Source organism: Brienomyrus brachyistius, chromosome 5 (assembly GCF_023856365.1).
Source record: "Brienomyrus brachyistius isolate T26 chromosome 5, BBRACH_0.4, whole genome shotgun sequence".
Classification (NCBI taxonomy): domain Eukaryota; kingdom Metazoa; phylum Chordata; class Actinopteri; order Osteoglossiformes; family Mormyridae; genus Brienomyrus; species Brienomyrus brachyistius.
This window is the reverse complement of record NC_064537.1, coordinates 33846501-33918589: the sequence shown is the minus strand read 5'-3', so window position 1 is coordinate 33918589 and position 72089 is coordinate 33846501. Positions and strand designations below refer to the sequence as shown.

Below are 72089 nucleotides of genomic sequence, written 5' to 3'. Positions count from 1 at the left end.
CAAAGTACGAGTAGTTTACTTAAACGTTGTCCCTAAATATCACCCATGACCAACAATTAAGTAAACCAGTGACAAGCAGCTGTCAGCTTCACTTTAAAAGATCTGGTATCAATCATGGACAGACGTGCCAACTGGCCTTTCAGAGCCAGCGAAAGCATCTCATTTGTGTGTTTTGTTGCACACCAGCGCCCACATGCTGGTCATGTTCGAAGACAATGTGGGCCTGCAATTAGGCTATGGCTATGGAAAAAAAAACCTCAATGATGTCATATCCTTCCGTGGAATGTATAGAATTGCAGCAGAGGACAATTCCCAGTGTTTGCTTGAACCCTAACTGGAAATGAACGGGAGTGCCTGGAACTTACAGTTCAATGCAACACATGCCTCAACTGCAACTGGATTGCTGCAAGAAGGGTTTGGGTGACGCAGCGTGGTTAACTCCTGCTAAAGAGCTTGTGGATTCTCAGTTTTTGTTATTTATGCATTGTGAAACCCTCACTGCGAATCGGTATGGGGCTGTTTGTTTGGGCCCTGAAGGCAGGCCCAGATGTGCCGAGATATAAAACACCCAAACAGGAAACAAGAGATTTTTCTCTCGCTCTTCCTCTCTCTCTTTTTAAATTGGTTCCATACCATGGCAGACTGTGACATGATTAGAATCTTGACACTTTTGGGGGGGCAGGGGGAGGGGGGGGTGGAAGATGGAGGCAGTTTAATGCGACACGGTGTGTCTGTATCACTTTTAACCATGCAAATTATACGACAACATGCTTTGTGAAGAACGCCTAAGCCATTGGACAGGTATAAATTCTGCACTCCTTCAGCTGCACTCACACATGGATTTGCCATTAATAAAGTTTATTCCTATAATTGTGTCATTGAGCATTCAATAAATCCCATTCATCTGTCTTCATCCTCGGATGGAATATTCTCCTGGGGTCTAGAAGTCTGGGACACAAAACGCGAAAACCCCAGAAAATATAAATAAATTGGCAAGATTTTTCTTGTGGTTCCGTCTGTCCAGGACGCACTCTGTGAACGCTGCCAAGCTGAGTGTCTACATTTGGGTTTGGCTGTTCCCTCTGCCAGCGGCTCGGCCTCGAAGACCGCAGGAAAAGGAAGCGAAGGCCTTCTATAGGCTTAAAAAATATTGTTCTGGGTAAAAATGGCCATGAAAATTGCAGCATCCAACTTTCCTATGCAAACAAAGGCGCTTTGAAAACGGAGGAGTGGCTTCCTCTGGGTCTCCTGAGCTCCTGGTGCCGTCGGACACGTAACAGTTCCTTAAAACTTAAACACAGCCCAGGTCCACCGTCTCTCACTGAAATGTTGCTCTCCAGTTACATAAGTGTGCACTGCATTTCATTCTGTGGTGTTACACTTACTAAATGTAATAGTTACTTTTTCATATGGATGACAGCGCCTCACTACACTCTATCATTATTTGTCATCAAAAAAGATTCGTAATGTTTGTGTGTGTGACACCCAATCTATCGTATAGCTCAGAGTTTGAATGTGAAGCTGCTTGACATTCGTGGCTTTTGTCTGATGGGTTTTGCCTCTTTGTCTGGAAGTATTGTATAATGTGAAGAAAACGTTTTTAGAATGTCTGAAATCATTTTTGACAACTTCGCAGTTAATCCTTTTCTGTTTTCTTCTCTATGATCAAGCTGAGGCCCCTGGTCTTATGTTCAGTGCTGGCTGGCAAACAAAATGCCTGTTTAAGCTACATTAGCATTCTGTATTGCCGACGATCCCACAGGCTCGTTGCCTGTGTCTGCTTTGGATGTGCACTGAAAAATGTCCTGAGAGGGCATTACCAACAGCCCAAATATTCCCTTATGACAAATTTCCCCCCTCAGGTCTTCCTGAGCTGCCAGGGTTTTGGCTCGGCCTGGTCTGTGACCTTATTAAAGGCTAGTAGGGCCTCATGCTGGTATTTCTCTTGGCACGCAGCAGTGTGTTTTGGGTCGGCAGGCAGTAGGATTCAGAAGGGGGATGCTAACCACTTCAGATGAGTGTGTGTGACCTCCGTGGAGCGGCGATCTCCAGGCGGAGAGGCCTGCCCTGCTTGCAATCCTGCGGAAACACACCAGCGCCAGCCAGACCGGCACGCGGGCATCACGTACTGTCATGTCCATTAAAGCCCACTGCACCAGTGCCGTGTGCCAAGACAAAGGCGGCTGAATGACAGTGCTCGTCATTAGCTTATTGCGATTAGCCACATGAGGAAATGACACGAGGCGAAAATTCTATAAACTTACAGAAGGGCCACCGCCGATTCACCCATCTCACAGTAACAGAGAAAGAAGAATCATAGTAGTATGTAGTTAGTATGTAATTATTGTCCATCCATCCACTCATTGATCCATGATCACTTGTCCTGTTCAGAGTGGTAGCGAGTCTGTAGGATATGCCAGGAAGTAAAGACTATGAGGCTAGGCCGCCCTGGACTGGATGGCAGTATATCACAGGGAACACACTCAAACCGGCTTGAAATACTGTATTAAATCACACACTGGTTGCTCTCTTTAAAAAATCTCAAAGTCGGGTAAAACACTCAATCGCAAAATGCTAACACACTCCTAGCAGTGCTGCTGCTACCTCTGTGACATGGAGTATTCCTAACCTGCAAGCTACTTCACACTCTTTTGCAAGTGATGCGTTTAAATAATACTCTGTTTAGTACTAACAGTAAGAATAGGACAGTATTGAAATGGTTCTTTGTTTGCCATTTGCACGAGTACAGGTACGATGGAATGCTAATGTACTATTTACTTCGCTTAATGGGTTACTTGCCTCATTCACTTGCAATTTGCCTGACTTGTAAATCACTTTGCACAAAATTGTCTGCAAAAAAAAATGTACATGAGCTTTTTGCGCATATCCCATTGTATTCACATTTTTTGTAGAAATACACACACATCTATAGTCAAAGTCAAAGTCAAAGTAAACTTTATTGTCATCTCTGCTATATACTGTACAGGTACATAGAGAGACGAGATGATGTGGCTCCAGTTTTTTTTTTCCAGTGCAGACGAGAGAAAGACGTAACAAATAGGCACGTGGTAAACAAAGTAAATAAATATAAGGTATACACTATACTATACTTGGAGATAGAGGTAGATTTACAACAGAGGTTACAATAGTTGTATATGGAAAATGTGCAAATAAGTGGCAGAAGTGCAAAAGTGCTTGTAGCTATAGTGCTATAGAGCTGAGAACAAAATGTGGGGTCTGAGCCCTAGGTCCAGCTATGTATACCGCACTCCGGGCGAATTTTGAGGGGTTAAAGGCCTTGCTCAAGGGTCCACTGGACATGTGACTCTCCCACCAAGGCCTGGATTTAAACCGGTGACTTTGCGATCACAGTCACCATGCCCGGCCTAAGCTGGGCCGGATGACAGCTCTCACAGTAGCACTCGAAGTAAAAGCAGTACAGCCACTAGTAGATTTATTTTCAGCAGTAGTTTTGTAATATCTGTAGTTATTGTATAAGTAATAACAGGTATAGTAAAATAATGGTAATCTACTTCACTATACTTGTAGCAGTAACATTTGAAGTACCATGCTACATTATACTAACACTATCTGTTGATAGTAACAGCAACAACAGAGCATCTATACTAAAGTTGTTACTTACAGGAGTCACTATAATGACAGAAACGTGATTTATAGTGTGAGTTCAGCAGCTAATGGTGTAGTGGATCATAGTTGTGAATCACGGACTAATTGCAAAGTATAGCCATGATAGTGCGAAAGAGAGTATACTGCGAAAGGCTCTTTACACAGAGACAACTACTTTTGTTATTTTTGTGATTTCAAGAAAATAGCTCATCATCTAGAGATTTTAGGTATTTATTCTCGAAATAAAACAGAAAAAGATAATGGTGGGATCCTTGGACTATGGAGAGTTGCAGTGAAAAGACAGACGTGGCCTGATAAAAGTGAACTGGTTTAAGTATTCTTTGAGTTCTTCAAGTAGTGAATGGAGAGAAAAGTTATATTTGCTGATCTGAAAAATGATCCGATCCGTGACTCAAGACCGTGATATGATCCCAACCGTGAGTTTGTGATCCGTCGCACCCTTACTAGCAGCAATAGTTGTAAAGGTGGCCTTGGCGTGTGTTGAGGTTAAAGTAACAGTATAGTGCAGTGTAACATTATAACAGTGGAAACGCAGTCAGTAGTGGTGTGTTTCGTATGCGATGGTTTGATGCACTTACTCTCTCTTTAGATCTAATACTTGGGCCTTCCTTCTCATGCTATATACTCGCTTGCCTTTGCTATCTTCCGCTTCACCATGATAATATAATGTTACACAGTCTGGGTTTTAGTTTCCATAATAAATGTATCCACAAACATCCACAGCTTTTTAAAATGACAAGACTTTGCCTTGTTATTTTAATGAATCACATTACTATGTTTAATATACTAGCCCACAAAGGAACATGCATGCAGAGTCACCGCAGTTTGACTGGCCGCGGGTCACACTAACAGCACAGGCTTCAGCTTGGCTGATTGTCCAAGTTGCCATGGTGACTGTGCCCACAGTTAACACAGATAATCAAACCCAGCTGCCCTTTCCTGGATTAATTGCTTGGTGCGGGTTTTAAATAAGGTCAGCTGGGTGGATTGGGGGGTATTATGAGAGTGTGGGCATAGGCTGGGGGAGGTGTATTCCCAGTAAAGTTTCCCCAGTTTGTACTCGGGTTCATCTGCTACATTTTGTCAATTTTTTTGTGCTGTTTGTTCGGGGTGTTTCATCAGCCTTTTTAGAAGCGACCTCATCTCCCCTATATGGTGTAATAAAACCCTTTTTTCTTTAATTCTGTTTTTTTTTTTATAATAATTATTGATCCCTGTGGGGAAATGGTCTTTTTTTACACCTCCCTCAACTTGCTCTTTTGTAGAGTAAGTTTCTGCAAAGGGCAGCCACCTGTTGGGACGCCCAGGAAGCTGGGGGCTAAGGGCCTCGTACAAGGACCTACAGATGTACTGAGGCTGGGTTTGAACTGGGGATCTTCGGAGTTCCGTCACGTAGACTTAGCCCACTGAGTCCACATGCTATAAGCAACTGCCTGCCTCACCCGAGGCACAGTCACGTTTGGTGTTTTTCCTAAATAATATCCATCAAAGTCTACTTAATTTTGTCTGGTGGTTGCAGTGTTTTATATTGTTCTCTGTGTGAACATACTTAAAGCTCACAATAGACGGGAATAGCATTCAAGTCTGCAGTATGGAACCTGGTCGATGGCACAAAGCCTCCATTGGAATGGTGGCATATCTGCACATTCTGCCTGTTATTAATATGACAGAAAAATTCAGGAAAACCATTATGTAACAGAGTTAGCCATTGGCTGGTTGAACGGTGACTACTCTGGATTCCCAGTTAAATCATATAACCCTTTCTGCCTTGTTTGGTGATTCAAATCAGCTGTGCCTATTCGTGCAGGTCGGCCTGTGAGCATGAGGATGCAAACCTTGTGGATCGGTGTTTTAGATTTATTTTTCCTGGAATTGCTATTAATGAACAATGCTGACATGGACACAATCATGAAGTATGTCATGATTATAGGTTAAAAAGTATAATCCCAGTCATGACTTTTATATTCTGTGCTTAATTCATCATATCTCTGTGGATCATCCTCTATGTCGTGCTGTTGAATATCAGCCATGGTGGATGAACTGCTACAAAAAAGAATTTGAAATCATGGGTGACGTCTTTACTATCTATTATTTTTTGGCTGAAATATTTCTACTAACTACATCAGTGGTATTGACTTTTCTATATCTCATTATAAAGTCCTATAAATTATATATCAGTATATACAGCTGTCGAAATAAATACATATTGTTTTGTATGTGTGTAGTTCCATGGGTTTTGCTCAGAATTTTCTACTCCTGAGCTCAGTTCTCTTGAGAAGCATCCCCCCCATGTCCATATTTCTATCCAGCTAGATTCATCCATCCCGCCTGGCATCTGTCCACTCACTATCCACTCAATCCACATCACTACAGTATGTCTATACCGGGAAGAACGGCGTGCAGGTGCCAGGGCACACAATTGTGTCCTACGGGCAATTTAGAGACATGAGTTCAACTAACTACATGTATCTGGAGAGTGGGAGGTAATCAATGCAACACAGAGAGCGACGAGTGGGACTCAAACCTGCAGTTCCGGTGCAACATACTCAGCCACCATATCACTCGGTCTTTGTATTCATTGAATTTAATTGTAATTATTTAACATTATTAATATTTAAAATTCATGTGGGGATATTTGCTGATTGGCCATTAATTCTTGGAGTTGTATTAAAGTGGAGAAGTTCGTAGGCGTTGCTGTCTCACACCTCTCGGACTGGGAGCCTGAATCTCTGTGTGTTTTGCATGCTCCTCCCACCCTGTGCAGGTCTCCTTCAGGTACTACTTCTCTCCTGCAGTCCAAAGACACACTGGTGGGCTGACTGGCAGCTCCAAATTGCCCATAATGTATGATTGAGTGTGTGTGTGTACCTCTCAGGTTATAGCCGAGTCATACGTCCTTGGTTGCCTGGAATAGGCGACAGCCTCCTCCCGTGACTGTGACCAGGGTAAGTGGTTAGAAGATGGATGGATTGATGCATGAATGGGTGGATGGTGAAGTGTGTACTTTGATGGAACCGCCCCAGTCTAACAGACTAGGGTCTTTCCCATGACTGGGTTGCCTCTAATGACTCACCCGCTGTTGCCAGGATACGCTGTCAGACTTGTCAAGAGCAGGTGTTTGAGGCTGATACCTTAATGCTTCCACAATTTGCCCCACAGCATTATCTTTAAACGTGTACATGGAGAGATAACAGGGGGCTTCTTTCTGGTCTCTCTTCTGCGTCTGTGATGGAAATCCCCCTCCCCAGGAAGATATTTGATCACCCGAAACAGTTAAATGGGGCAGAGCCCAAGGGTGCCCCCCTGTGCTGGGCCATCTGGTCACCGCTGCGGTCCCCCTTGAAGTGCTGCTGGCGAAGCCGCGGTGGTTTCCAATGGCGACGGGAGGCTTGCTGCACAGCACTTCCAGCCTGGGTCCAAGCCTCAGAAAAGGAAATCTGGGTTTTAGAAATGGAGGGCTTGCTCCTGAACTATTTACAGAGCCTTCTGTCGGTCCAGTGCCACCCACGATATTCCACATGAGAGAGAGAGAGAGAGAGAGAGAGAGAGGGAGAGAGGAGAGAGAGAGAGAGAGAGAGAGAGAGGAGAGAGAGAGAGAGAGAGAGAGAGAGAGAGAGGAGGACATTACTGTCTTGTCCATACAGTCCATATCTCTCCCAAGTATCAGCATTTACTTGCATACGCAGTCAGTTTGGCAAACTAACAATATAAGCCGAATAGTTTGTATACATATTCTGAGATTGAAGCCATAAGGCCGAGTGAGAACCTTTTTCATTCAGCGTAAGCCATCGGCATATGTTTCAAATAAGGGATACGTTCATGCTGATTCATATTCTGAACTCAATGAGAAAATGTGTAGCTACAACAACGACAAAACCACAGCCTTAGTCAATTTCAGTCTCAATTGTTCGTGATATGATGATAATAACGATACTGCCAGCTAAGCAGACAAACTTTATTAACATTATATATTTTCCATCAATTGTATCTTGTTTATGTCTTTTTAGAGATGGGATTTTCCTTTCCGATTGAACAGACATGCAGTATAAACACAATCTAAATTTGGATTATCCATCTGGGCATCTACCATAACCACTTATCCAGTATCGGGTCGCTGTGAGTCTATTGTCTCTCCCAGGGCACAAGGCAGGGGAACACCCTGGATGGGATGCCAGTCCCTTGTACAGCTCACATTCATGGACTATTATTGTTTCATATACAATATTATTATTTTCTTACTGCATATTGTTATATTACAGGCCAGCAGGTCATATTGTCAGAAATAGGTCATTATGAGGACATTTTTTCTTGAAGCAGCCAGAAGTTATTTTTTTAGGCACAGAAAACTGCAGAAAAGCCAGAGTTAGAGTATTGAGGCCCCTTCAGCAGCCAAAGGCACAAGCTCAGTCGTGTGTTTCATGTGTGTTTTTTGCTTCTCTAGGCCTGTGATACTTTCGTTTAGGGAGGCAACAATACAGCTGTAAGCAGAGGTGGAATGTTCAGGTCCAGAAAGTACAAATCCAGACCAAGGTTTTGTGTCAACCTACCAGTTGAGTCCTCTGTGACTGTGACTTGTTATATTTGACTGGTTGGTTGACACGAAACCTTGGTCTGGATTTGTACTTTCTGGACCTGAACTCCCCCCTCTGGCTGTAAGATAGGGATTTCACTGGGAGGGGTGAAAGCAAAGCCCCTGCTGGATTACCATAAGGCCAGATTCTGTTTATCCTCCCCGAACAGGACAGCAGACCCTCAGCCTGCTCTCGTTTGTAGCCTTCCTGTGTGCTTCTCTCGTCCTTCATCTTTTGTTAACTGTTTAGTTAAACCTTCTTCACTCCCGCACCCAAATAACGTCCCTGTTCCTTCCTCCCATCTTCACGTCACATGGCTCTATTTGCTGTCCCACCCAGAAAAATTCTTACAAAAGCGAGTGACACGAGTAACAATAAAATAATACAGTCTGCCTGCAGCATAATTACATACCTTTCTGAACTATGTAGACTTGTACTGGATAAGCGGTTAGGGATGGATAGAAGATGTTTTGCACTCATAACTACTAATTTAAATTAAATTAATAACATGATCAAACTTGTACTGCAAAATCCTAAATTTTTATAAACAAAAAAACTCAGTTTATTCGTCATAATTCATCATAATACAATCCATCTATCCATTTTCCAAACCGCTTATCCTATTGGGTCGCGGGGGGTCCGGAGCCTATCCCGGAAGCAATGGGCACGAGGCAGGGAACAACCCAGGATGGGGGGCCCGTTCACAATGGGAACACATCGTTCACTCCTACAGGCAATTTAACAAGTCTAATTGGACTCAGCATGTCTTTGGACTGTGGGGGGAAACCGGAGTACCCGGAGGAAACCCCACGATGACATGGGGAGAACATGCAAATTCCACACACATGTGACCCAGGCAAAGACTCGAAACTGGGACCCAGAGGTGTGAGGCAACAGGCCTAACCACTGCACCACCATGCCGCTCCTCATAATATAGTTTCATTTATAATTAAAAAAAATACATACATTGAAACAGCGGCATTCAGGCCCCCTGACTCTGCCCCTCCAATGCCCCTGACTTAAAGATTCCCAGCCTTGTATTTGTCAAGCACATCACAAAATATACTTTCCTGTATTTAAAATGATTGTATTCTAAAAAAAATCTGTTTGGTTAAAACCACTTCTTGCCTTAATTTGGTTCGTTTGCTTGCTTGAGGACACTAATCCTGCCCTCTGAGGACCGACGGTGTTTCATCAAGCTTGAACCAACCCGTTTCTCATGTTTTTCATGTAATGTAGGCACAGCCTGTCCCTCTGCCTAGTGGTGTGCGCTGTGGATGGCATTCAGGGTGGCCGGGAGCTCTGGATTGTGGGTGTGAGTATATGTGTGGACAGCGTGTGTGTGAGTGCCCGTGGGTATATGTAGATATACTGTGTGTGTGTGTGTGTGTGTGTGTGTGTATGCTTTGGAGTTGTGGGCTGCTGGAGAGAAGCATATCGGTGAACCACCCATGAAGACCTCCGGGCTTCAACTCCAGATCATGCAAACCTCCATGTGTTGGTTGGGTTTCAGAGGATGCTGTTATTTTAGGCTACCTTTTTCCAGAGGAAATTACAGTGCAAGAGTGTAAAATAGAGGAAATGGTCCATCTACAATATAATTTGCCACTTTAAAGCATGACATATATCTACTGGACGGATAGGGCTGTTTGCAGCTCGTTAGCCTGTTAATTCTTTGTTGCCATGGAAGATTTTCTAAGTCTTTATCGGAAGTGCTGGCTACAGGCAGGTTTGAATACTCCCGGACCATGTCTATATTGATGCAGTTTGATCAATGTTATGTTCTCTCCTCTCACTGAGAGAACATGCCCTAAGTGTGTGCTGAACCAAGATCTGACAAACCTCAAGAATGCTGGTGTGAAGGCCAAACTCAACTGCCACAAATATGAAGTTTGTAGTATCAGAACTGTAGTGTTTCATTTCTGAATCATTAGCTAGCATTTTTGTTACGTTAGCATAAAGTTCATTGTGGAAATTGATGACTGGACAGTAGACATGTAGCTTAGAATAGAATAGAACAGAATAGAATAGAATTCCTTTATTGTTCATGTACACAACAAATACAATGAAGTGCAATGTATAACAGACATGTATAATATATGTGTACCTAATCATTAATTAAAGTGTATTAATAACATTAAGTATGATATTACTTAAATAAATGGTATGATATTAGGTAACATAAATATAAAATTAAATATAATGGTTATGAAATATGAAAATATGATGCATACAATAGCAAAATCTGTAAAAAAAAAAACAAAAAGATTTACTGTATATAATGACAGAAAAAATATTGCACAGAAAGTATATGACATGAATCACTAGGAGAAAGGTGATGTCATGTCAGCGTCTGGTTCAGGCTGGTAATGGTCCTGGGAAAGAAGCTGCTCCTTCGTGTAAGAGTCCCATGAAGAGTGGGGGGGGGGGGGTCTGTGCTGCTGGCTCATGCTGCTCACCTGATCCTGTCAACGACTGAATGCTTGCTGCCTGAATGCCCCCCCACCCTCTCATAAACAAGCATGTGGTTGTGGCTGTCTAGAAAACAGCAAGCCCCCCAGTCCTCAGTTCTGTACCTCTTAGTGCCCCCCCCCCCCCACAGTCTACTTTGTCTTTCACTGTGTTTCTCACACGTCTGCCACACTAAGCACCCTAAATCCTTCCAAATTGTAGACCCGAGTCCCTCTGCGCAAACAACCCCACAGAGAGACTTTGTGTGTGTTTTCTTGTCTTGCCCCCCCCCCCCCCCCCCACAAATAGCACCCTTTAAGGACTGTGGCATTTATGCCTGCCTGGGCAGGAGATATGAGAGGAGAAATATGAAAATGAATACTGCCATGCTGAAGATGTTCTGCAGACCTCGGCAGCATTCAAGGATACCTAGCTCTGATCAAAGGATACTAGCACTGGGTAAAGGATACCTAGCTCTGATCAAAGGATACTAGCACTAGGTAAAGGATATCTAGCTCTGATCAAAGGATACTAGCACTGGGTAAAGGATACCTAGCTCTGATCAAAGGATACTACCCCTGGGTAAAGGATATCTAGCTCTGATCAAAGGATACTAGCACTAGGTAAAGGATACCTAGCTCTGATCAAAGGATACTAGGCCTGGGTAAAGGATACCTAGCTCTGATCAAAGGATACTCGCCCTGGGTAAAGGATATCTAGCTCAGATCAAAGGATACTAGCAATGGGTAAAGGATACCTAGCTCTGATCAAAGGATACTAGCACTGGGTAAAGGATACCTAACGCTGATTGAAGGATATCTAGCACTGGTGAAGGGACACCTAGCGCTGGTTAAAGGATACCTAGCACTGGATAAAGGATACCTAGCTCTGATCAAAGGATACTAGCACTGGGTAAAGGACACCTAGCGCTGGTGGAAGGATACCTAGCCCTGGTTAAGGGACACTTAGCACTGGTTAAAGGATACCTAGCACTGGTTAAAGGATACCTAGCACTGGATAAAGGAAACCTAGCACTGTGTAAAGGATACCTAGCACTGGTTAAAAGGCAAACGGGCAATCTACCTGCATTCCCCTACCAAAGTCATATCATTTTCTTATGCTAAAAGTCCTTCCAAAGTGACTTTTACTTTCCCATCTGGTACTAAGTGACATTTTAATTTATTCTTAATTTTTTCATTCTGTCTTTGACAGCTTTTTAAGTGTCGTAGTTTCTCCTCAGTGTCTGGTACATATGAAAGTCTTGAGAAAGGAGCATTCTGGGAGTTTCAATGTCAGAGTTTGAGTCGAGGCTGAGCATGCTATTTGATATATTACCTCCCATGTGGCTCTGGCTCTGTTGTATTAATATGTACGCGGAGCCATTCGCCGCCCCCACAGCAGCAGCATTAAGAGCCATCCAAGGAACTGTAGGATGAGTTGTGTAGGCTGTTTTTTTCCCCTGCTGCTCCTACAATAGTATTTTAGAGTGCTGTGGTAGGGGAAGGGGGGATTGAGGCGTGCTAGCTAATTATGGCCCTGAGCTGTAGCCCAACTGGCCTGGGCGGGTGTTGGAGCCAGTGGGTCTGGCACGGGGAGGTCTAGCCACAGACCCCAGTGGTGACGGCATGAAGTCTGGGACAAGTCGGAACACCATCCCCGGCTTGGAGCATTCCTCCGGTCCCTGCTTTTGCCGGGCCTGCTTCCCAGACGGGGGGCTCCCGTGTGTTTGTGCAGCCTGTCTATGCACAGTCTAAATAAACACAGTCGCGGCACAGCTCAAACTCAAGGCAGCGGCCGTGGAAGCCTGATGCTTGGCTCCAAATTACCCCGTTCGCCCTCATTGAGAGAGGCTTGTGCGAGTGCATGCGGGCGTGCATGTGTGTGTGTGTGTGTGTGTGTGTGAGTGTGTATGTGCGTGTGTGAGCGGACCCATGGGCTGTAATTAAAACTGGAGACGTGACCCTGCTCTGTTTAGAATGAAGGTCACCCACTCCCTTGCCAATTAAGAGACGCAGTAGTTTGTGTATGTGCTGGAGTGTGCATGCGTGCGGTCGGCAGGGGAACCTGTGATTATATGAGAACGTGTGACCCTTTTGAAGGCATTGTGTAGATGATTTTTCTGAAGGAGCAGCGTCAGAGAATTTTCAATCATTTCGGTTCCCTTTAGCTGAGGTTAAGTATGTGAGATCAAGGGCTTCCTGCTGGAGCCGTATTGCTGAAATTTACTGAAGCATTCAGAGCATCATATAATTTTAAATCTATCCACAAGAGAGAGCCATAACTCCTTGTGAGTGGAAACAGAAGATGCGTATGCTAATTGCAAATTTTCATCCATGCCCAAAATTGACCCATAAACTATTAATGGGTATAGTAGCCAGGTTGACAGACGAACAATTGTGACCATATACATGTAGAAAAAATGTCCATATTTTGTTATTGTCTTTCTCTTTTGAGAAAGGATGGCATTTTGTTAAAATAAATATTCCAGGTCTTCACCTGGCACTCAAAGTAATTTGTTTGTTAGGATTCTGGCACAGAAATACAAATATTTTTGGCCTGGTTTTGAAAAGGCAGAAAGGTGCATACCTGTTACTCTTCTCAGTAAAGATGGTGAAATAATGATTAACTAATGCCAAGGTCAAATGTAGGTTACTGCTGTGACTCCAGGCAGGTGATTCTTGGCATGATCTGGGCAGGCTCACCTGGAGCCAGACAGGCGTGTTGTTGAGATGCAGAGGTGTGGTTCATTCTCTCCTAAAAAAAACAAGACCTACCGTAGGAAGTGTACCAACAAGCAGGGTTAGGTTTCTCCACCAGAGAAGGTTTTATCAAAACCTCCCAGCCCTTGTCCCATATAAAAACTAAAAATAAAGGTCAAGGATGGAATATGTTAGCTCAGCCCTGACATTACTGGGTCCCTGCTTTGCTATCCTGTTAAAAGACTAGGAAAATACTTGTTTCTCTTCAGTTCAAGCCTTTTGAGGGCATATGATGTTAATGTATTTCTATGTTTTCATTCTGTAGCTACCTTATTTGTTCTTATAGAAAATTTTGCTAGGCTGCGTCCCCCAGAGCCACCATATGAAATTGTTTTGCCTGAAATAGTCATTTAAGGGTTTTTAATGCAAATGAATAGCTGCAGAAGTTTTGTAAAATGATGCAGGTCAGAGCACAGCTGGTCAACATCTGTTCGGTAGGTGGTGTTAGATACTAATGCTAGTGGACTACTTCATGCTAATCAGAAAGAGGGAATTTAACACAGAATTAATATAGAAAACCATGCTATCTCCAAAGTCAGGATGCTATTGTGGTATTTATTAGTGTAGTCTTATTTAAAAATGAAACTGGAAACAATATTTAAAGTTAGCAAAAGCTATACCGGAACCAAGGTTTAAAGTTAGCAAAAGCTAGACTTGAATCAAGGGTTATAGGTAGCAAAACTTTAAAACCTAAAAATGTTTATTTCCCCCCCATTTGCATGTGAAAGATGACTTCACTGTTATAAACGAATGGCATAAGGTGTGGCGAACTGTATACATGAAGAGAGATTGCTGTGTGAAGCAGGCCAGGGGATGTGCAGTTTTTTCATGGTTTCACTTGGAAAAAGTGCTTTGCATATTTTTCTAGCTTTTGCGTTTTGCTGTTAATAACAACAGGAAATCAGTGGTTGGAAGATGGATGAATGGATGGATGGATGGATGGATGAATGAACAACAGGAAATAAAATGGTCATTAAGTGTATAGAGAGAGAAAATGAAAGCCATGCCTATGTTTAATGAAAAGAAGTTATGTATTTTTTCAAACCATTTATAAAACGGTACATTTCCAAGTTGTTCTAAGTTGTTAAAAGGAATAAAGATTTCTGTGCTGCAGAAAATATTCTGTGATGGGGCAACAAAACAAAGTGTTAAACAGCAGTTTAGGCATAAAAATGTGTTAGTTGCACTTTATAAAGAACAGTGTACAACTTTATTTTAGATGAAAGTCTCCTTTTATGTCATTATTCAATTTTCCATCCATCCATCCATCCTTCCATCTTCCAACCAGCTATCCACTACCGGTTTGCTGAATCTATGCCTTTCATTAACAGTGCCTGCTTATCTAAAGATGATGCTTTAGACTGGGAAGTGGTAGGCTGCTTTGATTCCCTGCTTATTAGCTGTTTAGAAAAAAAAATAACAAAACATCGCTGATTATGCAATCACTCGTACAAACAAAAATGAAATAACTACATTTTAGCTGGGCCAGGTAACTTGACTCCGAATTTTCGTTTTTGTTTAAATACATTGATGCTGGCATCCACTGTTTGACTAAGCAGTTAACCAACTGTACAGCTTCCTCAGAACATTTACTAACCAGTCGCCTAAGTGAACTGCGGAAATTTGTTAACCTACAATGCCCATTTCCTGACGTTATAAATAGCCTCTTAAAATAAAATAAAACGTGACCATTTTTTTCTACCTAAAAGTCCAAATGGACACATTCCCTGAATAGGCAGCTGGGGTTCAGCATAGGTGCAGCTTAGCCAGCTCAAAATAGAGCAAGAAGCCGCTCCACAAAAAAAAAAAAATATGTTCGATTCTTTTTTACAACACTGCCTTTATTTTGACAAGGCCAGGAGAAACGAGTATTTATATCTATGGCTGTGCGCTGCGGTCTGTCCCCAATTACAGACTGTGGTTCCTAAGGAGTCTGGGGAGGGAGGGGTGCCGCGAGATTCAGGAAGGCGTTCAGGAGGCCTGTTTTAACATCCGAAGATCAGGCGTCCTACAGCAGCCCGCCATAACCCAGGTTTTTATTTTTAAATGAGGAACAATACTGGATATGGCAGCATCCCTGAGAAAAACTGTGAGAAAACAGCCAAGGTGCACAACTCTGCCTTGAAATGGAGTAACAAATAAAAGGCTCTGTGTTGTAAGCCCATGTTCTCAGTCAGTTGTGCTCCCACCTCCTGCAAAACCCCAAGAAACCTGCCAGAAGCAATGCTTAGGGATCACGTGTGTGTGTGCTTCTCCTGTATGGTTTAAGCTTTGTGGCTCCATCACTGCAATACACACTGCCTTGGGCGAAATCCCTGACTCCCCACAACAAAGCAGAGTCTTGTTTGCCTTGCATAGGGAGCTCTGACAGATGGAGATGGAAGAATCGTAATTACTCAGTAGTCTCTGCTCTTCCAAGCTCAATGTGAAATTAGCATGTTAATTTGAACAGCACATAACAGCAAAATGTCGACAGAAGAATATGTTTTGTTGCGAGCTGTACCTTCACATGCCTCCATACTCAACTGTGAGAATGTCTTACTGCATAAGCATGTCCATACACAATAGAAAGACCAAGGACCCTTATTATATTTTTCTGTAAGCATCATTTCACCTTGTACTTGCTCACTTAAGACTTTCTATTGTAAATATAAAATTAACATAATTTTCAAAGTGACACATAACTCTGTTTTGTGCCTACCCAGAATATTTAGGTGTTGTTAGTAACTTAGGTTACCACACTATGTAGTGAAATGATGGAAAATATTCACACGCACCTACAATGTGCTAAAACAGGTACTTTCTGTACCAGAATACCTGCAAGCAGGAGTTTGTATAATCATTGGATAATGCATTCTGCGAATGATCCTGTAGACTATGGATCAGCATAATCCTCTGGGCTCCTTTTGAAGTTGAGTGGTTTTACAGCAGATGGATATGAGGGTGATGTTTTCCTTAGAATCTGCCTCTGCTGCAAGGTCTTGTTTGCTTCTGAAGTGTAATTATACCCTTGTAGCTCTGTGTAAACTGAAATCTTTGAAGTCTTCTCTCTCTCTTCTTTCTCAGTAAGTTCATCTAAAGATGCTGCTTTAGATTGGGAAATGGAAGCCTTTGGTGTTACATGCTTTGGTAGCCTACCCCTCGAATTAGCAATTATATTTTATATTCACCTCATTTATAAAAATAATAATAATAATAATAATTCATCACATTCTAATTATCATTATACCCAGACATGTACCTTGAGCAACAGGATAGCCCACAAATTCTGTTCTAAACAGCCGATTCCCTGGTGGAGACTAAAGCGACCATTCATGGGAAGGAGAGGAAACATTGAACCGTCTGCGTGAGACAGAGGTCTGTCAGGAGGGAAGCAGTACTGAAATTATAACTGAGAACTTCTCCAACTGTCAGCCACACCCCCAAAGGGGGTGCACCGGAAGACCATCTGTGGAGAACACATGTTTTTTCTATCTTCATTACATGCATTGAATAATTGATCATGACAATTGAAAGACACAAAACTCCCCCTGGGCAAATCCCTCAAAACAAAGCATTTTTATTTGTGTTTCAGTCACTTATTCCTCTGGAATACTATATGTGACCCGTCGGCACGAAATGAGTCTTAAATCGCACTGGTTCAACTGCACCCATAAGACTCATTTCGTGGTGATGGGTGTCATATGTTTCAAAGCTCAGTAATTCATGACTGATCTAACTAGCAACAGTGTTCAATGGCGCTCTGTTGTAAAGCCATGAAAGGTGCTATATAAATAAATTAGAAATAAATTCTATTTACTTACTTAATCATTGTGTAACTTTGCTTTTAATGTTACACTTTGTTAGGGATGTAATGCACCTAAGGAGATCTTACCAAACTCTGCTCTTGCTTTTTGCTGCATTCAATGTCTAGAGCAGAGGGCACTAAAGAGGACAGAGGATGGCTACCCTTAGAGGACGATCAGCATGGATTGGAGGCATTCGGCCAATCAGCACGTAGCTTTCACTTGACAATGTTTTGCTGATGTGTGAAAATGAGTAATGGCAACATGAGAAGAGCTTAGCCATGGTCATTGTTGTTCAGGTGTGTATTTTCACATTTATAAAATGTATCAGAATTGGAAACAGGTCACAAATATATATGATTTCTTCTAGCAGTTGATGTCATGTGGAAATCTCAATCTCAGAGCCTTGAATCATGTTCTCAAACAATCTAGATACCTGTGCTAAGGTAATAACTCAAGGTAGAGTGGGGGAGGGCCTATTCATTCCGGAGCCGATCGTCATGCCCTTTGTGTCTTCTGCAACGTTCTGATCTGGTTCCCGGTTCCATTCCCAGCAGCCTGTCTGTCGCCAGTGCTGTGCTCCACCTAAGTTCTGTTACGGCAGCGGCGGAGTCTGTCTGGAGCTGCCAGAAGAGTGGCGTGCAAAGCAACAAGAAATACAAGCCGGCCTCGTTTACAGGCACAGTGTGTGATGCAATGCTGCATGCGCTGGGAGGACTGGCGGCGCAGGAGAAAAGCCTTTTAACCGTCTCATTGCCACGGCTCTAGTGGCTTATTCTTGCCATTCCATTTGCAAGCTTCGGTTGGGCCCTCAGTACTGCGGATGGATCTCTACGTAAAACAGTGTATCATCAGCGCCGTCCCCTCCTGTGCATTTGGGCTGATGTTAATTCTGCTTTTAAGGACTTCAAAGAAGCATTAATGTACTTTTCAAACGAAAGAGGAAACACGTTTATAAGTTGGGGTCAAATGAATATCTCAATTACAGTGTTTCTCCGTTTAAGTACAAATAGCCAGCTTTTAATATTTACATTAATGCGGAACGACAAAGACCGTTATAAGACTTGCAAGGCAGAAATATTCCTGGGCAGTTTTGTAGGGCTGAGTATGAACTTCAAGATCTGTTCCTCAACACATCTGGCACTGCTCCTGTTTCCACTCCTCTATCATGGTGCCAGTCTTCATCCTATAAGGTGCATAAACCACATAAACCAGCAACAGCACCGAGACCAACTACTGCATAGTATCCAGAAGATGTTCAAGGACTGGCCTTCATGCTAAGAATTCAGACCAAATACACACTTGTTTCAGTGCAGCTCCTATCAGTACCGCTGCATCTCCGGCCCTCCTTTACAGCAATGCTGTCATCACCAGTCCTCCCACGGCAGAGTCTGCCAATGTTAGCAGACACGGAGTCGCCATAGTATGAGAACAAAACCGTACAATCGAATTTGCTAGTATAGCTAATCCCTGGTAAAGGTAGCACAGGTTCTACATGGATCTGGTAAGACATGAATGAGCATCACGTTAATTTCTGCTCCAAATAACAACAATATATGCTCACTTTGTACTTTGGGACAGGGTGACAGCTCGGGGAACTTCCTGTTCCGTAGCATTCTATGTGAGCCGTTCATCCATCATCAAAAACAAAAACAACGCTGGGTATTTGTCTGTGAGTCACAAGCACAGACCTGTGGCTTAAGGATTATAGTTGATTTCTTCATAAGTATGTGACAGAGTGACCGTAAGCCACAGTACAATCAAAGGGTATTTCTCCTGGAAGCTTCAGAACATACTGGGCCAGGGCGCCATAAAGACAACATGCATTGGGTGTTGCTTACAAAACCTCACTTCTCCTGCCTTACTTTGGCGCCGATCGTCTGTCTCCCTCTTTCCTCTCCTTCTCTCCGCACTTGATGCAGATCAAATAGCTGCTGCCCCTGTCACCTGCCGCAGGAATTCACCAGTGCCCTGATCCGTCAGCAAGCCCCTCGACACAAGAACGAGTGGAGCTCTGTGCCGCCCAGCCCTGAAGGCAGCTAGATGATTGATAGGTGGCATTTTTGCTTGCCAGTAAAGGTGTGTGTTTGGAGGGTGGATGGGATGGAGGGTGCAGGAGTTGGGGCAGCAGAAAGAGGGCGGAACCAGAGGATCAAACAAGTCTCAGTTTGCTCTGTTGGTTTCCTGACGTCTGCGGTTTAGACAGGGTGTTTCACAGTGTTTACCAGAATAAAAAAGAAATAGAAGGATTTGGCATGTTTCAACTTGTCGACTTGCAGGTAACCTGGGAGATCTGTCTTGAAGGCACATCCTGACTCCTACCAATAAAGCAGGCAGGCCTTCCAGCGAAGCTGCAGAGATGTATGGGTGTAGTTCGGGCCCACTGTGGTATCAGTCATCAGCCATATTATTTGAACTTTTTTTCATAAAGCAAATCCAAGCCGACGTGTTTATTAAATATAGTTCCAAATAATAACTAACTAAGAATTTATTATTAAGTATTTCAGTAGAAGTTACATCCAGTATACCTGCCAGACCTGTGCGGTTTTCTATCAAGTCTACCAAGATAAAACAACCAAAAATCAGGAAGATTATTGAAAGACAATATAAAGGTATTTGTGCGTGTCTACAGTATATGTTGTATATTAACCACTGTAGAGAAAGTTAGAACTGCTGTAAAGAAAATAAACCGTAAAACAAGTGGTCTCAAGTTTTTATACAATCCAGTATTTGAACTGGTTTCCAACCACATTACTGTTAATTATGCCATACACTAACGTATTATTTAACAAAGAGAAACTCCAAACAGTGATCTCCATTATTACTGGAGATACTGCATAGTCATGCAAAGAAAAACCACAAGCTATTATGTGTCAATTTCATTCAATTATTGTACGGTTCACTTATCGTTAAAGCCATTATCTTTTCAACAAGACATAAGTGCAGGATTCAATATGTAAACAATTTAAGAAAACTAACAACCTGCTCAAAACATTCGGAACATTTGGAAACTGAACATTAAATACGTTGCCATAATCCATCCATCCATTTTCCAAACCGCTTATCCTACTGGGTCGCGGGGGGGTCCGGAGCCTATCCCGGAAACAATGGACACGAGGCAGGGAACAACCCAGGATGGGGGGCCAGCCCATCGCAGGGACGTCGCCATAATGATAATCAAAACCCATGGCAGATACTTTAGATGTTTTCATCACGACCAGAGGATCGCACCCCATTTATCATACTTCCGTTTAAAATTTTGGGTTTAATAGTGTTTCCATTTGAGTCGAATGAGGGGACAAGGGCGTCACTTTGAACTCGTCGTAGATTGACGCGTGAGGGGAATGCTCTGGGCTAGCTGTCAGGAAGACCAAGGACTAAACTTGAAAGGGACGTCTGTCCAAGACGTGCTAAGACGTGAGGGACTCTTCCCTCATTCCCGTGCTGCGGCCCGGCCTCCTGTCCATGACACGTCTCTCCAGCGTGGAGATTCAAACACACAATGAAAGGCAGAATAATTAAAAAGGGAAATGGAATGAGAGGGGAGAAGAATAACGATTATTAGTTTGAGGATATAGGCTGTGCTTGTAGGCTGTGTCATTCACCTCACAAAAGCAGCAATTATGAACCTCGCATTGTAATTGTCTGCCTGCAATATGTCAGTAATTTACATTAGTGTTGCGCCCTGCGTACCTGGCTGTAAGTGAACCATTAATTAAGGTAAACCCTAACCGAGGCGATCAGGTAATCTAGCCGTGAATCTTGGAGAGGCCGTTGATTTAATAAGTCAGTGACATCGAGGACCCAGACAACTACGTGAGACGGGGTTATCGCTATCAGTGACACTGCAATTGTACTTAACACCTACTAGTGCTGAAACAGAGCTTTTCTTATTTAGAACTCACAACTTCGAGTCTGCACCACTAATTCTAGTCTGATTCCTCTAGTCGGGACCACTGGCCAGGGCTATGTCTTCCACATGGCTAGAACATACAGATCCTTCGATATTGGGTTCCTAATGCACATCTGCTGGGTAGTAATGGCATATTGAGTCAGATACAAGGATGTGCAAGGATCACTGGTGGTCCTAGTGACACACACACACAGTCATGTAATCATATCTTTTTGAGGACCATTTCTATGGGAAAAATGCTAATGCTAACTATGAGAACCTTAACCCAAATCTTGTTTGTAAATTTCTTATGTTTTTAACCCCTACCCAGCCCTAACCATAACCATAAGTAACCAAACAAAATACAAGATTTTTTGCATTTTTAGTTTTTTCATTGCAGTCACAGATTTTTATAAAATAGGATTTTCCCATATGGGGACCAGTTTCCGGGGAGGGGGGTGGTCCTTATAGGGACAGCTATTCATTACGTTGTGGGGACATTTGGTCCCCACAAGGTAAGGTATACCAGGACCACACACACACACACACAATGCCAAGCACATGATGCTGTATGTCCAGACTGAGGTCGAGTGCACTATCCTTTAGGATCAACTCGACGGGAAAACTTTAATTTCTGTCATTGCTTACTGCTGTCATGTAGACCCTTTATACTGTAACAATCTTGCATCAGGGCTTATGCAGGCACTCACTTAAACCGAAGAACCCAGTCATCCTCATTTCAATGTACTTAATTAGGGATTTCTTTGGAGTGAAGCATTTGTAAACAAACGAACCACGAACGCTCTCTGGATTTGATCCCTGTGTGGATATTCCTATGGACTGATACTAAGCAAGCTGAAGAATGTCCATGGGCAGAAACTGACACACGCCGGAGTTGGGGATTTTAAGACTGGGGTCCCCGACTTGCTGAGGATCCGAAATTATGAGGATGTTAAATTAATGTATATGTTTGGCTAACTAGGTTGTACGTCGAAGTTTGGTAAACGAAAGCAAGGTCTTTAATCTGACCTGCCCTTACAGAAATACCCAGCTGTGCACATGTGTGAAGCATAAAAGCACGACTCTTGAATAAACGCCAATCAATCGTAAAGAACTGCAATATCCAATTACTGCAGCATACATTAGGTAAGGGGCCTGGGAGAAACCATCATCCCCACCTAACCCCAGGGGGCTCTTTAAACTGACCTCTACTCAGTTTATTTGGGCGTTCCTGCTGCTGTAAGGTTTTTTGAAGGCATAGGTTTGACCCATTTTGTCAGAATCCTATTCCAGTGGTGCTGGGGTATCCTACTGGTGATTGAGCTGGTTTGAGCAGTGGGACCAACATAAAGGCAGCACTGCTGGCCGATATTCTGTGACATAAAACCCCCACATCCATAACGCTGGAGGGTAAGGAACTGCATGCAATACTAAAACATGTGTGTGGGCCCAGGTTTTAGGGTCGTGACCAATTCGGTGCAAGGAATAATAAGAAGAAATGAAGTCTCTGTTTTTTGACAGGCCTGTGCGCCGTATTTCTAGAGGTTTGAGTTTTAGTAGTTATTTTTGGATACCACACTCCAGCTGTTTTTGCCACCCTGTGCCGCTGAGCTCCTGATTTTGTATTTATAACCTTCTGAAGACGTCTTACTCCAAACTCTCCGTACTTCCTGACCACCCTCAACCGTGAAAACAGTCTGAAAATACTTCAGAATTCGGAAGACTCTACAAGCGCAATCTGACTGCCTTTCCCCGAACGGCTCTGTTTTTCATGGTGTCTCTACTCTACATCATCTCCTCCCATGCAGTGAAGTGCGTTAGCCTACGTTTCGGATTAGCCTGCAAAGGCGGCATCTTAACAGAAGGGCACACATCAGAAGAATCTTCTATGAACAAACCTGAGCCACACCTAAATGCCCTTTGCATTATTCATTAAACCCGTGCTTGCTTGCACGCCCGCCTGTCAGGGGAGCAGAAAGCTGATGCCCTGGGCATTCCATGCCAGTGCAGGGTTTCTTGAATAACGACACACAATGTGCGCAGGGCCAGGCGGCTAAGGTTGCCATCTTGATGCACAATGCATTGTGGGTCGGTAGCTGGCGGAGAGAGAAAGACCGGCGTCCTTATGTATGTGCCTGACAAAGGACCACCAGAGGGTGGGACAGAGAAGGAGGGTGGGCCAGGTGCCTTGAAGGCTCTACCCCTTGAATGACAAGAGGGAGAGGGAAGCAGTTAAGAGGAACAAAAGAAGAGGGTGAAGGCAAGGGGTTATAGAGAGCTTCACTGAGAGGGAGTGTCACCACAATTTGCATTTCTATTGACAAATCATTTCTGGCAAACATAAGAATGGGATTTCGAAGTGAGATGGGGAGGGGGGCAAAAACAGGAAGCCAGAGCTTTAATATTATTTTACCATTGTAGTTCTCTTTTGTAATTTTCTGACAGGACCTGTTGCAGGAAGGTAGTTCTTCTGGGTATCAAGTGCCAGGTGAAATGCTGCTGTTTCACTCCTTTCTGCTAGCAAGTTCCACCTTGGTCCACAGTTCACCCCGCTTCCCTGGCACTGCGCTGACAGTGCGTTTTATGTCATGCCAGCTCTGCGGCTTTGAAATTTAAATTAAAAAAGGGAGAAGAGAGGAGGATGTGTCATGGAGAGAGGATGGGCGCTGGCACGACGTATCGATGAAGATTGGGTTTCCCGCCATCAGGGCGGTGTGGGTGTCCGCCCAGGTTTCTGTTGCACAGTTGACAGAAATCCAACACCCCGCTCGCATGCAGCGCGCAGCCGGAGGAAAGCAGCTGCGTCTGCTCCGACTGCACAGTTGGATGAAACTTGTGCTTCAATTATTAAGCCCGTCTACAATAGTTGGGTTTCTCCTCGATGATCGACTGCTATGTTGGCTCCCGTCTCTTCAACCACTAATTACACCCCTGTCGTACGTCCTATCCCACTTATGAAAGTCCATAATGGCTGTGTAACTATTACGATAATAGGGTAAAACCATGCACTAAGTAATCGCTTCAGCTTCGTTTGAACATAAATGTTTCGCTCAAATAAACATGAGGTCATACTTTGAAAGAATCCTTTACAAACGAGTTTGCCTAGTTTAACTGGATTTCAGTCACTGAATGCCATGCATATACGACGAAGAAAGTATAAGCATGTTTTTAACAAAACATCAAAGGGCAAAAATAAAGATAACTTTTTTCAAGAGAATGAGTAAAATCTTACCCATACTTTTCAATAGTCTATACTTAGACTATAGACTATATGCTACAACGATCTTGATAATGACCATGGAGATTCCCTGTAATTTCATTGTCTTTCATGTAGATCTGATGCGATTTGGGAGGTGGATGTCATCTTCAACAATTTCATATTGTTATAGCTCAGAACATGGAATTTCAGTGATGAAACGTCAGTATTCTCGCTTCTAGAAGGTGGAGATTCCTGCTGGTCTGTTCAGCGCAGACTTTAGCAGGGAGCTGTGCTGTTTGGGCAGCTGCAGCTGACCGTCGGAAATACAGTAACACATCAGCTACTGGGGTCAGAGCCTCCTCTGTCTCATTTATTTAAAAGACTTATGTTACTGGCGTCTTTAAAGCAGGAATACAAAACCCACTCCTCCTTTAATTAATTAGGAGCCTGGCATGAACACCAGCATGCCCTGCAGGCGGAGAGAGCGGAGGTGTGACAATCCTGTGTAATTTGCCGGAGGAGCTCATACCCTGCTGGTATGGCTGCCGTGTTTCATGTTTAACGGCAGGATTTCTGGACAGACCTGGTGCCCGGCTCTTGCTGCGTGAAGCAATTAATACGCCAAGGATGCGGAAATAGCTAGCGTGTTTTCCCCTCTTAATATTTTAATTAACAATCCGGCAGGCTATTCAGCCTTTCAGATTGTTGTAAAACGCAGTCACGGTGTGGTGTCAGTACCACAAACTGCGTCTTAGTGATGAATGGGGTCATTTTCTGCCTCCCACTTTGAATACAATCCGAAAATTTGGTACGTATTCAAGTATTAATAAAAGCAGTGCGTGGAAGATGGGTGGATGGATGGATGGATGGATGTTAATTAAAGCCTTAGAATTTTCCAAAGAATTGGACACAGTCTTTTCCTCATTCCCCTGCACCGATGACGTCTGCCATCCTTTCCTGGTGTCAGCCAAGGCTTGGGAATGTCGATGACCCAACATACTATCGAACCCCTGTGTCTCTGTTTGTCAATGTCACCAAACTGGACATTTATTGTTCTTATATTTCAGACCCCCCCTCCCCCATCAGCACCATTGCCTGCATTTCAAACACCCCCCTACCACCAACATAGCCAATGGCCTGCTTCGGAATACCGGGTCAGCTGGTTACAGATGTTAACGCTCATTCCTCCTAGAATTTATCCAGCCCATTAAACACCCCTTTGCAGTGCTGCATGCCCCCTCCTTTGGGAGGACATTGCTATTGAAACTCAATAAAAAAATATTAGCTGGCTAGACATTTTGGGGCAGGACCATTGCCTCACTGCATGGGTGGGCAAACCCTTGCCCCCCGCCCCAACCTCTGTACTCAGGTGGAATGGACCAACATTTGGTTTAAGAGACATTCAGTTGTTCAAACTTGTGAAGAAAATCTAAACACTTTAAATTGTATGACTACCTGAAAATAAAATAATACTCTGAGTAGAGTTGGTGTATGTTCTGGGTTGTTTCCTGCCTCGTGCTCATTGCTTCCGGGATAGGGTCCAGACCCCCCGTGACCCAGAAGGATAAGTGGTTTGGAAAATGGATGGATGGATGGATGGATAGTTGGTATACAGATGAATAAACAACTAAGATATTTGGTATGCCACCTAGCATGAGCTTGTCCAGGAAGTCGTGTGAATATGACATGAGATTGCATGTCAATTTAAAAATATAAACTCCTAAAAAACAACACTCATTACTGGTCACCTTGCTATAGAATTGATAGTATATGTAACCCATCTTGATCTCCTGGTTAGCCGCAGCACACGAACATAATACTCACCTCAAACTCATCCTCAAGCAGGAAAACTCCCTGGATAAGTGAATAACTAACGCAGATTCTGTGAAATTAAATTTAGTACCATTGCCACCAGAAGACAGAGATTTTTTTAAACACACCTACGTATTTCTAGAATCAACTCAAATATTTACACGCGCTTACAATGTGAGGGATTGAATTGCATGAGTGATTGAGTTAAATGCAGTATTCCTCAAATTTTCCTTAATATCTTATTTTTAAAAAGCACATTTTGCAATAAACGCTGAATCTGTGGATTGAGTACAAGGAAATTTAGATTTTCCGAACTCAGGAAAAATGATCTGAAATACATCACAATGAAAGATCTATAATAGTCTAAAATGATCTGGCAGAAGGAAACAAATGGTTTCTGAAATGGTTTTCAAGAGGACAAAATGGAAAATCCAACTCGGAGAATTTCCCTTGCAGTGAGATCACCCACATCTACATTTTCACTCGTTCCACTAGGGCCACAAATCCATTTACGGCTTTTTTTTGCAACATCACTAGATGTCACTGTTAAGCCAGTGTAGCCTTAAAGCCAAGATTACTGCACAAAAATGTTTCCAGTCTCCATGTACTGTAAATCCATCCACTGGTCTCACATAACTGCTTATACTGCAGGGGGGGGGTCACAGGGAACAGAGGACACCCTGGATGGGATGCCAGCTCTCTGCGGGACACACTCACGCTACAAGATGCCTGTTCATATAACTAAATCTTTTTGGACTGTCCAGGGAAAGCGGAGTGCCCTCACAACATGGGGAGAACATGCAGACTCACAAAGTTGGAGGTAGGATTCAGACGCCCAGCCCCAGAGGTGCGAGCGTGTGATGCCACCCACCCGAAAGCGACCAAGTAACCTCAGTTTCCTAAATGCAGTTGCCTCGTTGCGTTGATGTTATTCTCCTTCTGAAATAACTTCATTCTAGGCAAAAGAATTTGTAAATTGTAAACTGTGGTTTTATTATTTTACTTTGTCCCACTACTAATAGAGCACGCTATAGAGTTGACTTTCTGTGCGAATTTTTTATTACTTTCCTATAGTAATGCTGTTTTATTGCATGCACACACATGCACACATTTGTCGGAATTTCATTGTGGGAATTCCACTGTAACACTTTATTGATTCTACACCTACATACCTCGAAAAACTTAAACATTAACTTAAGCATTAGACACCTTCAGAAAAAAAAATGCTAAAAATGTTTTTTTTTTATGTTCCACCTTTGCTAGACGAGAGCTAATGGACCACATTTTAAATGCTTAAAGTTCCTGTGGGGATGTTTTAATCAGTAATGTTAGGAAAATATGTTCAATGTCATACAACATTTAAAACAAAACCAAAATCAAATCATTGTTAAGCACTGTGCATATCCTCCACCAGTAAGTCCTCAGGCGTAAACTGGAGCACTGTTGTTCCTGCTGCCTGACTTCCTGGCTCAGTGCCTGCATTGTTCTTGCCAACTGACCAGTAAACACAGACTGTACTGTCCTGGATGTTGTAGCCAGAGGAGTCACCTGTCACCAGCCCCTGATTCAGACCATATCTCCACTCCATCCGTGGTGGAGCTTCTCATGAGCGACATTCTGGAGAGGGGTTAGAACTTCTAGGCCTAATCTTGCTCTAAATCTCCTGTGTTGAAGATTGATGTCATCATGCTGTCAAGCACGCATGACACATATCTCACTCTTGCCTAATGGTTGTATTCTAGACCGGCCAGTGAAATCCACCCCATGTAAATGGCAGTAATACTTATTTTATTTATTTTTCTATTCATGAAGAGTAATGCCTTTATTTGCTTTCATTGCGGTATAATTATAGAACAATATAAAGCTGTCTTAAGATTAGTGACTGCGCACTTTCTGAAATATGTTTGAACTGTACATGCTGTCTTTGGTCCAGAAACACAACACAAGAATTGTGGCATCTGAGCTGTGCAGCCCTGCTAACCACAGCTCTCTTTAGTGACAATATTTGCACTAATCGTGTAAAAAATTCCCAAGGGTAAACTTTATGTGTACTCTGGCTACAAGCACTCTCACCAAAGTCATGTCTAAGTCTAATATTTATGTGAATCACTGCCATATTTTCAATCTGGCGTTTTTTTTCACCCAGTCATTAAAGTGGCATGTATAAGAGAGGCATCAGAAAAGTCCAATATGCATGATTCAGAATTAAAACCTTTGTATAAAAAGCTATCGTTTGTCATTTACTAAAAGGAAACTGTATTAAACATGCCACAAGAGGAGAACTGGCGAAATCTGCTATTGAGAGACATTTTTGTCCTGATTTTTAGGGGATCAGCAGTACTTTGCTAATCCATAAATTATCATAAATGATTCTAATATATTTATGTTAAAGGAGAGGTTCCTGCCTGTCACTTGGTGCTGTGAGTAGGTGGTAAAATTCTGTTTAAAACCTGCTGATTACTGGGCCAGTGAGACAAAAAGAACACAGGAAAATGCTCATTTTCTTAAGAAAAGAATTGTGGTAGATTCCATGTACGGTAATGTGACAAACCATCCTTATGTGGTACAGGCCCATGGGGACTGGCAAACAGCGCATGGAAGTAATTTACAATAGGATTTCATTTCATCGTGGTCCTGGCATGTTTGTTCCGACTTGTGAAGCTCCAGCTGACTCCTGCTTCTCTCTGGCTGCTGAGCCCTCGGTGCTCATTCCCCTGTTTCAAGTGCCCTCTTTGTTCCACCTGCAATACCAGGGGTCAGAGGTCACCTGCACCTGAGGCCAGTTGGCAGAACAAAGCCTCCGACTCACATTTTATTGCATTTTATTTATTGGCAAGAGTTGGGGGTGTCTGGGAGGGGGGCAGGGTAACAACGTGTTGACACATCAAGTGTCCTTGTGCTCTGATCAGACCCTTCTCATCTCAGAAGAAGGAGCCACTTGTGAGCGCCTGCCATCACTAGGACCTTATCTGGGGCAGCCATGCGCGAGTGACCGGCTAACAACGGACGATGCTGTAATCCCCTGTGTTTCCGGAACCCCACGGTTTCTGCTAAGCAGTCAATGCCCCAGTTAGCAAGGATACGGAAAGAATTCTCAAGAAGTATATGATTTGAAGCAGGCTAAAGCGTCCTGATTTGCAATCCAGATTTGCGACTGGACTGCATTTCCATTCCTGTGCACAAACCCATCTGAAGTACTACTCACAGTCACTTTGCATAACACTTGGCATCACTGTGTCTGCACATGCATTATATGCACAGCATTTCTGTATGTACAAGAAATGTCTCAAAAAATATAATTCATCTTAAAACTATAGCTCATCTTACATAACTGTGCAAGAAAAATAAAAAATCACCCTTCGTTTGTCTTCTCCCCCCACACCTACTGTCCCAGCTTAAGATTTATTGAGTTTAACACCCTGGGAGCTGCAATGCGGGTGAGGCCTTTTCAATTCGACAGTCAGGTGTTTGTGTCAACTGTCTGCAAAAATGCATCCTTGAGTTGTCATGTATAGCCCAGCTCTGCTTAAAGGGGATTCTGCAGGCAGCCAGAGCAGGTTTTCAGCTCAGACTGCGGTGTTTGAAGCACGCTTGCAGGACCTTGCATGTTCTTTAGCGCTCAGCAGCTCATGTCGACTGGAAAAAGTGTGTTCTGTTGGGAAGCAGTCACCCTAGAGCTGACGAGCCGGAAAAATGATCGATTTATCCCTTTGCTGAAATGAATACAGTGACTCAGGGATTATTTTTGGCTGGGGGGGGGTAGCTAGTGTTTTTTTTCTGAGTATGGAGAGATATGGGGAGGATATCTGAAATAATGGCTGCCAGCAAGCATCAAACGTCTCATGCAATAGTTGATACAGTGACCTGGTTCATTAGATATAGCTTATTAATGTGAACAGCCGGCTCCTTCAAACAGCAAATCATGTGGCAACGGCTGAATATAAACAGCAGACGGAGAGGGTCAAGAGGATCTGTTACTGTTTAACTGAGCATTAAGACAAGTATGATTCCTCATCCGAGTGATTTTGAATGTGCTGTGATTGTTGGTGCCAGACGTAGGGCTGAGACGTGTCTCAGATGCAGGTTCCACCCAGGATCTTCACATACATTCAATCAGCAGCAGTCAATAGGCTAAGATCACTTGGTAAAGGGGCACGTCAGAGAAGAACAAGCAGAATGATTGAGGTGAACAAGAAGACCCAAGTGCAAAAATAGCAACTCAGGACAACAGAGGTGTAGAGAAAGACCCCCGAACACGTGCCTCATCTACCCTTCTGGGAGCAAAAGTAGGTCGTATCAGAAATACACAATAGTGTCTGACACAGCTCCTATCCTCTACTGCTGCTTCCATATAAAGTGTTTATTAGCATTTTCCCTCTATTTTTAATAGTCATTTGGTAATCCTTTATTTGTCGGGGCACAGATGATGCAGCATAATACTATGGTATTACTTATGTATTAATTAACCACAAACTGTCTTAGTTACACACTGATCTCGTGTTAATTCATCATTAATGAATTATGATGCATCTTTCATTCCGATCAGTTACTATATTTGTTACTATGTCTGTTAATTCTGTAAACCTTTGTGAACTGCTGAAGGAACAAGTCATGAATAACACAAGTGCAATACTGATCTCACGTTTGTTCATCATTAAGTAGCAAAGATATTTGTTCAGGATTTGTTCAGGATTTGTTCGTGATTTGTACTTCAGCAGTAACAGTGTTTGTGCCCCATCAGTTAAAGTGTCACCATCATTCTTATGATTAGTGCACACCCATTCACATACAATGGCGTGTGTATCCTGCAGTGGCCTGGCTCACCATCCCGCGTCGCCCTCCTGGTGCCCTTTACTTCCTGGCATCACTGCCCCACTCACCGAATCTCTGTAATGGCTACACAATAGTGAAAGACGTGGCGTAAGCATTCACAGAGCTCACTCCAAAGCAAAGTAAAGTTATTGGAATGACTCTGGTTAAGTTCACTATGCTGCTAAGCAAACCTTAAGATCACCAAGTTAAGGGGCAGTTTGGAGAAAACAGCCACTGGGTCAGTGATCCCACACATACACCCCATGCATAGCAGCACTGATCATACAAATATCATATATTGGGAAATTTTGAGTTCTGAAAGTTGAACGCAAATTGATTTTGAGTTCTACAAATTGGAAGTTGTTCCACGATCACGGACACTAGTGTACATCTATTGGCCATTTGATTGACTTGCTCGCTGCTGTTTTGTACAGATCCCTGTACATACATTCCTGTCGCCTAGGTCTCTCCCCACCTCTCCCCTGATTAATAGCTTCTACTCTTTAATAGGTTGCCCCTGGTCTCCAGCATTGAACATAGTAGGTTATATTGTGCTCAGTATAACCATTTTCCTTCGTCTTTTTCCGCTTGGTAAGTATGGAGCTGTTCTTCGGACAGAATTTGTTCTTTGAAGGTGTGACGTTATCCCGACTAAATCCCTTACGGTCACTGAGCAGCAATTACAGATCTGCATAAGAACAAGTCTGATTCTGCATTATGAAAGGGCTTAACTCGCCGTAGGAACTGGCCCTGACCGCTCTCCGAGCGGCGCCATGTCGTCCAGCGGGAGGCCGGCTGGCCTGGCGCGGAGCGGCATCCTCTCCGGAGGTGCCGTGGCGTAATGGAAGCCAGGTGAAGAGCAAAGGTGTTACGCAAGCTTGGAAAAGGTGTTAAAAGTTAGGGCGAGCGAGGCCGCACATTTATGGGCTTGTGCGTTTGGCAGGGACTCGGGCCCCTCCAAGGTGGAGCTTCCTCTCTCGCCCGCTCACGCTGGTTGCCAGGTCTTCCTGGCACCTGGTCAAGCCCCAGCAGATGGCACCCTTTGTGCCTGCCGTTTCTGCGGGTGACATACCGTTCGGCTGACGGAAGGGGCTGCTTTTACTCACAACCTGGCCACCTGGGTACGGTTGGGCTTACCTTTCCCTCCCCCCCTGCCCCCCCCACCACACACACACACACCCAATCAGCCAGCAGACACTTACTTGTCCAGGCACGAGCTGAACGAGTGAGATCTGTCCCACTGGCTCAGCTGGGAATGCGACCAGTTCCCCGGCTGCACCCCCTCCCCCCCAATCACCACCCCTACACCTGTTACACAATAACCTCGAATCTGCTCTGTATTGTGGCACTAGCATGGCTGCCCCCCGCCCTATCCATGCCCGAGACAGCTATTTGCAGACCATGCAATCTGCCCCCCCCCTGCTGTTTCATCGCCAGCCGGTTACCTGCACTCTCGGGGGACACAGACCATGCCCCATTCCACCCCCCCCCCCCCCAGCCAAGCTTAAACCCAGGTGGGGCTGTAGCTTCACTACGGGGGCTGGCTGGGGTCCAGTTGTTGGGTTGGGGGAGGTGTTTTGGGGGAGGGGGGGTGAGACTTGAGTCTCATTAAAACAGAACTTCTGCTCTGGCGACCAGCAATTCTCTCTGGAAATTTCCGACTCTCAAAACTGCCAGGGTCTTTACCTGCCAGACCACAAGAAATTTCACTGTGACGTTGTGTTTTACCGGATTTGAGTTTCAGTATGTCAAGCTTTTGGACCTGTGTTTATTTTCACTGTTAAATTAACCGGAATGATGCTGTATCCCAAAGTGTGGAACCATTTTTCTGAGCATTTCTTTCCTTGTGTTGAAAACCTCTTGACATATTTCATTTATTAAAATACATACAGAGCCATCATATATACACTGTACACTGTACATACTCTTTGATATAGTAAAAGTACTATATTGTATTGAAAGAAGAAATAGTAGCAATTATTGTGTGTAGGAGAGTGTGCAAGATTTCTGTTCTAATGCCACTTGTTTATTTATTGATTTGGCCGTTTTGACTGATCATAGTGCTTGGAAGTTGCTGCTCAGCTGACCTCAGAATGGCTGCTCCCTCTGGTTGTGTGAAGGACGAGAGACACCGACATGTTTGCGCAGGGTGGCAGCCGGCCGATAGCTGAGGTCGGTGACCACCAATTGGCAGCATATACGGGGGGGTGGTGACCACAGAGAAGAGGTCTGTGTCCTGAGCCATTCCTCTGAAATGGCAGGGAAACAACTGGCCGCAGGAATATGGACTTTGGTGGCTAGTTAGAGCAGAAATGATCCTGTATAAATTACAGCTTACTATATTAACAACTTACCAGCTACTAACTGTAGTTAACTGACGAGCAGCACTGTCTGCAGAACTGTGTCATACTCGCTTCTTTAAGGGAAGAAAAACCTTAGAGTTGTGCAATCTTGGAATCCTTTCCGCTACAACGAAAAGATGCAGCGTGCACATGTGTGGAAAGCAGATATCCAGGAGAAATATGTCAGGCTGGGTATAATACAGAACATTACATAATCAGTGGGGGGTTACAAGTCACAGGCAGAAGGACAGACGGAGAAATGATCTGAAGATCTGAAAAGCAGTCAGTGTTAGACACTTATGGAATATCCTTCATGTGAAACATGAGACAGAAATCTGCAGCTTCAGGTCTGATAAGGTACGGTAAACAAACATACACAGGCATCCTCGCTGCCACATGGGTTTTGAGTGAAAGCCATAAACTCTTTGATTTGTGTTTTGGTTTCTCCTGTGTGCCTCAGTGTTTGCATGCAAGTTATGCATATTGGCCCAGCGGCTACAAAAAAGCTACAGGCAATTAAGAAAAGGCCAGCTGATGTAGATATGTGTACAGCTACCACACTGCAGGGGGGCCAGCAACTTTAGTCTGACTGCAGCCTCCTCAAACCCCCCCCCCCCGCACCACCACCCCCCACTGCCAACACCAAACTCACAGTGGGGGTTTGAGGTGTTCAGAATCTGGGGCCCAGCGGCCTCCAATCAGAGCCCGGCCTCCATGTGCCTGCGGGGTGAGTCAACGTCACATGATGTTGCCACATAGAGGCTATTAATGTGCTGACTCACCCCTGTCAGCAGCGCGTTTCTGCTGACAGGTGTCAAGACGTAGAATCACGCACAGTTAAAAGGAGGGCGCCGGGGGAGGGGCTGCTATCTTTGGGTTTCAGTGTGACACGTGTTAGTTATTTTCACCTCTGAACAATCTGAGGTCTGATGTTACAAAATTTTTTAATTTAAAATCTATACATTTATTTTTAAATTATATATTATCTGGTATTATATTATTTACAATAATATTAAATTGTAAATAACAGAAGTAGCACATGAAGGATTTATTTTATTAATTATTAAATTTGATAGTTTAAGAATTTGTGATACAATGAAGAATGTATTTGAATGTTTGACTATATAAATGACTTTTCAGTTTATTTGTTTGTTTATTTGTATATTGTTTTCAATGTATTATTTCAGTACCCAGGTAAAAAAGATGCGCCCCCCCCCCCAACCTACTTCAGTCCCTGCTGTGGTTTTGGTTCTTAGCCAGCAGGTGTCAGTCATGTCAGAAAAGTAGGTCCGTATTTCAGGCTAGTGTCTGAACTAAACACAAATCGGCGCGTGTTTTCTTAAGTATTACAGTTGGTGGTATTTGTAATTTTGGCTAGATAGTTCCTGTATTAAACTCTGAAAACTACGAAAAGGAAAGAAAGCTGCTGGAAATTTGCATATTAGGTGAAACAAAGTTAGCACCACCGACACAATTTCTTTCTTGTGATTTTCACAAATGCCCGACTAGTGTCTACTCTATGGTCCGACATTTCCCTTCTTAAATGGGCACTAACATGAATATTTAAAATGCCCCTCAAGATTTTTGATTCATGGACAAATCATTTCGCTCATCATCAGTCAGGCAAAGAAAAACCCTAACGGCAAAGATGCTGACAAAAAGCTGATTTCCGAACCCGCGTCCGACGCTGCACCGCGAACGTGGACGCGCCTTACGGGACTCGATCAGGCAGGTGACGCTCGTGCACCCGATGCCTGGACGTGGCTTATGGACCCAGATGCAACTCAAAGACTCGTACAAAGGCAGTTGTGAGCTATTTTAATGTTGGCGCCTTTTGTCTTATACATATATCCAAGTCTCAATCTTCTGTTGTGGTCTTGTGAGTTATAATCATTCTAGTTTACTAGTAAAAGTTGGCACATTCTAAATATCGAATTATATGATGATTTTATATCTAATTCTTCTTCTTATACATTTATTTATCGTGATAGATTTGTTAAATATGCATATTGTCTTCCCTGTCAAGTTAAACCATTTTTAACCCGTCTTTTCCGTTTACTGTAGCAGTATATAATTACTACATTTAGCTAGGTTTCTACATGAGTGAGAGACGCTGATATGCGATCGGGGAACTGCGTGAGAGGAGGTATTCTCTTTCAGCGAACACGCCGGTGCATTTTTCTGAGCAGTTAGCAGCCCGCGTTAATGATGCAAGAAAAACAGAGCGATGACAATGGAACGGTATCCTCCAGCGGAATCTCATTCCCTTTCATAATCTCCCATAATCTTCCATAATCTCCTTCCGTTGTCAAGCGGCTTGCCTGACCTTACTGCATGCTCCTTGGTTTTGTGTGCTGCGCTAGGGCTCGGTCTCTTACAGAATTCTCTCGTGGGTGATATTTGTGTGTATGCCATTTCTGGTGTGAGGTGTAAAGCGGTCTTGGTATGGCACTTGTTTCGAAACAGTCTTGAATTTAGTTCTGGTCTATCATTGTAAACTCTAAACAATTGTACCTAAATTGGCTCCATGACTTATGTACTATCTGCCTCAATACATGCATACGTAAATAATTACATACATATATGCACACATACATACAGTACTGTGCAAAAGCCTTAGGCTGCCAAAAAATGTTTCAAGCTATTTATCTGGGTTGTAAGTGTATATTTGCTCAGGGAGAAAAAAAAGCAATTTAACATTATAACATATGCAAATTAAGAGTAACATGATACAAACTAACAAGAATTTCTTCTGTTCTCCAAAAAGTCACTGATATCTAGTTGGATGGCGAGATGAACACGGCTTCAGTTCCCAAACCTCTGCTCAGGGGCACCCAGCCATTCAATGTGTTTGTTACATTTCACCAGTGGATTGTTTAATTATTTAATTTAGTTTGTTTTAAAAAGTCCACGAGGTATTGATTAGCCATACGAGGTGAGGTAGTGGTCAAGTTAAAAATACATGGTCTTACAGAGGGTTGCTGCCAGGGCTGTCATTAGTTCTATTTTAGGTGGGTTTCAGCCCCCCCCCTGCCCCCCAAATAAATGTGTATTTATTGGCTTAAGTCATGAATAGTTTGCCATCAGCTCCCCTAGTAAAGACTCAGCCCCCCCACAGTACTGTACATGCATCTATAAATGCATACATATATACCTCTACATGCATGTATAAATGCATGCACACATACCTGCAGTTGACATTTCTGCATGGCAACTTTCCCAGTTGCAGTTTTAATATATCACTGGGTCAGCATGAGAAATGAAATGAGAATGTTTTGCACATGCTGCAGACGACACGTGAGGACCAGCAGATGACACACAAGAAGGTTAGTAACTCATAAATGTGTAAAATATATGTAGAGTGTTGGTGTGGAGGACGCCAAGCAGCAGCATCTCATGTGATGTCAGGCAGTGATCTCGCAGTGATCTCGCAGTGATCTCGCAGTGATCTTCGTGTCTCACGTTTCTTGTCTTTTCGCTTCACTCCACTCGCATGCTTGCCAAGGGGCCCAGAACATTTTACGCAGGTTTTCCAGAACTCAGGAGGCCTGCACCTCTAACCCCCATCATGTGGGCGGGTCAACTGTACATACAGACACACACACACACACACACAGTCATGTAATGATGTCTTTGTGGGGACCACTCATTCATTTCTATGGGAAAAATGCTAATGCTAACTATGACAACCTTAACTCCTACCCAGCCCTAACCATAACCATAAGTAACCAAACAGAATACAAAAGTTTTTTATAAAATAGAGGTTTTCCATATATGGAAACTGGTCCCCATAGCATAGAAAAACAGGTATTGATCATGTTGTGGGGACATTTGGTCCCCACAAGGTAAGGTGTACCCGGACCACACACACACACACACACATATAGTGTGTCATCTTAGCCATTTCATAACTTCTCCTAAATTCACCCCAGTATTTGCAGCTACCATCCAATAAAGCTATGTATTTTTAGACTTGACCACTAGCACACCTCGTATAGCTAATCAATATCTCATTAACTTTATAAAGTTAATTAATAAGGCAATAATAATCCATCCATCCATTTTCCAAACCGCTTATCCTACTGGGTCGCGGGGGAATAATAATAATAAGGGAATTATTAATTAATAAGTTAATTAATAAGTGATGAAATTTAACAAATACATGGAATGGCTGGGTGCCCCTGAGGAGAGGTTTGGGAACTGAAGCGGTGTTCATCTAGCCATCCAACAAGATATCTGTGATTTTTTCGAGAACTGAAGAAATTCTTGTTGATTTTTAATATGTCACTCTAAATTTGCATATATTATAATGTTACATTGTTTTTTCTTGAGCAAACACACACTTACTAGCCAGATAAATAGCTTTTTTCTTTGACTGCCTAATACTTTTGCACAGCACTGTACATACATGCATACATACATACATCGCTTTGCATAAAAGCATCTGGCAAATAAGTGAATGTAAATGTAAGTGATTGCTGTGCCGCAGAGTACAGACTGTCACAGGGAAGTACCTGAAGCTTATTATGTCATTGGGAGTTACTCTGCCATTTCAGGTATAAACAGTAAATGTATTTCCTACCTGTGCAGGAAAACTTCAAGGAATGACATAACGTGACCCTGACATGCTGCTACCCGGGTCCATATCCCAGCCGATGGCCCGTTTGGAGGGCCAGTGGTCCCCATTAATCTGTAAAATATGCTTCTACACTTTTAATCTTCCCCCCCATCACAAAAAGGCCACAGAGCTGGGGGGCAGTGGGTTGCGGTGCCTGGGGGTTCCTTGGGGGGGAGCATGCAAAAGATGAATTCTACATGACTCAGTTATGATTTTGCAATGGAATTTACTTGTAATCCATTTGCAGAAGCTTGTGCAATGACTTTAACCACCGTTCACAGGAAACATCATGATATAATTTGTCATTCTCTCTTCAATTGTCCGTCTCTATTCTCGGGTGTCGCTGCTCCATCCTTTCTTCGCGATGTGTGCTCCACCGAGATGTGCTCTGCCAGTGACCGCGCTGCACTGTTTACTTACCTTATCACCTCCCGACATCTATTAAGTTGGAGGAGCTCAAACCCGCCTAGACTGGCCTCCCGGATCCCCTTCGCCACCCTGCCACAGTGCCACAGTTCATGTACAGTGTGCAGGAAGTTATTAACTGTAAGAGATCAAAGGCAGTGGACAGGATAAACATTGCTTCCTGGGACTGGCTCCTCCAGGCATTGGGCCACTTCCTCTTTGCGCAGACTTCCAGCAAAGTGCACACATTGTCACCACATGACCTGGGATAGGGCTGTTTGTGGAGACAGAGGCGGAGGTCCGGGGTGGGGGGGGTGGGGGGGTGGTCTGGGCTGGCGGTGAGGGCAGGGGGTGCTAGTTCACCCCAAGGGGTACACTATATCACATCATAGACAGCTAATCCACCCACCTTTATCAATCCATATTCTCTGTTCTTGGAAACTGCTGCTGTAACTGAGGACGTAGTAGGAAGCCAAATCTGAGGATATTTTCATGTAGGGATTTTAAAGAGATCAGAAAATGGCAAGAACATTGCCTATGGGAAATGCTACAGAAAACCCTGTACATATGAAGGCTAGAACATAAAATTATTGAAATTCACTTGCCATCTTTCATGTGTCAGACTCCATTTCTGCTGTCATTTCTCTGTCTGATTTCTTAGTACATAAGGGAATAAAGGCGTCTTAATTGTTGATCTTCAACAATGCCCTTTAGAAATCTGTTCCAAAATGCAGAAAGATCTGCAGAAAAATGTTTAGCGCACCCCCCCGCCCCCCCTCACCGAAGATACATTCTGAATCTTTTTCTTTAAATGCTCTTCGTGTATCAGATGTTTAAACAAAATGTTAAGTTTACTAGTAAAGGAACTAAACTGGGTCCAGGGGTTATGTCATTGATTTGAGCCATTTTAATAGGTGACATCATGGCAGGGAAATTAGGTAGGAGGTGGGGAGAACCGAAATACAGCTGGGGTATGGGGGGGCAGTACCCCGGCTTGTATGTGCGCGCCTCCCCATCCTGGCTCGCTCTCCCGCTCGGAGCAACCCCTGTGATTAAGTGGAGTCGTAAGTGCCGGGCCCGATCAAATAATGAAAGAGCATGTAGCATGCTAATTTCACACATGGCGCTCCTATTGCGATGCAGCTGGACGGTTAACTCGGCACCATTAGGAGTTTATTATGTGGCCAGCTGCGGCTCCTTTTGCGGGGAGGAAGTGCGGGGAGGGCACCCTCGACATGCGGATGATGTCAAACAGATTGGATGTAAATGGCATGGCTGGCCTTTCCCACATAATGCGGCGGTGCAGGTGTGCGCGTGTGTGAGAATGCGTGGCAGTGTTTGCGGCACTGTGCGCAGGAGGTTATCACTGACTCTCACCCGGGTAGGGGAGCTCCTGCGGGGGTGAGGGAGCATTGGGGAACAATCAATTTAAGGTCAAAGGCAGGGAGAAACTGGTGGTGTTTGGGGGGGGCGATGACTGTGTGACTGCAGCAGTTGCAGGGGGACCTTTGTGGGATGACCCTGTCCTCCTTTGTGGGATGCCCCTGTCCTCCTTTGTAGGATGTCCCTGTCATATTTTGTAGGATGTCTCTGTCCTCCTTTGTGGGATATCCCTGTCCTCTTTTGTGGGATATCCCTGTCCTCCTTTGTGGGATGACCCTGTCCTCCTTTGTAGGATGTCCCTGTCATATTTTGTAGGATGTCTCTGTCCTCCTTTGTGGGATATCCCTGTCCTCCTTTGTGGGATATCCCTGTCCTCTTTTGTAGGCTGTCTCTGTCCTCCTTTGTGGGATGTCCCTCTCTTCCTTTGTGGGATGACCCTGTCCTCCTTTGTGGGATGTCCCTGTCCTCCTTTGTGGGATATCCCTGTCCTCTTTTGTGGGATGCCCCTGTCCTCCTTTGTGGGATATCCCTGTCCTCCTTTGTGGGATGACCCTGTCCTCCTTTGTGGGATATCCCTGTCCTCCTTTGTGGGATGCCCCTGTCCTCCTTTGTAGGATGTCCCTGTCATATTTTGTAGGATGTCTCTGTCCTCCTTTGTGGGATGTCCCTGTCCTCCTTTGTGGGATGCCCCTCTCTTCCTTTGTGGGATGCCCCTGTCCTCCTTTGTGGGATGTCCCTGTCCTCCTTTGTAGGATGTCCCTGTCCTCCTTTGTGGGATGTCCCTGTCCTCCTTTGTGGGATATCCCTGTCCTCTTTTGTGGGATGTTCCTGTCCTCCTTTGTGGGATATCCCTGTCCTCTTTTGTGGGATATCCCTGTCCTCCTTTGTGGGATATCCCTGTCCTCTTTTGTGGGATGTCCCTGTCCTCCTTTGTGGGATATCCCTGTCCTCTTTTGTGGGATATCCCTGTCCTCCTTTGTGGGATATCCCTGTCCTCTTTTGTGGGATATCCCTGTCCTCTTTTGTGGGATGTCCCTGTCCTTCTTTGTGGGATGTCCCTGTCCTCCTTTGTGGGATATCCCTGTCCTCTTTTGTGGGATATCCCTGTCCTCTTTTGTGGGATATCCCTGTCCTCTTTTGTGGGATGTCCCTGTCCTTCTTTGTGGGATGTCTCTGTCCTCCTTTGTGGGATATCCCTGTCCTCTTTTGTGGGATATCCCTGTCCTCCTTTGTGGGATGACCCTGTCCTCCTTTGTAGGATGTCCCTGTCATATTTTGTAGGATGTCTCTGTCCTCCTTTGTGGGATATCCCTGTCCTCCTTTGTGGGATATCCCTGTCCTCTTTTGTAGGCTGTCTCTGTCCTCCTTTGTGGGATGTCCCTCTCTTCCTTTGTGGGATGACCCTGTCCTCCTTTGTGGGATGTCCCTGTCCTCCTTTGTGGGATATCCCTGTCCTCTTTTGTGGGATGCCCCTGTCCTCCTTTGTGGGATATCCCTGTCCTCCTTTGTGGGATGACCCTGTCCTCCTTTGTGGGATATCCCTGTCCTCCTTTGTGGGATGCCCCTGTCCTCCTTTGTAGGATGTCCCTGTCATATTTTGTAGGATGTCTCTGTCCTCCTTTGTGGGATGTCCCTGTCCTCCTTTGTGGGATGCCCCTCTCTTCCTTTGTGGGATGCCCTTGTCCTCCTTTGTGGGATGTCCCTGTCCTCCTTTGTAGGATGTCCCTGTCCTCCTTTGTGGGATGTCCCTGTCCTCCTTTGTGGGATATCCCTGTCCTCTTTTGTGGGATGTCCCTGTCCTCCTTTGTGGGATATCCCTGTCCTCCTTTGTGGGATGTCCCTGTCCTCCTTTGTGGGATGTCCCTGTCCTCCTTTGTGGGATGACCCTGTCCTCCTTTGTGGGATATCCCTGTCCTCCTTTGTGGGATGCCCCTGTCCTCCTTTGTAGGATGTCCCTGTCATATTTTGTAGGATGTCTCTGTCCTCCTTTGTGGGATGTCCCTGTCCTCCTTTGTGGGATGCCCCTCTCTTCCTTTGTGGGATGCCGCTGTCCTCCTTTGTGGGATGTCCCTGTCCTCCTTTGTAGGATGTCCCTGTCCTCCTTTGTGGGATATCCCTGTCCTCTTTTGTGGGATGTCCCTGTCCTCCTTTGTGGGATATCCCTGTCCTCTTTTGTGGGATATCCCTGTCCTCCTTTGTGGGATGTCCCTGTCCTCCTTTGTGGGATGTCCCTGTCCTCCTTTGTGGGATATCCCTGTCCTCCTTTGTGGGATGTCCCTGTCCTCTTTTGTGGGATGTCCCTGTCCTCCTTTGTGGGATGACCCTGTCCTCCTTTGTGGGATATCCCTGTCCTCCTTTGTGGGATGCCCCTGTCCTCCTTTGTAGGATGTCCCTGTCATATTTTGTGGGATGTCTCTGTCCTCCTTTGTGGGATGTCCCTGTCCTCCTTTGTGGGATGCCCCTGTCCTCCTTTGTGGGATGTCCCTGTCCTCCTTTGTAGGATGTCCCTGTCCTCCTTTGTGGGATGTCCCTGTCCTCCTTTGTGGGATATCCCTGTCCTCTTTTGTGGGATGTCCCTGTCCTCCTTTGTGGGATATCCCTGTCCTCCTTTGTGGGATGTCCCTGTCCTCCTTTGTGGGATATCCCTGTCCTCCTTTGTGGGATGTCCCTGTCCTCCTTTGTGGGATGTCCCTGTCCTCCTTTGTGGGATGTCCCTGTCCTCCTTTGTGGGATATCCCTGTCCTCCTTTGTGGGATGTCCCTGTCCTCCTTTGTGGGATGTCCCTGTCCTCCTTTGTGGGATATCCCTGTCCTCTTTTGTGGGATATCCCTGTCCTCCTTTGTGGGATGTCCCTGTCCTCCTTTGTGGGATGTCCCTGTCCTCTTTTGTGGGATGTCCCTGTCCTCCTTTGTGGGATGTCCCTGTCCTCCTTTGTGGGATATCCCTGTCCTCCTTTGTGGGATGTCCCTGTCCTCCTTTGTGGGATATCCCTGTCCTCCTTTGTGGGATATCCCTGTCCTCCTTTGTGGGATGTCCCTGTCCTCCTTTGTGGGATATCCCTGTCCTCCTTTGTGGGATGTCCCTGTCCTCCTTTGTGGGATATCCCTGTCCTCCTTTGTGGGATGTCCCTGTCCTCCTTTGTGGGATGTCCCTGTCCTCTTTTGTGGGATGTCCCTGTCCTCTTTTGTGGGATGTCCCTGTCCTCCCTCCCCACACACCCACTCGGGGGCCTGTCAAGTGGAAGTAATGCAGACCCCTCGACCTCAGCATCCGCTCCATCGCCCGACTGTGCTGGAGCTACACGGGAACCTGACAAAGGGGTCGACAAGCATAGTTTGTTCGTTGCCCAGAAGCCCCTCACCCTGGCAATGACATCAGAGACTGTGCTCATTTTATATTGTTAGCTGAAGAGAGACGCACAACAGGGCAGGCGTTCGGGCCCTGAGAGCCTGGTTACGCGTTAAAATACAGATGAAGTAGGAGACACAGAAATTATTGCGGCATTATTTTTGTTGCTTTCACCCTCTCCTACAATTACTGAAGCACCTTCTTATTAAATCCCCATTAAACCTGTGAACCCCCCACCCCCCAACAAGGACAAGACCTCCGTGTGATGACATCATCATCTTCCTGGTATCCCAGCACTGCCACCCCTCAAACCCCCTATGAAAAGCTCCACCTCAGCATTTGGTTACAGCGCTTTCAGAGAAGAGGCTCGATGTTGCTCCCCCCCCCCCCCCCCCCCCCAACCCCTGATTCTGTTACATTTCTTCTGGGGAACAGAGGTGATATAAACATTAATTTGCCACAGAACAGGCAGGCGATTAGATCTAACCCTTTAACCTCTGAGAGTGCTCTCATTGCTGTCCTGGGACACCCAGCAGCATACCTGCAGTGAAACAAGTGACCTTCTGTTCCCCGAAATGTTTCACCAGCTACTGTACAAAGGTTTCAGATTTTAATTCCTTTCCATTTAGCCGCAGAGACTGGGAAACACGCAGTGAAGCATACAGCGACGATCTGAGATCTGTTTCAACTGACCTGTACATGCGTCTGTAGCTATCACTCTTAGTACCACTGCAGTTTGAAAATACATAATAACAATAAGTAGGGAATCCTGTGGTTAAGTTGTGGATAAATTATAGCTTATACTAGCTCAGCATGTGGCATATGCATCAGTAATAATGTTTCGCGTAGTATTAAACAAGGTGCAAAGATCCCACTGTAGGTGTTGGTGTTTGACGAAACTAGCTTAATGCTTGACAGTACAGGCTTTGTAGTATCACTAACGACAGCCCTGCTAAGTTAAAGATTGCAGTACTTTAAATCGGGCACATCAGATCAAAGTGCAGTTAGATTTTTTTTTTCTCCTCTTTGTTTTTGTTAATTAAACTGTAGCAGAAGAGAAAAAAACCCTTGGAACAAAGACTCAGTGGATGGGAGATCACACAGGTCCAAGCCCTGAAAGAGACAATTATCCACAATTGGAGCCTGTCGGGATGAACAAACGTTTAATAAGCAGGATGAGGCTCCAGTTGCCCCGGAGAGGCATGGCTCTTGTCCGTGAGCAAGGGGTGCGGTTGAGTGACGAGGTCAGCCCTTGGCTGGGATGCTGATGCCCCCCGATAATGGAGACAGGGGTGGCTGATCACAGCAGGAGGTTGGCGGGACCAGGTAAGGAAAGACCCCACCTAGCCCCTCCCTGCCTTGCGCTTTTTAATTAAAGGCCATCAAACAGTGCCTGGCCCTTTTGCAGTGCCACAGTGTGCTGTAAGTACAGTACTTGACCTTGTCTGCACTTTAAAGATTCATTAAGACCCCCCCGGTGCTTCTTGCACGGTGATGGGTTCAAGTGACTCTGTCAGGTGTTTATATCTGAGATTGAATTTGTCGTCAGTACCTGTCGCCTTCCTGTTCATATGCTGGATTACCAGTGAATGATTTAGAGATAATGCATGCTTTTCATATAAAAGTATAAATATCCTTTTATAGTGTTGTGGGTGCCATGCTAGTAGTGAAAATGGAAGCAAGATATGCATGTGCTCCCGGTAAATAATGTCGGAAGTTAAAATAAAGGCTCCCTGTTACGATTTGCCATTTGTACATTATCTCCTGTAATCTAGAGGTTTTTTAATGAGCTGCACATGATTCCTTCTATGTAATTCGAGAATGTTTCTGAATGGTAAACTGGCTGATTCATGGTTTGCAGTGTAAGTCACTCACGATGACCTTTTTCATAAATATGATCCTTTTATTAAAACAATTTTAGCCTGATTTCTGTTTCAGTTTCCCTTTTTCAGTTTCTCAGCTATATTTCTTATTTAATGTAAAATGCTATCTTAGTGTCCCCAAGGGGTGTTGTGAGCTACTGGAATACCTTTATTGACTGATTAATAAAACATGGATAAGTAATGTGCTATAAACAGCAGCAAGTTGCAGAGCTGCTGTATGAAGGATGGTGAGAGTTAATAAGCTCAGCTAGAAGTGCAGCTGAGGAATGTTCTCACACTACACACGAGTCAAGGTTGACATTGAGGTTTTGATACAAATTCTAGAGGGACATAACTGTCCCTCTGGGGTGACTCAGCACCTTGAATCACCAAGAATGGCTGAGGGTGGAGTACTGTGACACAAGATACTGGCCAAGGAGCAGGCCAGTTCATTTGGGGTTTCGATAAGACGTGCGAGCGTCAGTGATGTGGGAGAGCAAGAGAAGATGCAGTAAATCATCTAATCAACGCAAAAGGCGATGAGTATATCTTAGGATGAGAGCTGTTCTGGAAACAGTCCATTAATTTCTCAGGGCACCATCCCAGCATTGCAAGAGATATGCCATTAGTGAGCAATTTTCCAGGTAACATCTACAAACATGCAGTCAGGCCTGGTGGCCCTTAACTCTACATAGGCTGCAACACAACATCACACACATGGATTCCCGGTAGAAAAGGAGACCAATTCCCTTAACAACTTAATAGCAACTGTGTTCCTCCCCATAAACAGTTGTGGGTCTGTATATAATATACTCAGCCCATTGAGCAGTGATTAATAACAGGCCTCTGTGATGGTTATATTATTACATATATAAACACGGTAACAGGGACATACACAAGCTGCTGAAATGCCTTCAGATGTATCAATGTGTAAGACAATATATAAATCAATTGGAGAAGATTATTTTAAAATGAATTGCTTGGAATGAAATTGTATAGTTTTAGCAAATAGTACACAACTCAAGCATGTAACAGATATACAGGGGTGTAGGGACTGGGGGGGGAATTAGCATGTGTCCCCTACCCCCCATTATTTAATTTGGCTTCATTCTTCCAGCTCAATAAAAAGATCTTCGCATTTAAATTAAGTTGTGCCCCCTCCCCCCATATCAAACGGTCTCCTATGGTTTTGTGTGTGTATGCTATCTTTGTTCGTTTGCTCTCCATTTATTTCTAAGGGTAAAACTCCCAGCATGAGTGTGTGTGTGTGTGTGTGTGTGTGTGTTTGTGTATGTGCAAGTGGGTATACCTATCCTTATGGGGACACAATGTCCCCATAACGTGATAAATATCAGTTTTTTTCCCTTATGGGGACCGGTTTCCTGGTCCCCATAAGGGAAAACTCTATTTTATAAAAATCGGTGACTGTTACAAAAAACTAAAAATGCAAAAACTCTTGTATTTTGCTTGGTTACTTATGGTTATGGTTAGGGCAGGGTGGGGGTTAAGGTTGTCATAGTTAGCGTTAGCATTTTTCCCATAGAAGTGAATGAGCGGTCCCCATAAGGATAGGTATACCCTACATGTGTGTGTGTGTGTGTGTGTGTGTGTGTGTGTGTATGTGTATGAAACCTGGTATAGGTATATTGTAGCACATAGCAGTATATTACATGATAGGGTGCTGAGTTCTATAGATATGGCGGGTTTTGTTAGAGATGATATTTGCAACCCCACAGCAGATTCAATATTCATCAATCCATTAACAGGAAAGGGAACAACAATGCCTCATATCAATAAGTAAAGAGGCTTAAAATACATCACAACACCAGCAAAATAATTAGCATGAGCTGAATTGCTAATAGTCATCAAAATAAAAATCCTTCATTGCCTTAGTCTGCATATCCTGCATATGTTTGTATGATTTTTTTTCCTAGATCTTTCATAAGAAATTATTTTGTACTGTTACACGTTCACGTGGAAAATTATGGGAACATAGCTCACTCTGGAAGACCCCTCATCCAGGCACTACTAAAACACCGCTGGCGATATCACATGAACATTCCTACTGGGCTCGTATTGGGCGAAGTACCTTTCCCAAGAGCACCTGTCTTGACAGCAAGTCTATCATGCCTTTTCTCAAGACATTTTTTTATTACAACAAATAGACTTCTCCATCTTTAAAACAGAGGGAAGGCACTCATTCATTCTTTCATTCATTCATCCATCATTAATTCATTAATTTAGTGTTAAATTCGGCAGCATGTAACAGTTGGAATTCTCTAATCTGCAGGTAAACTTCCTTGTAGAGCTGTTTACAATTCCTTTATGGCTTAGTAATGTTTGTACTGTCTTTGTCACACTTAATCTGAACACAGTTTGTTATTCCAGGAAGGCAGAAGAGGTGGGTGAACCCAGGGAAATTTATTGATATGGCCATGCTTTGTAATGTGGAGTGTGTAGTGCAACACACAACAATGCTTCCACGTGGACGTCTGCTGCAGCTAAACAGTTCCATTCACAGACTGGTTACAAATTAGACTCATTTGGAATGATTATCAGAGAAATCCACATATGGTTTCCAGCAAGGTCCAGAGTTACTTTCCCTGCATGCCATTAAAAAACATTTAATCTGATAGAATCATTTGTCTTTGTGTCTGAGTCCAGCAAAGTCAAGGGCAGATTCCAGCCCTCTGATTGGCTGAGAGCTATACTGACATCATCAGGGGTGAGAGGTCAGGCCAGGGCAGCCCTTGCAGGTTCCATAGTGGATGCCAAGTTTTGTCTTGAGAGTTGCCAGGTGTGAAAGGGTCTCCTTGTTGTTCTTGGGCTTGTTTGAGACTGAACATCTGCACTGGACGATTAGCCAGCTCCCTGGAATGGATTCAAGCTGAATCTGGTTCTAAATTCCTTTTAAACAAGAGAGTAATTTTGTGAGCAAATGAAAACAAGGGCCCAGAATTCTAGTCTTAAATCTATTAGTCAAGTAGTAACTTCAGCATAGAGTCACATTGTCTAGAAACTGTGACTAACTTAAACTTGCTGTTTTTGAAGGGAAAATTTAAATGTCTCAGATCTGTCAAATCTTACACCTGTGTCTATTTCTTTTTTTTTGCATACAATAGTAAATTTGGCCATAAATTTATTGGTCTTCATCCATCTATTCATCCATCCATCCATCCTTCTATCTTCCAACCACTTATCTAGTTCAGGGTCAATGGAGATTATTTTTCTCTTCTTGGTTATTTTAGATAGAATTTACATAATGATTATGATACACTTTACCATAAAAAACACATTTAATCTTGTTGCTGAAAATCACATTTCTGAGCTGATAATTGTATTTACGGCTCCTTATATGACAATAAGGTCCCCAGCAAAATAATCTTCATTAGGTTCTGATCGAGACGTCATTAAAGGACAATAAAAGTTCTTCTGTGTTGTTTGGATCTTTCCAGGTGCTGTAGGGGGTGGGAAGGGAGGTGCTGGATGCAGGTGGCCCCATGCTTGTAGCACTATGACCCTGTGCCCCCTGACCCCTGCTTAAATGGGGGGGGGGCAGCTTCCTTTGGGGCTATTGCAGAGGATGGAGCCAACCACTATTTTTAGGGTGGCGGCCATCGGGGACACCCCAGAGAGCTGTGGCCAAGGTCAGAGGTCATACTCCAAAAATGACAGCCTCCATGAGCACCCCTTAATTGGACATTTATTTTTAGTCTAAACAAGGCAACTTGAGCTATTTAAGGAAACATGAAGAGGTTGTCTGCTAATTACAGTGAAACAGACTGACTCCCCCCATCCCCAATTGGAGCCATATGCTGACAAACAAGGGGTCTGCTCCACCACCTTGTGCTCCGAGTGTCCCTCGCACAAGTATTCTGCTCATCTACTTGTACATGCGTGTTTGTTGTAGTACTGGTAGGTTCAGTGACCAAGTATCAACACAGGCTGATACATGGTCCACGCTCCACACTTCACTACCTACGTGTCAGCCTGTTCCAGTGACATTCAGTGTTCTCGCCCACGCGAGTGTTTCCTCACGGTTGACAGGAGCTCCTGTTTGTCTCCGTGTGTGTGTGTGGCCAGAGACAAAGATCTCACCGGAGATACGCCGGCCATGTACATGTATGATCTGCTTCAGGACGTCACGCATCATTCACGCCAGGCCTCAGGCGGTGAAACTAACTCTCCAGATGTCATCACAAGAGGGTTTCTCTTCTTCTCTTGTAACATTCAGCAGGTCGTGCTCAAGTCACCTCTGCGACAGACATGTCAGGTACAGGAGGGTCTTGAAATATTAATCAAAACACCGAAAGCAGGCGGCGTGGTGGTCAGTGAGTAACTCTGAGGCCTGGCATGTCTCGTGTTGGGGGTTTCATTTCCAGTCGAGTTTGCAAGTCTTCTTCCCTTCCAGGGTCTCGGTCACTCCTTGAGTTCGGCTATCTGTGCCCCTGACCAAGTGATTAGGAAAGATGGATAATTAATAAATTTCATTCACTGAATATTATGTATTATACACCAGTGGCCAAAATTGTGGAAACACCAAACATTTTTGGCATTACACTTTAAAGATTACTGTACGAATACTGACGGTAATAACTGTAAACAATCAAGCATTGTTTCAAATATCATACATCCATCCATCCATTTTCCAAACCGCTTATTCTACTGGGTCGTGGAAATATCATACAATGGATGATTAAATAAGTAACTGGAGCGACAGTTGAATAAACCTCTGCAATCTCTAACAACTGAAAGTGACTCCACAATTTTGGACACTTACCTTGTTTTCATTTCCCTGTTGCCAGTAACCAGTAGTTGAAGTCCAGATAACCTGAACATGCTAAGACATTGATAAGGGTGTAGGTTTGGTTTCAACATCGGTATGGATCTAATCAGCCCTGAACCTGAACCAAACACACGGTACTCCCACAGTCTTGCTGGGGACATGTCCTTACCGTCCATACCCAAATCTAGATCCTTGATAATGGAACATGAATGGTATTAAATGGAGGCATGTCCTGGAAAGAATGTACAACTTCTCTGGCGTTAATATGGCTGTAGTTAAAAGGCCACCCAAAGAGAAATGTCTTTTTGCAGGATGGTGCTCTGGTGCTGTGGGAGAGGTCAGCCTGGCCATCTCTCCTGATCAGCTCAGGAGGCTCCGGGCCTGCCCAAGCACCTCACTGGAGTTGAGACTCAAGCCACCAAGCAAACAGTGTTTTATAGGCAAGTATTTGCAGTCGGTGCATTATTTCTCTCCGAAGAAATGTCCTCCGAAGACACTTTAAATGTTTCTCGGGAACTCGTGTACATCAAGGGTTGTAATTAATTTATTGAGCTCCACCCAGACCCAAAAAAGCAAAGAAAAAACCCAAATCGGTTTTCACTGGAACCACCTCTGGGGAATTTCACAGAACTGGGTTAAAACGTTTAGGAATCGGTAAGTAATTGGGCTGATTTGGGCTTGTTTGTGGTTAGAGGTGAAGGCAGCTTGAGATAAAGCAGCACTTTGGGTATGTTTGTGCAGTTTACAGGTTTTTGATTGCTGCAGGAAGCAGGCCTGGGATTAATGGATGGGGGCTGCATCACGTCGCTCTGTTCACTGCCGCAGTTGGGCTCTAGTGGCCACCTGACCACACCGTCTGAGGAGCTGCACTTGCTGCCCTGGACCTGCTCCATGAGTTCTATGTTTCCCAAATGGTTTTGTTTATGAGTAATAAGTGATGGCACACAATCGGCGCTGCAGGAGGGCGTTCAATGCTGAGGGGGACACTGCTTAAACATGAATGGATCCAAATTATATACTGGAGGGGGAGAAGCACAATCCCAAATGGACTTGCCAGTCTTTGTGCAGCATCTCGTGTCATGGAGCCCTGCCATGTCACCCGCACCCCCCCCCCCCCCCCCAACCCCTCTACCCCTATACACAATCACACAGCTTTGCAGGTGCCACTGGTTTAAGTTAGCTATGCACACACACGTGTGGTGTGTCTGTGTGCCTGTGTGCGTGAATGTGTGTGTGTGTGTGTGTGTGTGTGTGTGTGTGTGTGGGTTTACATAGATCACATTTGAGGACCAAATTGTCCCCAAAGTGTAGTAAAACCTGAGATTTCCCTACTTTTTGGGACATCTTTTGAGGTCCCCGTCTGGATAACCTCAGTTTTATAAAAATCTGTGAATGCAATCATAAAAGCAAAAATGCTTTTTTAAAAAATGGTTAGGGCTGGGTGGGGGTTAAGGGTGTCGTGATTGGGATTAGGGTTTTCCTCATAGAAATGAATAGACGGTCTGCATTTAGATAAGAAGACCAACTTGTGTGTGTGTGTGTGTGTGTGTGTGTGTGTGTGTGTGTGTCTGTAGGTAACTTACAGTGAATAATGCCGAGTGACTTTCAGGATTCACTCAGCGCCCCAATCTCAATAATTCCCTCTTCACATTGTAGGTCCTGCTGGAAGCTGATCCATTAGGCAGTGAAAGGCCATGTGTGTTGGGCATGTGACCCACCTCCCCTCAGTACTCCAAGTGGCTCTGGTTATCGTCAGCCCCACTGCCCAGAGGCTCCCCAGGCCCAGAGGCTCCCCAGGCCCAGAGGCTCCCCAGGCCCAGAGACTCCGCAGGCACAGAGGCTCCCCAGGCCCAGAGGCTCCCCAGGCCCAGAGGCTCCCCAGGCACAGAGGCTCCCCAGGCCCAGAGGCTCCCCAGGCACAGAGGCTCCCCAGGCCCAGAGGCTCCCCAGGCACAGAGGCTCCCCAGGCACAGAGGCTCCCCAGGCCCAGAGGCTCCCCAGGCCCACCCTCCTCACACTGGCCTCATGAATTACGTTTCCCTCCCTTCCCTTCCATAGCTGGGGAAAAATGCTGGCCCCTTCTCCCTGAACTTCCGTAACAGGCCTCCCGTTCCTGTCACGCTTCTCAAAATGGCGCTCTGAGCCACTTACAATCCAATCTGCTATCAGACCTGCATTTTTATTTAAGGCCAGAGACGGCAACCAGGTGGCGTGTACCTCCTTTCTTGTGTTCTTAAAATGACTGCTTGTCGTTTTGTCCTAATTAAATGGGCTTGTTCCTGCTGCATGCAGCACAGCTTGCACCCAACGACACAGACAGCCTGCAGTGCGGCGTGTGAAGGCAACTTCACCTTACATCACAGAACAAGACGCCCACAGTCTGTGTAACGGTATACAGGTGCAGCCTTTCACCCCCTGAAAGGAGATACGGGAGGGTGCAGGGTGTTAACGCCGCTGGCTTTTCAAGACCTCAAACAAACACTGAATAATGCAGAGCTGTAGTTTTTCCTGTGTGGCGGCCATTAATAATTGAAAATATTTCAGTTCTGGGGATTGATATGATCGCAGTGCCCAAAAGACACTCAGGAATTCATGGTGAGGCACAAGTCGGTGCGGAAGCCCGGGCATCTGAGCAGACAAGGCAAGGTGGGGACGGCTTGTGCATGTCAAACACCATCAGGGCTCCGTTACAAGCTTCCTGCTTACTGTAACAGAGAGGCCTATCAAGCCGCTTTCACAGACCTGGAGCCACGATCAGTGCCGCTGTTTTGATCACTCCTTCTTTATTTTAAAGAGCGTGCGCTGGAGAGGGAGAGAATGAAAGCCAGTGGGAAAGATGCTAATGATAGTCATCCATGAGGTAAACAGCTCTGAAGGAAGAGCCAGGGAGCCCACGACCAGCCCCTTCTCCGCTGCCATCTTTCCTGCTCGGCCTCCCTCTGTCTGTCCCTCTTTCTCTCTCCCACACTCACAGAAACATTTTATCATCTCTCCAAGCTGAGTTCATTCATTAACCCCCTCCTGACAGCTTAATAAAGGTGCTTTGAGATGCTCCCCTTTGATTTGGGGGCTGAAGGCCTGTTATTACCTTGTCGCAGGCTGCACTACCATCCAACTGTCAGTCGGAGTGAGAGAACACAGATCCCCACCCACCCGCCCATGCATCCCGACCAATCACATGTGACCCCTTCCAACCTTCTGTGACCAAGTGCGCCCCATCTGGGCACAGACCCCAAGCTGTGGGCCCCCAGACCGTATTTGAAGTCCGTGGTTTGGAGGATATGCTATATTTATCTGGGCTGAGACTGGATCAGAATCATCTGTAATTAAACATGCTTCCTTTAAGTAATTCTCAAGCATTGTCCATCATGAACATCTTCTGAACTCTGCTAGTCTAACACCATGACTTTGACCTCCAACATGGACAATCTGTCTCACCCTTCGATGGCCATGGGCGAAGTGGAAAAGGCAAGGCAGAGGCCCAGCCACTGCGAGGGAATAATCGGCGAGAAGAAGCTGAAAAGCACTTGGATCTGTTTACAGTATAAACAAATCTCTGATAAATAAAACCGGGGATTATACTTACCAAGCCTTTAAATGTGTCTGGCTTACATCCTTACCGAGGAGATTTTCGGAACCACCAAGCCCTGCAAGACGTCTACGGACAGCGAGATGAGCCGGGATCGGTTTCTTCAGCACAATGCAAGAACTGTATTGCGCCCCTCTCTGCTGCCTTGCCTTGCCTTGCCTTTGAGTAACATGGCCCACGTGTTCAGAAGCCAGTCCAGTCCCTTATAATCGAAAACACTGGCTTGGAATCAGTAGGTTGCCTGCCCTATTTCCAAGCTTTGTGCTACTCCATTATGAGACAATAAAAATGTCATCATGTCGTAATTAAAATTCACACTCAGGCACCATTTTCCCTCCTTTGTCTCAGATCCACGAAAGCAACATTTTGTTTTTTTTGTTTTTTTTTTTTTGGCTTGCTTTCCTGCTCTCTTTTTATTGGCTGTCCACTTCCAAGTCACGCTTAAAAAATGTCAGTTCTTTCCATCTTTGTGATGGTATTGTGCTTGTCTCTGCTCTTAATTTGTATAATCTCACCCCAGATGCTGCATGATGTGTCTTAAAGGGAATAAATGAACACTCTATGTCTGGGATAAGGTCCAACCACCCACCCCACCCCCCCCCACCTCCCACAGCAACCCTGTACTAGATAAGCAGTTGGAAAATGGATAGGTAGATGCTGAAACAGCTATGTTACTTTTATAGGATTAACTAAACATTTCCTCTTTTTAATTTTGCTTTCCTACCCATAAATTCCTATTGATGAGATGATGTCTTATATTGAGTCAGTGTCCCTCAGAGTGGAGAACAGCATCAGAGGAAATGAAGACGGTGGTAGGTGGTATAATCAGTGTTTTCGCTTCAGCCCCACATAACGTATTTTGTACCCCTGAAAATGTGGGAGTCAGATGGTGAAACGTGATCTGCCCACAGTCAGACTGCCAAATCTGGCCCGACGTTAGAGAGATCGCAATTTTGCTGTGCCACTGAATGAACCAGCCGATTCACGTCTACTATTGGTATAATTTCAGGATTAGGATTAAATGGTTTCATTCCAAAACGTGCCAGATCCACTGCCTGAAAACATTTATGAAGCCCTCAGAAAATGGATCTGTTGCAGACCTCAGTGTCAGAAGAGGTTTCTCATTTTTTGCTGGGCGTGTGTATGTTGGGGGGCGGGGGGACCAGTTGGGGGTGGGGGGGGACGGGTTCGGGGCAGGGGGCAGTGGAACAGCATGAAATGAAAGCGAGGCAAATAAAAATAATATCCTCTGAGTATTTATGTATATTGTGGATCAGTGTGGATTGACTGCTTGGAGTAATACACTTTGTGTACAATTTAGTTATTTTAATTCAGCAAAGATAGGAGAAAAAATAAGCTGAGATACAGATAACCTCTACCACTAGACCTTGCTATTAAAGCATCTGGTAACACTTCGAAATAATTGCTCTTAAACCTTGACGATCAGAAGTGGAATTCCAAAGGTTTTTTTCTCCATCTATGTTTTCTTTTTTCTGGAATTTCTTGTGATTTTCGTTCCTGACACATTATCAGATCACTTCACTTCCTTTGAACGTTTATGGAGGGTGGAATGGATGAAAATAGTGAGTTTACGTAAGAAGTATGCTGTTGGCAAAAATGCACGCACACACACGCACACACACAGAGGTTTGAAATTATGTCTTTGTGGGGACTCTCCTTCCAGTTCTATGACCTTAACCCCCACCCAGCCCTAACCTTAATGATATGTAACTAAACAAAATACGAGACTTTTGGGATTTTTGTTTTTCTGATTGCATTCACAGATTAAAAATGGTCCCTGCAGCATCAAAATAAGAGGTTTTTATTACGTTTGGTCCCCACAATGTAATAGAAACATAATCACACACAGACACAGACACACATACACAGACACACATTGAATTAAATAATTCAATAATTCAGTAAACCTTCAGGCTGACTGTTATAGGTGCAGCCGCCCATCATGTCCGTCTGTAGTTATGTACCCTGTGATAGAGGATGCTGGAGAATCCAGGGTTGCCAGTAAACATCTTTCAAAGATAAGGACTCGTGGCCAACAAAGCACTTTTGTATGGCAAAAACAAGCAGATTATGTTCGCTGTAGACTGCAAAAAATGTCCATCTGCTGTACAACTGCAATACTACTGTAACATTATTGCTGAATAAGGTAGCAAAAACAAAGCAATAAGAACAACAGACTGTCAGTTGCCTTGCTGTCCCATTTCTTCAAAATTACATGTTGCACTTCCCACGTTACAAAAAAAAGCCTTTGAATGAGCTGACCTCATTCTGCAGACTGTGTGTAAACTCCCAGAGAAGCAAGGGATATGAGGGGCTATTATGGCTGAGTCTGTGGACACCGGAAACCTTCGCAAAAGAAATAAGTACATGCATGCAAATAAACAGACAAATATAATAATAAATGTTAATTATTTTACAATCTTTTGCAAAGTTGTAATTTCAAGCTCGGGAATGTGAAAGAGAATGACTGGCACGTCCGAAAATCACTTTTAAACCATCAAGATGAAAAGACTATGTTTATTCAAAATAAAGTGTCCTTTTGTTTCTGGTGCATGTGAATCATGAATATGAATAGGTCAATTTCTTGGGCTTTCGACAGCTTCTAATGATGTAAACTGGCCCGAAGCATTATAGGCCTGGCCTCCGATTACTAACAAAGAATTATTTTTTCACCCTTCTTCCTCACACATGTGTAATTTGTCTTTTCCGACTCCTTCTATTGCAAGTGTGCAGATGAAAGTTCTGAAAGGTTCTGGAAGACGCCGGCAGACCCAGCGGGGCCTCCGCCGTCGTCTCTGGAGCAGCGGCTGCAGTTTCGGGCTGTTTAATCTCCTGTTTGCTTTTGCAGCCGCTGCTGCTGTTGTTCTCCTCTCCTTTTGTCTTGTTTCGCTGTGCTGCGCTGCCAGTCTGAGTGGTACGTATTACTCCCATATGCGTCATGCGCGTGTGCTCGCATCATTTCACTCGGGGCCCTGAAGTGCGCTCGCACTATTTTCTGGCAAAAAATTCCCTCCACGCCACGGCGCTCATGCCTCAGCCACTTTTTCAGTAGCCAGATAAAATATCAAACAGGCACCGAGAAACTGGCAGGGCAGTGAAGCGTATTGAAAGCCTCTTTCTGCTTTTGCCACTTTTGGGAGAACAAAGTGCTTCAGTTATATTTGGTCAGTACTTTATATAAATTTGGCTCTGCGTTCCATAAGGTTGGACGGAAACTATTCCCCAAACCTTTCGAGGCCATTATAACATTATGCACAGTAAACAACATATAAAATATTCAGCGTATTCTTGAAGGACAATGTATGAAAAAAAAATGCAGCAGCAAAGAACTGGATTGGAAATATTGAAGGTGACCACAACTACAGAATATGAGCATTTTTTTGTGTATTTATTCGACTGTATGTATAATTTAGCTCAAGACTCATTCCTTTACTTTCTCTTTTGCTTTTTTTTCTGAAGAGGTTAAACTGGTCTGCGATAACCATCTTATTTTTCCAAGAATCCTGCGATAAAAACTTTTCCAACCTATTCCGAAACTATTTGCTTTTCCTCCTAGAGGCAAAAGAAAATTATCTTTTGTTAGAGCAGAGATAGGAATTATTAATTGAATTAAACTAATATTTGATACCAAATGCACATGTGTGCATGTTCCCCATGAGGATTGCACTTTGTATTCCAGATCAGTGCAACTGTAATTTGTTTGTCAGAATTAATAAGAATGATGATATAGGCAAAAACACAGAGTAACATCTGTACCGTCACCGGAGTCTCGACCATTGAACTGAGCAGCGTCCTTGACGAGTGTAAGCTGGCATCATCACGAAGCACCTGGACTGTGGGTGAAGGAGACCGCAGGGGCACCCAGCAGGGGAGACACCCCACAGAGCAGAGGCACCCAGACTCCCACAATGCCGAGCGTCAGCACAGCGCCTAATTAACCACAGCCAGCCTGCTCCTGCTTTTTTACATCTATAATTTCTTGCCCTCACCACTTGCTGGCTCCACACAACAGAAGGAGTCCCAGAGGGGGTGCGCCAGGGCCTCGGACCACCTGGACGCACGGCACAGCGGGCCCAACCTCAGGGGTAAACAGCGAGCGCGGGTGGGCAGCGGCAGTGAGGCAGGCACGCGGAGGATCACGCAGAGATCTCGCTTTGTGCGCGGGCTGTCGGGAGGAGACGGCACCCGGAGTCAAGCAGCCGCACAATGAGAGCAGCGCAGACCTGGTGACTGGTTACTAAGTCGTTCTCCACCATATTTTTGGAGAAAAATGCTGAAATGACTAAGTGGTTGCTGTAGTCTAATATAACACATTTAATCCTACACTCAGTTGCATTCCAAGATTATTTTTCATGTACGTACATGTATGACAAAATCCAAAATGTCCCTAACACACTCTGGTGTTTGGGTTGACTTCTGATCAGGCAGTTAATATTTTATAGTTTTTTTTTTGTTATTTTGATTTCAATGATTTACATAACTATTGTTTCTTCCGCTCACTGTAAATCTCCCATAAAGCTGTCACTGTCCACTCCACCCATTCTATGGACATGACAATTTAATTAGCTGTCTGTTAACGGCAGCTCTTAAATCTCCACTGCATGCCAGCTGACAGGGACACGGCTGCTACCTCCGTTAGCCTAGCGCTCGGGTCGTGCTTGCTGTCTCTGATCGGGTGGGGTGCTGCACATGGGACTTTGTGGTTGAGAAATCTCTTCCGTCTTAACCCAGGCCCGGAGGTGCTGCCATCCAGAGATGGAGCGGATTACGGGGCAGGGCGGCAAACAATCAAGAAGAAATTATCTTTTTTTTTTTTTTTTTTGCTGTTTCTGCTTCTTTGCATTTTGTTGGCCACGGGAAATAGAGAAGGGTGGGGAACGGAAATGCAGGCTCCTGCCATGATTGGGAGCTGCAGCACTGTGGGTTTCTGTCTTGTTATTTCAGGACAATGCCGGCTTTGTACACAATTGACAGAGTTATTCCCGTAGTCATTAATCGATGTATGACATTTACATTTCCGAATGACACATTTAATGTTAAGATGTTCGAATGTTCAAAGGGATTTTGTCACTGGAAGCCTCTTGGAGCTAATCAGTTGCTTGCAGTACTACAGGTCATGCTTTATGGAGAGGTTAGTCTGACTTCTGCACAACTTGACAGCTGTAATCTGCTGCTGTGAATTTCCGTATAATTGATGGCTCGTTTGCACCGATAAATTGTTTAAATTATATTTACTATCGCACATTTTTGAGCGACGTTATTAAGAAGGTGATTTAAAGTGATTCACCAGGGGAATCAGATGACAAAAAAAGTAAAAATTGCGAATTATCCCCTTAATCCCTTGACGAAAGGCAGCAGGATACTCCTGTGTGTACAAAAAGTACACATGACAGAAAACTGTGAACATCATATAAAAAATGGCATGATGCCGGATGACAGCAAATGGAGATGAGTCGTCATGATCAGGTGATCAAGCTGCCGGAGGCTGGTGGCAGAGAGGGAGCCAATGACAGCAGTGGCATTACTCTAGAATATGCCGACATATGGATCCATTCTTTTACGCAACGTGGATGTTTGGATCCAGCTGCTAGCCTCTTAGCCCAAGGCTGAACGGTTACATCATACAGAAGTAGCATTAACCAATAGCTATTTAGTAGTCCTGCGTAGGCCAGGTGAACTCTGAGCAGCATGATACAACAATGTTATCATGGCAGCATAATAAGGTGATGTGAGGCAACAATAGTGAGGGTGATCTGAGACTGTCAACATCTAGTCGTAGCATGAGTAATGTTACCATGACGACACTGACTGCTTGGCTCCCAGAAGTCTCTGTGATAAGGTCCCGTTTAGTTCTTGATGCATTTGACTATAGAACAGACTGTATAGTCAGGTTTCTTATGGTGTGTTATATCAGTTGACGGAGCAAATGCCATGCATACCTGACATCAGGCAAAAATAACCCTAACAACGACACCAAACTTAGCAATAACTGCTTACACAGTACCCGTGTAACACTCTGACATGTTGGCTACTGTATCCAGGATGGTTGACATAGATCGACCATGATTTAGGGATAAAAGCATAATGAGAGCAAACAATTGGCCAAAGCTGGTAAGCATCATATCTAACTAAATAAAAGAAATTCCTATACAACTAAAATGTATTTTACAAATGGCCCCCAGTTGCTATTTTCTACATTATACAAAAATGTTAATTTCTGAACATCTATGAATGCTCTGGCTGAGATATTTGGGTGTTTGTACACAGGACCTGCCTGAAAACACATTGCACCTAATGATTGGATCTTGGCGCAGTTTCCTCAGCCTGTGTGTGTTATTGTACAACAGAGAAGCCTTTAAAGTCTGGCTTGGTCAGACCCCACAACAAAACCCATCCTGGAACAGATACAAGCCCCGTTGTCTGCTGTCTTTGGTGAAACCCGAAGGACCACCCTGTTTGTTAGCAAAGTGCACCGGCAGAGACCGATAGCATGTCCTCCATGTCTCAGCAAAGCCGATCAGTGCTCTGCCTTCTGCAGTTTCAGATGCCTCATTAGATCTACCTAAGTCGAATAAGCTTGGTATCTTGGGGTGGTAGTGTCTTTGCTATTATTCACAAGAAATAGCACTTAAAAAGTATATTTGTCTGCTATAACACCAGTGGTCATTCTTCTAAAAGTTTAGTTTGTTGTATTTGTAAATGTGTATAAGCACAGAGCACAAAGCAGAGGACATGCAATGTGGGTCAATCATGGTAATTTCACAGTAATTATACAATGCTTCATTTTTTAAGGATGATCTTATTGCACTAGTTTAAGTTCTCTTTGCCAAGAAGTAGGACAAGGTAGAAATTATGTACTATTTTATAAATAGAATATTTTCTAAGTATTTTTAAGTATCTCTTTTGCATTATATTTCTCATTTCAATTTTTTAAATGTTTTTGAAAATATCTAAAATATAGGCTGAGAAGAATATTTTAGATTCTAATACTGATACTGATCGCCATTGAGAGTCTGTTTTCTCTTATGAAGAATGATGGAACAATTATGTCCTGGTGTGCATTGACCTCTGTGCACGTCTGTTTTGATTACATTTCGTGTTAATGACTTTCAACACAAGTCCAGTTATGTGTTGTAGGAAAGCACTTAATGACGTCCCCAGAAGGTTGCAGTATTGTCTGAATTATGCTGAAGTGCAGAGATTCAAGTGGGATTTAAAAAGATGGGTGAATAATTGACATGGCAGGTAGAGCAGGATCTTCCGCGGCAGGTTTCCTGTCTCCTGCTCTGTGGCCGGATAGCAGGACAGGGCAAGCGGAGGAGCAGAGGAAGGCACTTTCTGTCAAGTCTTGTAAAAACTGGAAAAGTCTGTGAGCTAGCTTGACGGTTTGGTCTTTCACATGGGTTTCTTGTAAGAATTTCTTGTGTAATCCCAACCAACCGTGGTTATTCCTATTCTGTGATCTGTGCTATCCAGTTTATGTTTACTCTCCCTCCAGAATGTCCAGTCTTCTGTCTGGGCCTCAGACTCCCCAAAAGCCATGTTCATTGTTGTGAAGATTTAGTCCATTCACCATGTTTCTGGTCATTCCTATCCTCTTCTTCCTTCAATTCACCCAAGTATTATGGTCATTTACAGTGCCCTGAATCATCCTATTGTATGCCCCAGCTGAGAGTGGTTATGTCACATAGTTAAGCAGAAGGCTGACTGAAGCTTTGCACTGCTCCCAGAATCCTCTCTGTTATTTTGAAATATGTAATACGAACATACACTTTCACCAACAATATTTCAATTCCTTATCATTCGAATTATCTGGTATAGAACAATATAAGTATATGAGCAAGTGTAATATAAGAGAGCTTCTCCAACAATGACTCTCTCCAACAGGAATTTTCCATGTCAAAATCACAGCAACACACTGAATAGTAAGAAGCAGACATGGGACTTTGCCGATCCCAGCAGTGCAAAGTGTCCTGTGATGATCTCCTTGATATGGGCCTATGGAAGAATGCAGTTGGAGGGGTTCAAAGACGTGCCTGTTTGCACACTGTCCCCGATTCGCAGGAACACTCTGCTGCACCACAGCTTCTCACCACTAAAGGCTGCCTGGCAGACTGTGCTAAGTTGCCCTGGGGTCCCAGCCCAGATGCCACATGGGAACCGAGCCAGATGCTGTATATCTTCTTGTTTACCCGTCGCCACGACAATGGCAACCCAAAAATGTCTTGCTCAGCAGAGCAGTGCAGCCCCTTTTCACAGCTGAGAGCCAGAGAGCAGAAGCCATCTTCCATATCGTTCCTTTTACTCAGCGATTCTCCACCCCATACTCCCTCTGCTAGCGTTTGTCATCAAGAACTCTAGGTTGAGGGAAATAAGATCTGCTTCTCATACCTGTACTTACTACTTTAGGTCTAAATTACAGCTGTAGATTGCAACATTAAACAGCCCTCATGTGCATCTCTGCTGTTCTTGAAGGGGCTTTTCATTTGTTTGAAGACCACAGAACTCATGGTGAGAACTTTGATTGATGGTCTGGTTCCCTGGGGGGGTTTATGTATAAAAGCTTATGCTGCAATTCATTTACCTGGGAAGTCAGAGCTGAGAAGGACGTCACACCCGAGTGAACCGCGTTCCAGCACAACAAGTTGGAAAGCCATTGGGCAATACCAGGTCTAGCCACGTTCTTTGTTAGCGATTGTTAGCAATACCAGGTCTAGCCACGTTCTTTGTTAGCAATTGTTAGCAATACCAGTTGATAACAACATATTACACGGTATTTTGCATATACAAACACCGTAGCAACATGTCCACAGATAGCAGTTGGACGGTGCTGTGTGCACGACACAAATTAGACCTAAGTGCTATTGAACAGTATATAACTATAGCTTTCACTTCTGTTGATGAAGGATGCAGCCATCTTGAATTCTGAGGCTGGGGTTATTTTCTGAGTCGGAATTCCGATTTCAGGGGGCATTCCAGTATTCCAGAAATTCCTGTTCCAGAATTTCCGACATCTGAGTTCAAATGGGACGCATCATTAGGTGCCAGGATTTTCTATTTTTTCACGTCAGCGACGGCTGAATGAGATACAACACCTGGTCTTTAAGCAAAGATCTGGCTCTGTGACGTTGAGGGTTGGCCCAGGAAGAGCCGATCCTCCTCTAGCTGCACTGAGCTGCATTCCCTGCTCATCTGACATCGGACATTAACACTCTGCTGAAGCTCATTTCGCTGTAAGAGCTCGTATGTTACATACATGGGCAGGTTTGTCATGTGATAACCCTAACACTTGCAACTGCACAGAAAGGGCCACAGGCCTCATTTATGGCCATCGGGATTACATCCTGTTTAAATCCACAGACACACAACCATAAGCAATTCCTTCGTTTGTGGTTTAGCTGATACGTAATTGCTTTATTTTTTTTTACCAATTTTGCATTACATTTACATTAATTCAGAAAGTCCATTATGTAAAAGTACAATTTCAAGACACCTCGAAGTTGTGGTTGCAGGTCTGTCATCAAATTGCTCTGCTACCTGTTGCTCTGCTGTTACAATCATCTACTAATCTGATAATGGTGCTCCTGAGTCAAGCCATTATGGAGAATAACACTGACGGTATTTCCCAGAGTCAGCCCTGGCTTTGCTCTACTTCATTCAGTTTTTTTTTAACCTCAGGGGATCCTAATGCAGTACTTATGAGATATTCTTTACTGGCTGTCCAGATTTTCTTCTTAACTAACAGAACTAATGAAACTGTTTGGTAGTTTCTGGCCTGGGCACCAACTGCGGGCATCACTGCGTTTCGTGATCCAGGCTTTTGGTTTGGTTTAGTCCCCAAAGCAGGGTCCTTAATTCTGAACCACTAATCCCTGAAGTGTCAAACTGCATACATGGATGAACTGTAAAACTGTAAGGCATGTAAGCTGAAAACATTCACTTAGCCGTTACAGAATACTCCCACTAATAACAATATCAGTAATGGTAATTGCTTTGGATCTGCACACTGGCATAAAAAAATGAAATACAACCAAAATAACTGGCTGAGGTACCAGGAAAATTTGCAGTACATTATAATCATTGACCGGGCTGCTCTTACGCACAGGCTTACCTGGGCTGATTGCCAGGGGCTTTTGAAAATAAGGGGCCCAAATAACCTTGCTGAATAAAATTTGAAACCCCCCCTCCCCCCGGTCAACAACTACAACATCCTAGAAAATAGTGGCGGAAGGGGGTCTGACCATGTTAATGTGCCTGTGAGCACTAGGTGATTAGTACTTCTACGTGATTAGTACGTGATTAGTGCATCAAGCATTCTGTATTTATCAGCAGTTAAATAACAGCAAGGGCCTGTGCAGACAACTGATTGGTTACAGGGAGCATATGACTAGTGTAAGTCTTGGCCATTGGTCATTGTACCTCAACTTACAAAAGAGCCAGGATATGACAGGATCCTGGAGGATAGATGTGCTCTTTGCGGGTGTTCGGGTTGTCACCATGTGGAGACGAAGCTCACAGGGTCTGGGTGAAGTTATGCATGACTTCCATAAACAGAAAGTTTCCAAACCTCTGTGTATGTGTGTGTGTGTGTGTGTTGCTCAACTAATTAGATTAAGTGTTCTTTGCGTGTTGCTTCACAACAACCACCAAAAATGACATTTTTATTACAAGTACAGTGATGAAAATCATGAAAAGAACAAAGCTACCATTTGGCTGAGATGGATCTTTAGTCTTGTCCTTCGCCTTCCTGCTGCTTGTCAAGGAAAGAAACCACATTCTTAAAGATAAAAGCCAATGAGGGTTTGACTCCTGACAGACTGCAAACCAAACGTGAAATTGACTAAACCACCCAAGGATGCACCACAGCAGGGCTTCCTACTCCTTATTTAAATCATTCACATAGCATTTGCACGCCGTGGTCGTCATCATTTTCCTAGCTGGTTGGCAACTCTTTGTATGACCAGCAAATTACTGCAGCTTCATTTTGATAATGTACAATCCAGCCTTGAGGTAAACTCCTGTATTCACTGTAAGTGTCCATTTTTACATCACACTTTCACATAAGAAGGCATACAACTCATTGGCTGCTGCATCAATCATGCTTGTTATTATGTATGGTTTGTGGGTTGGTGTGTGGAATAAAACATAAAATTAAGATGTGTAATCACAGTCACCATTGTGGCACAAAAAAGCAAGCATCTCTCAAGTAACAGAGAGCCTCCCAACTTCAGGGGTCAGAGAGTGGTGATGATGCACTCTGCTGACTGCAATGGTACGGTCTAGATCAGGGATGGGGAGCCTGATCCATGGAGGGCCACTATGGGTGCAGGTTTTCTGAGAAGATCTCTCAGTCACCCAGTAGTGAAGCAGCGCTTCTCAGCTCCAGTCCTAGTGGCTAACTGAGAGGCCACCCACAGCGGCTCTCCATGGATCAGCTTCACCACCCCTGGTCTACATAAAACAGATCATTAATTTCCAGGCAGGTGTATGAAAATGCTGTATCTTGTGTTTACTAGTAGAAATAACCCACGAATATCTTTAAAAATGAATTTTTCAAAATCTAATGCATCTTCCAGCACAAACAAAAGGTTGGTCATTTAAGGAATAATGACTTCGTAGATCATTGATATACATACATTTGCTTCAAGTTCCAGGGAGGTCCTTGTGTAGCCTTTTGTAGTTTTCAGAATGTTACTTAACATAAATCACTCCTGTATAACATTCAGCTGCAGTCGAATTGTTTCCCTGCATAAAAACCATTAGCCAAGCGACTCTAATTAAAATATTAATTGCGCTGGAGGTTCAATTTTATTTGTGCCTGGGGTGGCGCTGTAGAGCAAAGATGCTTATAAATCACCATTATGAAGTGTGATATAGACATTGTACTTACGTTGTACTTTCAGCATGCATGGATTTAGAAAAATATATGGAGTTGCTGTTACAAATATGTATTTTATTTTGGTTCACAGCCATCTAGCAATCTTTGTAACCCCATAGTGAGGAATCGTCAACCACTCTTTCTTCAAAGCTAATCATCATATTTATGTTCGTATGATCAGAGAGTTTAGAAAAGGTGCTTATTCACAATCTTTGGTCTGACCTCCCTTCCAACTTTCAGCCTCCGTTCCCCCGGCTAATGAACTACCAAGGTGCATTACATCACCAATTAGACCATCCATGTAGTTTCAATATTTGAGCAGTACACGCCCTAGCACACATCCCCTAGCAAACGTCATCTTTGCACCCGAATTCTGTGATGAAAATTGCATCACTATAGTCACACCTGCAGTAAGTACAAATTAGCCTTAAGGACATACATCTAGGTTAATTACATTTCATTCATTTATTTGACGGTTTTATTCAAAGTGACTAACAACAAAGGGAGGGACTACAATTTATATGCACTCCCTGGGATTTGAATCCCCAACTTTCACATTGTGGGGGGGGGGGGGTGACACGCTACTTCTTGAGTTAAAGGAGCAGAAGCTCATATCTCTGAACTGCCCTTAGGATGCATGCATATACCCTGTGATGTAATTGCCTGTGAGAATGTACCCTAGTACATTAGTTCAGTAAGCTGGAGTAATATTTATGCAGAATTAACTGTAATCTGTTCACCAGTTTGTGTTTAAAATGAATCTGTTCATTCTCTAGCGAACCTGACAGCTACATGGATTTGTGCTATAGGGCCTCTGGGTGTTCGTTCTCTGGCCAATTTGTAATTTCATCCGCTGCTGGAGTCATACCTGGTGCGATCACTGAGGTAACACGGCATTAAGCAGCCAGATGCAGAGGTGATGCCAGGAGGCAGTCAACGCGCGTAGTGGGGCTCAGAGTCCAGCCTTCTTTAGCATTAATGAACGCAGAGCGATGCTACCTTAAGCAGTTTCTGCCGTACCAGAAAGTCACCTGAAGTATGATCATTTCAGAACCTCACACTCATGCTTGCTTCCAAACAGCAGATATGTTTTGTGCGCTTGTTCTGAGAAGGAACAGATGAACGTGGTCATTTAATGTCTCAGTAATCCTGCAGTTTACAGACACACGAGTGGTCTTGACCTTGCAATCAACCAAGCTGTTCAGGCTTTGTTAAAAGCTGGATAGTTAAACACTATGCTGTTGTGTTGGATTATAGAGAAGGTTGTGTATAAATCCCTTTTCAGATCACTAGTTTTCTGCAAATTTTGTAAAAGCAAAATAATACATTTTCGTACATACAGGTCAAGGTAATTACCTCTGTCTCAATGAATTTCCCACTGGAATCTACGGCCAGTGCTTGATCTCAGCACTCTACAGCTGTTGTCCTTTGCCTTGGTAACTATAATATAATATGCAATATAATTATCAAATGAAAAAATCCAGGACTTTCCAGCTGGGGATTGCCCAGAGAATGAGACAGGCAGGCTACTTTAAACTCAGGTGAAATATAGCTGCAGTCTGCATATTGTCTCTAACTAAGGTAATTAATTTACTTCTGTTTGCAGTTTTTTATCTGACAGTTATTTTTTTTTTCAGTCTAGTAGCGTGGGATGAGTTAGCAATGCAGAAATGAATCATTTTAATGAATAAGGTCTTTCTGCATTGTCAGCACCTGTTGGTCAATGTCCCAGTCGTGGCTCTTGGTTGCAAAAGAAAAACAACTAAGCCAGTCCTTTCTCATACAGCCTCATTCTTTCTTGGCTTGATGGTTCATCCAAACACCACCTGAGGCACTAGATACTTTAAATGACTACAGTAGGCCACCTGTGCATAGCTAAATTGGGGTGACCTTCTGTGGTGTGACAGTGACTCAGACAGGAGGCCCTGAAACCATGTCCCATTCATGGGTGGTTTAAGGCGTCTTTCCTCTGTCCCCAGGGTAGGCAGCCATCTGTGTGCTGTTGGGCCTGTATTGTTTCGCCCCACCCTGAAGAAGAGATTGACGGGTGATGAGAGCCGCAGACCCTCTTTGGTTGCTTGCCCACCTGCTCCTCCTCCACCCGGCTGCTTGGGACTTTTCCGAGAATCTTGAAATACGTGCAACTTGATGGTGCAAAGTCAACGGACCGCGGTGGTCCTCTTCAGGACAAAAAAAAAAAAAATTTTCTGATCGTAGTTCACAGCCCTGAGGAATACAAGGGAACAGGGAGCTAAATCTGAATAGGCAGATGCTGCAAAGCTAATTGGTATCTCACTTTGATGTTTTCTCCTATCTCTGGGGAATCACTCATTATTCACACTTGATGAAGGAATATGAAACGCCAGTTTGCCGTGAAAGGTGGAGGAGAGTCCTGAGCATGTAAAGTCATAAACTTGTTATTTTTTAAATCATGTTATGGTTATTTTTATCATATGGCCCATAATCTCAGCATGTGGATGCATGGAAAGGTCACTATTGGTTAATCCCTGACAATGTCCAAGTTAATTAAATATGTAAAATCACATCAATAAGCAAAACTTAAGTCTTTAATAAACCAATTATGCTATGAGACATAAGGAGACATACCAGAAGGTGGCTGGATTGTGTTCATCTGCGGCACCTTTGGTTGGCTAGCAGTTATTCATGCTTTCATCATACACCCTGTGGCAGTACAGTATTTACCTGTCCTGACTGTTCCTGCGTAGTTGGGAAAGAAAACAAAGCTCGCGCTCATACACACCATGCCGCCCGCTTAAGGGTGAGATCCTCCTGAGAACCTCGGGAATCCAAATGCCCTAAGGCTGGTGAAAAGGTTACCAATCACCTGTATGTCTGAGCCTAAGTAAGGTTAGGCAATGGGGGTTAAGAGGATAGGCTGGAAGGGGGAGAGAGTCAGATAGAGGAGGGCAGGACCATTGTCTATGGAAAGGTGGGAGCTGGGCTGGGCCTGGCCTGGCCGGGGTTGCTGTGTTGGTTGCCATTGTCAACCCAAGCAATACTGACTTCCCCCACTGCCTCCCCAGAGGCAAAGGGGTATTGTATGAGAGGCGGGGCAGGTCGGACACAGGGTGAAGAAAGCAGTTGGGGGATTTACAGACTAGTGAGGACAATGGCAGTTAACCTGCTGAGCCTCACACCTCCAGGGCCTGAAGCCAAGTGTGATGGTGGCAGTGATCAGGGGACCAGCATACTGAACCCTAGTTACAGGTCATGGGAATGAAAAACCTCTCAGCTTAGAGGACATGCAGTTAAAATGCCATCGCTATTTTTTTTTTGCGAAATCTGGTGCATATTTTCAGCGACAATATTGTCATTTGCAACATAATGTTTAAAATTTGAACATGTCTTCCTGAAGTTATTAGCCTATCCACCTGCTGAAAGCAGAGCGAAGAAGATCTGCAGCCTTAGCTGGCAGGTGAGACGCGGAGAGCCCAAGCTGACATTCAGTAGATCTGTCTGCCATCAGTGACTACACTTACACACAAACTGTAAATGAACTGAAATGCAGTTACTACTTATCCAAACATGCAAAATCTTTCCTGGGGGAAAGACTGGACTTAATCATCATTAAACATACTCTCACATCTATGTTCACCTGTAAAACATCTGCTCGTATTGCAGGGCAGGTCTCGAAAAACATGAACAAGAGAACGACAGACAGAAAACTGCACCTCTAGAACTCTGAGGGAACAATTCTGCCTGTAATAGCCCCCCCCCCCCCCCCAGGACATCATTGGGCCAGCAGGGCAACCCACATGCAATCAAGCACGTGGCAGCAACTTAAGGAGTAAAATCATGCAAACACTGGTCAGGAGCTTCAATTAATCAGGTCAAACATTAGCATTAGGAATCATGACTATGACTATGACTATGAGCATTGCCGGACTAGCTGATCTCCTGAGGTTTTCACACACAGGAATCGCTATAGTTTACACAGAAAGGGTGTGTAAAATAACATCCACTAAGTGGCAATTCTGTGGGCTGAAACAGAGCAGAATGGCTAGATTGGTTTGAGCTGACAGGAATGATACAGTAACTCAAATTACCACTATTTACTACATTGGTGAGCAGAAGGCATTTCAGAATGTCGAACCTCGAGGCAGATGTACTATAGCAACAGAAAACCACAGAGAGTTCCTTAAATGCCACATGCCAACAGGGATTGTTGCTGTCCATATGCATCCCTTTATAGCCACCATTTCTAAATCAGTGGTTCCCAATCCGGTCCTCAGGGACCTACAGTAGGTTCATGTTTTTGCTCCCTCCGAGCTCCATACCAGACAGACCGCATTTTTGCTCCATCCCAGCGAAAACATGGACTGTCTGAGGGTCATCGAGGGCCAGGCTGGGAAACATTGTTCCAAAGGCTATATCACAAAGAACAAGTCATCTCAAACTAATTTCATGAACATTACAATGAGTTTAGTGTTCTTCAATGGCCTTCCCAGTTAGTGGATTGGAATTCAACGCAACACCTTTGGGGTGTGTGGATGAGGAGATTCAGGGCATGAATGTGCAGCAGAGAAATCTGCAGGAAATTATGTGACACAACCATAAGAACTAACAATCTTTCCAGCAACTTGTTGAGTTCATGCTGCACAGAATTCTAAATGTTCTGAGAACCAAGGGGGGTCTCCCAGTACTATAATGGTGTTTCCATTGGGCAGTCAATGGAGATACATATTCAACAGCAGGTCAAAATTGATTAAACTAAGAATGAGCACAGCCAATGAAGAAATTGCTCACCACCCATGATTTGTATAAAATGGTTCCACTTAAATCTGCTTGTCTTCAGTCCAAATGCACACTTCACAATATCATTATGTTCTGGCAACATTTCTGATACCAAATAGTAGAGTGTCATCGCAAGTAATGTCATTTTAGCTAAGTGCATGCATAATTGCATGTAGTTGACTTTAAATAAGCCTTTTCAGTTATATAAAAAAATCTGAGCAAATAAATCACTTAAACAAACATAATCATAAAAAACACCATCATTATGTGAACCACTAAGAGCTTTTGAGGGAATGTTTGGTTAAGGCTACAAATTAATCGTGAGGCCAAAATCTATGCAAAGCCTGCAATACAAGTATTGTTTGTTTAAGCTTACAGTATTTGTGTGTGGGAATGACAGCAATGTGTCAAACATTCCATGTGAATTGTTTGTTTTCACCTGCTTTTACACCAGTTACTTGAGACCCATCCTAACTCCAGTTTTCACTATGCTTCTAACGCCGCTTAATTAAAATGCCTTTTTCTGCCGTCCTAAAAGCCTCTTTCTTTGTTTCAGATTTTTTTTTTTTGTTCAAGGACCAGTTGAGAGCTTATAAGCTCAGAAGCTGCACCTGAGCTGAGCATCACCTAAGGAGATAAGGGCACCTGGAATATAAGGCTGTAGCCATGGAATCAGCATTGTGGGGGGACCAAGACCTTAATTATAATATAAATTTGGGGTGGGCATTATGAACACATCTGAATATTATATATTATAAAACATGGCCCCGCCTCTAAGCATCTCTCCATTGAGATATAATGATTCACGAAGAGTCCTGCTGTCAATGATTATCAATGTGTGTGTGTGGTTTACTACTGCTGGAAGCATATGATTGCAGAACAAGGTCTTAGAGGCGACTATGGCATTCATTTTTGGACATGAGTTTATTGAAAGTGTAAAAGGTAAAGAACATTAAGACAGATGCAATGATTTATGTGAGTTCATTCAGTTGCTGCTTTTCTTCAGTTCTTGAATAACTCATATGCTCCTTCAGGTTAAGGACAAGCAACCTGTTTCATAGTCTTATGTGGCATCCGAGGGTCTGGAAAAGGCCTCAGTAGACTGAACTCGACATTCGCTAATAGTTAAAAGGGCAATGCAGGGTCATTATGTACCATCTGAAGATTTAGATTTGATGAATGTCAGATTCCGCGCCATAGTTAATGTGTAGTGAAAACTTCTTGAGGATTTGGGGGGGGGGGGGGGGAAGGGGGTACAATAGCAGTCAGAAATATTAGGAGATTATCCAATGCATGGAGCACATTCACGAAGGAGAATACAGAAGTGAAGATCTAGAGAAAGATTTCATTTCTAGCTTTAGCATAGAAATAATAAGCATGTGTAACTGCTTTGTGTTCCAGCTGAGTTAATGAACTTTGACTCAGCCAATATTTCAATAAAATGTCTGTTACTCGTACACTTTTCCTTGACTAGCACAAATTCCATTTTCCACCTTTTGAAGCATGAAATTAATTCAATGAAGTTTTAACAAGGCTTATTATTTGAGAACTCTTCTGGGCCAAAGTTATTATGTATTCACGTACACTCAGATCAGGGAACCTGTAATCTGAAGTCACGTCACAAAATAAAGAGATTTAATTTGAATTAAACTAGGTTTGCAACTGTTTAAAAGAGATGATGTTAAAACATAATTAAGCAAGATCAACCAGAAACCCTCCTTAAACAATCAGCTATGATTAAGTTCCACAGATTTTTGGATCAAGCTATTAGGCGTGATTTGATACAAGCGCATAGCTAAAATAAACCATTAATTATAACCTGCAATGACAATTTTAAAGGGGTTGATTCAAGCGTACACAGCAGAAAGATCACACTCAAACATCAGACTCAAGGTCTTCTATCTTCTCATACATATTGGCAGAGGGGGTTCTTGCTCGGTTCTTGATCTGTGAGGACTGATCCACAAGGATTACATTTAAATCATATTAAAAGAAAGTCCACATTCCTCATACTTTTAAAAATCACATGCGTGCTATAAGTAGGACAGCAAGCTCTCTGTAGCAACAGAAAGCTGTGACTATATCGTTCCAAAGCCTTTTTGCTTTAGGCCTGGAATCAGCTCCGTTTTTCTTTTTCATGTTGATTTGAGGTTGATTGCTTTAATCCATGGCA

The 72089-nt window shown here is 43.9% G+C and overlaps 1 long non-coding RNA gene across 1 annotated transcript; it reads left to right on the top strand.

The window, feature by feature from the left end:
• The first annotated feature begins 26768 nt into the window (after positions 1-26768).
• On the top strand, positions 26769-50735 carry LOC125741801 (uncharacterized). The gene is made up of 3 exons (XR_007397866.1): positions 26769-26937; positions 44076-44351; positions 49985-50735. It is a non-coding gene; the product is annotated as an uncharacterized LOC125741801 (long non-coding RNA).
• Positions 50736-72089: the final 21354 nt, after the last annotated feature.